Consider the following 69997-nt stretch of genomic DNA (forward strand, 5'->3'; position numbering starts at 1 on the left):
TGAGCTCTCTGTTTAGTTCAGGGAACAATTTCTTCCCAATATCCCATCTAACCCTGCCCTCTGGCAGTGGGAGGCTATTTCCCCCTTGTCTTGTCACTCCAGGCCCTTGTCCAAAGTCCCTCTCCAGCTCTCCTGGAGCTCCTTTAGGTCTCTCTTTCCTGTCCTATCACACCACAAGCTAAAAGGGGTTGGGTGCACAAGGTACAATGTCAGTATAGGAAAGAGCCTGGAAATTCCAGCTAAAGGGGAGCTGCTGTCATTGCATGATGAACCCCCCAGGCTGGGATCAAGCTAGGATTTTCCCTGAAAATGCTTCTCTGTGGTGGGGAGAGGTGGCATTTAGCAAAGGCAGTTTTGGGATCTATATTGAGTGTCTTGATGTTGCTATGGAGAAGCTGGATGGAGGCCACCAGGAGAAAAGGAGGCTCAGGGGGAACCTTCTGGCTCTCCATAACTCCTGACAGGAGGGGGCAGCTGGAGGGGCGTCAGACTCTGCTCCAGGGAACAGGGACAGGAGGAGAGGGAGTGGCCTCAGGCTAGGCCAGGGGAGGTTTAGATTGGAGATAAGGGAAAAATTCCTTCACCAAAAGGGTGGTCAGGGCCACGGTGGAGTCCCCATCCCTGGGAATGTTTGAAAGATGTGTAGATGTGGCACTTGGGGACACAGTTTGGTGGTGGCCTTGGTGGTGCTGGAGTTGGGCTCAAGGATCCTGGAGGTCTTCTGCAGCCCTAATGATTCTGTGATTCTGTGGAACTGCACATGGGTGGAGGGGACCGTGGCCCCAGGGAGATGTTCCAGGGGAGGTTCCCGCTCACCCAGGTGGCTGGTGCTGGACACTGGGATGGGCTGGATGCCCAGGACAAGGCCATGTGGGTGGGGGGACCAGCACTGACAAGGATCTGCATCCACAGCTGTCCCCTCTGCACAGGGAGCTTTTCTTTTAAAATAATGACCAGGGGAAAAAAAAAAAATCCCTGTCACTTAACAAAAACGTTTCAGGCCTTCTGGATTTTTCCCTGTGACTAAGTCTAATGAGAAGAGACAGCAGAGGATTTATCAGTATCTGCTCCCTGATTTCCCTCTGTGCTGACAGGAGATCTAAGGCTGTTACTCCTGAGCAAGGACTTCATGCAATGTGACCACAGCCCTGATGGCAGAGCTACATCCTGGCCCTTCCTGAGGTGTGGAGAGTGGGGGGTGGGGGGGAAATAAAGCAGCAGGGTAAATCGGGATTCAGGAAAAGATGTGAACCTTGGCAGCATTGCCATGGTAACAGGGGACCTGCCAGTGCCTGCTGCAGCCTGGCACAGGCAGCATGGCACTGTGGGCACTGTGGCACACTGTGATCCAGGATGGAGAGGGCTGGTGCCATGAAGAGGCTGTGCTTTCCCTTCTGGAAGTCAGCAGAAGCCTTGGGAAGATGCTCTGAAAGCTGGTGCCAGGGTGAGAGAGGCAGCTGTGGGACATGAGAGTCTCCTGAACAGGATCCAGCCTCCCCTTTGCCCTCCATGGCCACAGTCGCAGTGCTGCTCCCAGCTGGGCTGCTGCTGCATGGAGCACACAGGCCATGAGGCAGGTTGGTCATGCTGCTGGCAGCAGGGATTCCCCTCTGGGAAAAAACACCCAGGCTTGGGCTGTGTGTGAATTCCCCTAAAGAGTGAAACCCAGACCTTTGTACGTTGCTCATCCCAATCAAACACATTCAGTGTCCTGCAGCCTCCTCTGGGCCAGCACCCACAGCCTTCTCCCTGGTCACAGCAGCTCCTGAGCATCCCAACCCCCTTGTCCCAGCAGTCTGCCTGCTGGGCTTTCCTTTGAAGGCAGGGCCAGGCACAGAAAACTCTGTCCCAGAGGGGCCACGCAGTGCCCCAATTCCTGCCCTGCTGGTGCTGTTGCCAGGGTTTGGCTCCCACCCAGCTCCCAGGGCTTTCAGCTTGCTCCAGCCTCTGGTTGCCTTCTTGTGGCCAAGCTGTGAGTCCAGCAGAGAGAGGGACAGCAGGAACTAGGTCCCTTGGGGCAGCACCAGTGGGATGGGGACATGTTTGGGTGGGGATATCTCTAGGAATGGGGGAAGTGTGGGCAGGAGTGTTGGATGGGAAGGAGCTTGCTGCACCCTGAGCAAGGCTGGGAGCAGTGATTGATTAACGAGGCTGTGCTGTAATTACTGCCGGCGTGTTTGCCCCCAGCCTTGCTGTGCTGTAGAGAGGGAGACCGTGTCCTTGCAGCCGCTGCCATCTCTCCCCGTGCAGCCATGTGAGAGGGGATCTCTCTGCCATCTCTCCCCGTGCAGCCATGTGAGAGGCAACGCAGACAAGAGGAGCTAAAAATAAACCTGGGTAAAAATAGTCCCACGTGTGCTCGCTTTTGAGGGGAAATGAGGGGAATTTTCATCTGAAGGAAAAGGAAAAAAAAAAAAAGAAAAAAAAAAAAGAAACTGAAATTTATTTTCCCAGCTCACCCTCTGGACAACAGGACCTGTGTCCAGGTGGGGGAGAAGTGGATCAGTGATGTCACGGGGTCGGGACTCCATCTCAGCCTGTGCTAAGCCACAAAATATGTTAGTGCACCTCTCCCCTCTGCCTTGCTGCCTCCCTCTCCTGCAATTTCTCTTAGCAGAGGGAATTTCTCTCCTTTCTGCCCAGCTTAGCTCGCCAGTGCTTCAGCAATGCCTCAGGCCTGCCTTAACTACAAGGGAACAGAAGGATTCATCCTTATTGCACCAATGGGGGAAAAGTGTTAATGGTATTATGATTGAAACCCAACTCCACTGAAATTTGTCTGTGCACTGGGAAGTGTGGGGCTTCTCCCGGGATGCTGGGGCTGTGAGTGGACATCCTTTGAGAGCTTAGTCCAGGCAAGGCTGCTCCCATCCATGGCAGGATGCAGGGATAGGCAGATCCAGACCCTGCCTGAAGAGGGAGGCCTCTTGGAGCTCCTTTGCCATAGAAACATGGAACCACAGAATGGTTTGGATTGGGAAGGACCTTAAAACTCATCTCATTCCACACTTGCCATGGGCAGGGACACCTTCCACTACCCCAGGTTGCTCCAGCTTGGCCTGGGACACTCCCAGGGATCCAGGGGCAGCCACAGCTGCTCTGGGCACCCTGTGCCAGGGCCTGCCCCCCCCCTCCCCCTCCAGGGAACAAATCCTTCCCAATATCCATCGTGCCTCCTAATTGCTGGGAAAGGGTCTGAGCTGAGTAAAAGCAATTGCTTAAGCTGAAACAGAAGAAAATAAATGGTCATTACAACACATTCCAGGCTGGAACCTGCTAGAGATGTTCTTAATCAGTGGCGTGGTGGCAAGGAAAAGGAAAGGGGAATGTTAAAGCAAGACTGTGGACAGATGCAGAGGAGAAGCTCCGTCAGGGAAGATGTCCACAAAGTCTCTTCAACCACACATCCTCCAAACTGTTCCCGGGAGAGGATGGTGGAGCCAAGCCTAGCTTAGCCCCTGCGCTGGTCCAAGCTGCGGCAGGACGGGATGCTTTGGTGCCAGCCTGCGAACGTGGGGTGAGGAAAGGACGGGAGCAGGCAGCCTGGATGGAACTGGAGCAGCTGATGGATCTGCCGGCTCCCCTGCTGAATGGGAGGTGTGTTTGAGTTTCTGGCCAAACCTCGGTCTGCCAGGGCAAACCCGAGTTTCCGGATTGGGAAGGTGCTCCCCAGCTGTGCTTTACGTCCCGTGCGCAAATTAAGGAGGAGAAACGGGGAAGAGACCCTTTGATACCTTATTTCTCACCTTTTGTGAGGATAATCTTCCTTTTCAATGCCAAACGCGGGCTCTTTTCAGTGTCGTCTTTGCTTTGTTTGCTTGAGGAGAGCACTGGCACACACACTCCAGGAAATCAGCTCTTAACTAAAAGCATTTATGTAATTGGGGAGGGAGGGGGAGGTGAGTGCGCGCTGACTTTGGGGAAGTTCAGTCTACAAAAACAAACATCGCTAACTACGCTTGGTTCTGATTAAGGAAGATAAATCTGTCAGTGAGGGGCTAAATTTACCGCGAGAGTAACCCCCTGCCCCTCGCCCCACCAGCGATGGTCAGGCTGCGTTTATTTCTGTTGGGCGCGCTCCAGAAAGCGCTGGGAGGTGAAAAACAATCCCCAGAAATGTGAAAAATGTGGAATGAAGTGGGGGCGGCAGGAGGAAAAGTGGGGGGAGCGCGGAGAGAGCGACCAATAGCAGCACGGTGGGTGCGATCTCAGCTCCGCTGCTGAAATAAAAAATCCCGAGACGCTCGAAGCTGATGGGGAGCGGCTGGGAAAGGGGCTCAGCCTGGAGAAAAGGAGGCTCAGGGGGCCCCTTCTGGCCCTGCACAACTCCCTGACAGGAGGGGACAGGCGTGGGGGTCGAGTTCTGCTCAGGGAACAAGGGACAGGAGGAGAGGGAATGACCTCAAATGGCATCAGGGAAGGTTCAGGTCCCTTCCCATGCAAAGCATCCTGCGATCCATTTTCCTGCTGAGGATGACAGCTTTGGGATGCCATCGCTGACGGCTCATGGGCTGTAGCCGTCCCTCTCTGGCCTACAGGATGCAAATGTGCTTCAGATTTGGTTCAACCCATCGACCCAAATCCCTCATTGTACTGATTAATCGAGGAGTCACTGTCACCCACTGCCCATGAACCAGGAGACCCCCTTAGTTCTGGTTTTAGCCCTCTAAACCCGTGCTTTTGTGGAAGAAGTGCCAGGAGAGGAGGGAAAACTTGCTTGCATGGTTGTTGACAAACAGAGACCTCGCACTTCCCAGTTTTTGCTCCTGGAACTGTTTGAACTGCCTGAGCCCTCCTGAGTTTTGGGGGTATCCAAGCTGAGGAAGCCATCCTGAAGCTACAAGGAAGGTTTGGCTCCAGGAGAGCCCATCACACCTTGCTGAACTGCCGCAGGACATGGTTTGATGACAGCCACTGTGGCACTGTGGCATCTAAACCCCATCATTCTGGAGATTCAGCAGGAGAAGCCCCAAGGAGATGTCAAACAAACAAACAAACAAACAAACAAACAAACAACTGGGTCCAGCTGCTCCGTGGGTGTGAATGGATTGGCTGGAGCCAGGTGGATTCCTGCCAGGTGAGGCTCAGGCTCTGCTGCATCCCTGTGCTGCCCTGCTCAGCAGCCTTGGCTCTCTCTGCCGGTCTGTGCACCAAGGACATGTTTTTATATCAGGCTTTGCAGCTGCCAAAACAAACCCAGTCTCAGATGCAGCCCCAAAAGGCATTAACAATATTGGCATGTGCTCTGGCGGCTGCATTTCCTCCCAAAGCCCGAGCTGGACCTTGATAAGCCTGATTGCTTTGTCACTTAACTCTGCCTCCTCCTTAATGAGCCTTCCCTGAAATGCCGGGCTGACTTCCCGGCTGAGGGAGAGCAGGGCAGCTGTGCTAGTGGGCATCCTTGGAGAACTTTGTCCGGGGAAAGCTGCTCCCACCCGTGGCAGGAGGCAGAGACAGGCAGGTCCAGACCCTGCCTGAAAAGGGAGGGCTTCTGGAGCTCTTTTGTCATAGAAACAAAGAACCACTGAATGGTTTGGGTTGGGAGGGACGTCAAAGTCCATCTCATTCCGCCCTTGCCGTGGGAAGGGACACCTTCCACTGTCCCAAGCCCCAGTATCCAACCTGGCCTTGGACACTTCCAGGGATCCAGGGGCAGCCACTGCTGCTCTGGGCAGTGCCAGTAACTTACAACCCTCACAGGGGACAATTTCTTCCCAAAATCCAATTTAAGTTACTCCCTTTCAATCTGAAGCCATTATGCAGTGTTTAAAGACATGATACATGTACTCCATTATTTCCCTTCTTCCCTGGCAAAACCAATTGGATTAACATGTGAAAATTATTTACAATCCAGCCTTTGCACTGGTGTCTTCTCCAGGCAAGGTCAAGAGGTGTGAAGGTGCTGCTGCTACTATTCCCTGAACGGATGGCTCTTCATTTCCCAGATTGGCAGGACGGTGTGAGTGGCAAAGCAAGGTCTCCTCACTAATCAAACCAGTGCCTGCACTCCTGTGGGCTGCAAGGGCTCCTCGGGGTCAGTCCGTGGTGTCTAGGTCTCCAGGAGCAGCTCCGAGCTCTGCAGCGCTGAGGGCTGGACAAGGCAACTGTCATCCAAGCTGGCCATGAGGGAATCCCGCAGGGAGCAACCTCTCTTCGGGGACAGCCGATGCCCTGAGGTGTCTCAAATGGCAGGGAGTGGAGGGGAGGCTGTGCTGCCATCCCTTGTGCCAGGTTAGTGAGGAAACTCTGCTGATTGACCCTGTCACCTTCTGCAGCCTGTGGGGTGGTTCGTGCGGTCACCTCTCTGGAGCTGGCACTGTGCTCCACCCAGAGCATCCCTCCTGTCCCCTTCTGTCAGGTGCAGTCTGCTCGGCTGCCCGAGCAGGTGTCCCACGCAGCCTCCACGGCGCTGGGGGCACGTGGGGCGTCCTGGCTGCGCCGTGTGAGGGCTGCCAGGAGCACAGCTGTGCTCCAGCTCTCCCACCTCCCCGGCTGCTGCTGGCACCTCTCCTGACAAACGAGCTGCTGCCGCCCTGGGGAGCGACGTGGGGGGAGAAGGGAGCGCCCGGCCAGCCCGCAGCAGCCGCGGCGTGGGCCCCTCTGCGTGGGGGAGGAGGTCCCGCTGCGCAGCTCCTGCCCAGGCTGGTCTCCTGCAGAGCTTGGCTCCAGCAGCACCTCCTTGGATCCTTCACCAGCTCCCTGCCCCGCGCTGACGCCGGGGCTTGGCCTGGGCTGCTCTGCCACCCCGGGAGCTTCGCCCCTGGCAAAAGGGTGCAAGGGACAGTGTCATGTCCCCTTGGCTCAGGGATTGTCCCAGGTATCTGCTGAGAGAGATGGGCAGGTGATTTTCCACGTCCACCCTGACGGCATGTGGATAAAATTAGGGATGAGGGGAGACTGGAAGGGAAACAGTGCATTTTGGCAGGGATAAATGAGTATACTGAAAGGGAAGGGGAGGGAGGAGAAGCTCAGCCCTTCTCACAGCTCCCTTGCAGATGGAATAAGATGTCCAGTGCCCCCCAGTACCAAATGGTCTCAATTTGCTCCTGCGTCAGAGGGAGCTGGTTCTGCCTTGGCTGGGGCCTTGGTGGGGCCGTGAGGATGCGTTTCATAACTGCAGCTCTTGTCAGAAACAACAACAACAGCAACAGATTCAAAAACCTGTTGAAATTGTGCTATGCCCTGAACAGAAAACACATGGGAAGAGGGAAAACTCCCTGCACAGAAAAGCCAACGTAATTAGCCCTGACAGGATCTGCAGACCAGCAGCAGGAGCCGAGAGGCGGGAGGGGAGGGACAAACAACCCAACACTGTTTTATAGGCAAATGTAAAGGGGTCATTAGCTGTCTTTGAACAAAATGTTCCTTCCTGGGGAAGGCAGGGGACAGGCCTGGCTAGAGGAAATGTTGCAGAAGGCCTGGCAAGGCTTCCCGTGAAAGCAGCTTTGCTGGGATGCTGGATGAAAAGGGTCTTGCTCTCGCTGGAAGCAGAGCTCCTGGGATTTTTGCCTTCCAGCAGGGTTAGGGTGGCAGGACACAGGTACCTGTGGTACCTAAAGTCAGCTATGAGCCTCTCAAGGTCACCTTCTCCATCAGCAGAAGCATCACCCTGCTCCAGGGTCTCCAGAACACTTCCAAGCTGAAGGTTTTCCAGCTTAGGGAAAGTCCTGTGCCAGGTGCTGCACAGTCACTGGGGAAGGCACAGAGTCCTCTCCAGGTGTCAGAGCTCAGCTGCAACAATGAAGGCAGTGGGAAGAAGAGGAGCATTGCCTGCAGACCTTGTCCAGAATCAAATCCCATCCAAATGAGAGAATCAGAGAATGGTTTGGGTTGGAAGGGACCTCAAAGCTCATCCTGTGCCACTCCCTTCCACTGTCCCAGGCTCCTCCAAGCCCCAGTGTCCAACCTGGCCTTGGACACTTGCAGGGATCCAGGGGCAGTCACAGCTGCTCTGAGCAACCTCTGCAGGGAAGAATTTCTGCCTGAGAGAACTGAACTCCTTGCAGCCCCAAGGGTTTCTCCTGAAGCTCCCTGCAGGTGTTGCATTTGCCACTTTAAATGATTTTGATCCAACCCAAGCAGCAAAAATCAAAAGATTTTCCTGTTTGGGCTTCGTCAGAGGTCTCAGATGATTTACAGTCTGATTCTGGCAGCTGATTTCTATTATTCACACCTTGGCTTCAGCCAGTTCAGGTCTTGGGTGACCCCTTTAGAATGACCACAGAGTTCAATGAGCTTTTGTGCACGGGATGTGCTTAGCAGAAAAGGATGGGATGCGCTTGAGGGGCTGGAGCACAGCTGGCAGGGAGAGGGGTTTTGTGAGACAGCAAATCCTCCTTTTTGATTGAAGTGTTTGTTCCTGGTCTCCCTGGGAAGGTCTGAAAGCTCCAGTTGACTTCTTCCCCCAGAAGGGTGCAACAGCTGGATACAGGTCAGTACCTCCTGCGGACCCTCTCTTAATAAATTCTTAATTGACTCTTAATACTCTCTATGTTACTCAGCAGTGTTGTCACCAGGCTGTTTGCAAACCACTGGCTCTGAGAGCCTGCAGAGAGGAGCGGGCAGAGCTCCCCTTTGTCATTGTGCAGGAATGCTGAGGGATCATTTTATCCCTACTCTAAATTTCAAAGGCTTCCCCTTGCCCATGCCAAACAGCAGAGTGGCAGATGCCAAGCCTTGGCCTCTCTGTTTGACAGGCCAGACTGGACCCAAATCCAGAACAGCTGGGATGAAAAGTTTCCTGGACAGCTTTGTTAGCACTCAGTGGAGAACCCAGATACTTCCTCACATCTGAAACTTTCTGGGAAGTCTCCTGTGCTCCCCTATCCTTTGCCCCATCCCTGGAAGTGTCGAAGGCCAGGCTGGATGGGGTTTGGAGCAACCTGGAGTAGTGGGAGGAGTCCCCCCCCATGGCAGGGGAATGTTAAGGTCCCTTCTCCAACCTTTCTGGGAACATCAGGTTGGAGAAGAGGTGACTCAGAGCAATGTGCATTCAGGGAAATCTTGGAGTGGGGGTATTGCTGTGCTGGATGGAGAGATCCTGCTGCTGAGCTTGGAGTCCTTAATGCAGGGCTGGGAATTTATCAGGGCTCTCTGGGAATCAGGGAGTGGGATCCAATGGCAGTTGGGAGGTATTTGATGCATAACTCAGGTAAGGTCTGCTGTGAATGCCGTGAAATGTCCCCTTTGTGTGTCCTCTGTGGAAAGGAGATTAATGTGGGCACAGAGGCGCAGCCTGCTGGGGGGTACATGTGTACAAGTCTCAGGCAGCCTTTGAAACCTCCCTTCACCTGCTTTTCTGAGTCCTTGATGCCTGAAGATCTGATTTTGAACAGAGTGGTTTAGTCCTCCCTCAGCTCTTTCCTCACCTCTGTTTTTTGCCTGGGGTGAGGCTCTCTTGGACAGTGGACTGGGCTGCTCATTCTTCCTGAAGGTGTCCCTTGGTAAAGGCTTCATTTGAAGGCAGTGCTTCAGAGGCATCTCTGAGCTTTTAAACCCAGAGAAAACTTTCATGGCAGTGTTTCCCATGGGCCAGCTCCGTGTCCTGGGAATCAGAGGGAATAGCTGCACAAGCTTGCAGCTGTGGGTGTCAAGAGAAACTTGACATTTTCCAAAGCCTAGAAAAAGGGATCCTCAGAGCCACCCCCAGTGCACAATGCACCCTCCAATTCTTGCCCTCATTTTCAGCAGGGACAAGAGCTGTGAGCTGGTGGCAAACAGCAGCACTCAGTTTCTTCTCCCCTTCTTGACACATCCAGGGACTGAGCTGCTACTTCCAGACACCGTGGTGTGACAAACCTACTGTAGCCTCTTTGTAGTGACTGCACCTCGTTGTGAGTAGAATTCAATTTAAAAACACAGTGGTGACGTTGGGTTCCAAGCAGGATCCTGCCCCTCCTGATCTGAGGATTAGCCTGCAGAAATTTTGCTCTTGGAGGGGAGGTTTCCAGGATGCCATCCCTCTGAGCCTGCCTACATGGATCCGTGGTGTTTTGCTCTTTGGACTGCAAACTTTCAGGAATTTGTAGGTGGAAATCTGACTTGCTGCTGTTCTCAGAGCCTGGTTCTGGTGCTGCTTCAGCTGTGCTCCTCTAGCACGGGAACCTTGAGTTTGTTAACAGCTCTGGAGTCAACTGGGGAGCAGCTATTGTTCTCAGGGCTTCTCACATATGTATCACTTCAAGGTTTCCTCCTCCTTCCATTCAAAGTGTTTGGGATAGAGGAATGAAGGAAGCAAGCTGCCAATGTCTAATGCATGTTTCTTGGAGCAAAATGTATTGGTTTATTTTGTTTTAAACAGCTTATTGCAAATGGGGAGCAGCTGTGGATTTTGTGATGACTTTTTTTTGGTTTAGTCTTTGGAAACGTGGGGTCATCTCCCTAGTATTGCATAGCATGCTTGCTATAGAGGAAAAAAAATCTAATTTCGGAGAATTTCAAAGCAGTTATTTAGACTTAACCAAATTCTTCATTCTCTGATCTATTAAAGCCTATTCAGTAATCAACCTGATGAGAAGGAATGTGGAGTTTCCTCAGGGCTCCCTCTTGCCTTGCCCTTCTGAGGCTGAAATTAAGGCAGCACATAGTCTCATGCAGCAGATCTGTGATGGTGTTTGGGTATCCGAGTCCCAGTCCCAAACACAACATTCTCAAGCACATTCTCAACCACAGCATTCTGGGCACTGCCCTGTAAAGGGCCAGGGGTTGGACTTCATGATCCTGGTGGGTTCCTTCCACCCAGGAAGGATTCTGTGAGATGGGCTGAGAAACTCCATCCCCAGAGGCATTCCGTTGTCCCAGTGTCCTGTCTGAGCCTTTAGCCAAACCTGAGTGTCCCCAGGGTGCCTGATCCGAGCACCTCTTTGCATCTTCTCTGGGGAATCTGGCCAGGGAGGATTTGGGGAGATACTTAATAGTGCTGTGATTTGGTTTTAAGCACTTTTCTCCCTAAGAGCAGATGGAAGGATTGTTCCTGTTTGGATCTCCTGAGTGTGTTGTACAGCCTTGGTATAAGGTTGAGGAGGGAGCACAATTTCAGGGGAAACATTAAGTCAGTGAGGCTTTGGCTCCAGCCTGGCAATTAATTTCACAGAATCCCAGGGTGGTTTGTGTTGGAAGGGACCTTAAAGCTCATCCATTCCACCCCCTGCCATGGGCAGGGACACCTTCCACTGTCCCACGGTGGGACAGCCAGGCCTTAGACACTTCCAGGGATCCAGGGGCAGCCACAGCTTCTCTGTGCCAGGGCCTGCCCACCCTCCCAGGGAACAATTCCTTCCCAATATCCATCTTTATTGCTGTCAGAGTGGCTGAGTTCCCCGTGTCTGTGTGTACAGGTGGCCCCGAGGCACATGGATTTCAGCACAGCTCCGTGGATACAGACATCCCCTAACAAAGGAGCAGGCCCTGAGTGTTTTGGGGAAGGGAGATAATAATCCAGTTTGGCACAGCTCTTTCCTAAGCCTGGCCAGTCAACCCTGACAATGTAAACAGCTCTTTCGGGGTGAAATGTTGCTTTTCAGTTTCACAAATCTGCTGGCCGAGCTCTGTGCCAAGGAGTGGTGTGAATGAGGTGCTCTATATTTTCCTGCTCGCCTGTCCTGCCCTTTTCCTGCAAAAAGGAGATAACTGCTGGCTCTGCAGGGCTGGCCTGCAGCCTGGGCAGCATCAGTGGTGCTGTGCTCCGCTGTCAGAGCTGCCCTGAGCACGGAGGCGTGCGAGCCATCTCCAGATCCCTCCTGCAAGGATCCTCCGGGACTTGCGCAAGTTCTGTTGGGGAGGAGGGGGAGCGGGGCAGTTTCCTTCCTGGGGTTAATGTCAGCCCTCACGAATCCTCTGCCACCTTCAGCTCCGCCCTGCACACCCCAGCTCCTGGCTCTGAGGTTTGGGAATGCCGACTTCTAACTCCTGACCTCCCGCACAACTCCAATTCCAAGAAACAATGCCCTAAATCTGCTGGCAGTGACAGCTCGCTGATTCCTACGGCATGGCTTGTTAAAAGATCTGAATCTACTAATAGGAATTGGCTTGATAAAAGAGATTTTTATTTTTTTTTTTTAACCTCTTCACTTAGCGGCTACACGCAGCCTGGGGAATCTAGAAATTAAATTGGCTTTTTGTCAAGCCTCCTCTATGCAACAGCAATGGGACCCCTGCAGTGCCGTGCAGTGTTTCCAATTACATTTTGGGGTATGTTGCTAATTTTTGGCACACAGAGAGAAGCAGGCCAGGCAAATGGCAGGTGGCAGGCTGTTTTCATATTTCACTAGGAGCATGGGGGAAGGGAGAGGGGAGAAGGAGCCGAGCTCTCTGCCAAGAAATGTGACCTCGCAGAGTGTGAGCAGAAGAGTTTTGGCACGTGGAGGAGGATGGAGGGCTGGGCAGGCATGGTTGAGCCAGTTTACATCCCCTCCTGCTGGGAACATGCACGCAGGGAAGCAGGGCTAAAATAAACACGCTCCAGCAGTGACAGCCTCCAGGTCTGGATCTGGGCACCTCTGGGTCATGTGGGGCTGCACCCAGGCTGATCCGTCACACTCGGGACAGCAGTGTCACTGCGCTCCGTGCCTCGCTCCTCTGCCCCCAGCACAAAAACAAAACTGGCTTTGGGTCATCCATTTGTTCCTAGCACAGCTAATGCATTCAGCATGGCACCGTTCTCAGAGCTGTTGCACAATCTGCAGCTCTGTGTGTGCAGTGAGGGCAGCAACGACAGAAGCTGCTTCCCAGGATCTGCATCTGTCCCAGGGTGGCTTTGCCCATCAGGACAGAGGTCTGGAGGTGTGAATTTTAGGGGTCAGACCACAGAATGGTTTGGTTGGAAGGGACCTTAAAGTTCCTCTTGTCCCAAACCCCTGCCCATGGGCAGGGACACCTTCCACTATCCCAGGTGGCTCCAAACCCCAATGTCCAGCCTGGCCTTGGACACTGCCAGGGATCCAGGGGCAGCCACAGCTGCTCTGGGCACCCTGTGCCAGGGCCTGCCCACCCTCCCAGGGAACAATTCCTTCCCAGTATCTCATCTAATACTTGCCCTCCTTCAGCTCAAATCCATTTACCCCTGTGCCCAGAAATGCTGCTGTGTGTGACAAGAGCAGTCAGAGCTGGTCTGTGCTCACAGGGACCAGGGGCAGAGCATCCACCTCGACCCAAGGGTATGTTAGCCAGGAGAACTTTGGGGGGAGAAGCCCAGGACTCAGAATGGAGCCCTCTAAATGCTTAATTTAGACATCAAATCTGAAAATAAAATGGTGAACGCTGTGAAAGAGGGTTGTGAGAGATCTTATTCCAGGTCCATGTGGAGCTGGATTTGTACTGAAGCTTGCAGGTATGGTTCTTGTTACAATTGCTGAATGTTGTTCTGATTGCTAAATGTTGTTCTGATTACTGAATTTTGTTCCACAGCAATGATTTCGCTGGTAAAACCCAAAATCCTCTCATTTTGAAAAGACCGAAAGGCGAGACTGGAGATGGCAAACAAAATTTCCAGTAGAGGAAAACCACTGGTGAGCTGGGCATGTCAGCAAGCCCTTTTGTAGCGCCTTTTGTAGGGGACTGGGTGTGCTGAAGGTTTATTTTGAGTTGGCTTTGCTGCTGTGTGCTGAGACCTTTTGCCAGAGGTAAATGTGGAATCATTACGGTGGGAAAAGACCTCCCCGTAAGATCCTCGAGTCCAGCTAAGAACCATCAGGTCGTCATGGTGACAGAGTTAGTTCTGGCTGACTGAAGACTTTAAAACTCTTTTGTTTACTCTTCCCAGTGGTGGAGGCACCCCCAAAAAAACACCTCCCAAACATCTCTGCTCCCCCATCCCTCTGTCTGTTCAGAGGCTGCCATTACATCCCATCCTCCTCCTCCCCCTGCTGCTGTTTTGCCGCAGGGATGAGCCCAGATATTTTTGGCACCAGTGCTAATGTTCTTGAAATGCCTTTGAGCTGATAGCAAGCCAGCCACTCAGGGACTTGTGAGATCCTCAGCGACCTTGTTCCAGAAGAAAATTGTCAGGGTTTCAACCTGTTAATTTGCTTTCTTGCAACCTGCCTGAAGGGCTTGGGAAGCAGGGCCCTGGTCAGCTGAAATGCTGGTTTAGGAGGAGGTGCTGCCCGGGGATGGATATTCGTGCTGCTGCTATATGGCAGCGTGCTGAGCACATCGCTCCCCCTGTGTTAAGCACTTGCTGGTCACATGGCTGAAATCAGGTGACAACCAATTTGCCATCAGACCTTCTACATCCTGACGGCTAAATCTGTGCTTGGTAGCAGCGGAGGTGCTCTTCTGACTCCACCTGAGGGACGCTGGAGGAGAAGATGGGTTTGACATTTTTTAAGACATCGTCTCCTGGTGCAGTGTTGCTTCTCCCACTAAATGTTTTTCCTGAGTATGTAGCCTGGATTCTCCTTGCTGTCATTGTATGGAGACACAGAATGTTTAGTGATTAGGTCTGAATTAGCCCCAGGACAAGGTGCCTCTCACCTGGAAACAGCTGTGCATGATGGAAGGGAGAATGGCTTTGGGTTGAAAAGGACCTCAAAGCTCATTCTGTTCCACTCCCTGACAGGGACAGGGACAGGGACATCTTCCACTCTCCCAGGGTGCTCCAAGCTCCATCCAACCTGGCCTTGGGCACTGCCAGGGATCCAGGGTCAGCCACAGCTTCCCTGGGCAGAGATTCCCTCTCTCTGACAGTGAGCAGGATTAGATTCCTTAAGACTATCCACCCCAAGAAAGCCAGATCCTTATTCCTACTGAAGGTTGTTCTAAACCCTGGAGCAAAGATGAAAAAAGAAGTTCATTGAGCACTTATGGAAATGTGAAGAGCATTGTTAGCCCCAGCACAGCTTCAAGTGTGCCTTGGGCTGAGACACATGCTTTGTTCTCCTGCCTCACTCCGACCTGCAGAGAGAGATCTGACACCTTGTTATCTTCTCCAAGCTGTCCCAGCATGGTCTGTTCTCTTGGGGCCGCTGGAATTCACCCAGGGCCCTCAGAAGGGGGAAGATGCTTTAAATGGAAAGCATTTAAATGTGGCTTTCCAGCATCTTTTTGCCCAAGCTCTTGTATACTCCAAATCCAAATAGCCCCACTCCTCCCCCAGAGCCTGTGGCATGACCTTGTGGCACAGGGGAGATTGGGTTACACATTTTCCTAGTGCTCGTAATATCCATTTAAAATAAAGGCAGGGCACTTGGACATAATTTTGGGAGAACCAGCTTATACCCCCCCCCATTCCTCCTCCTGATGAAGAGCCTCATGGTGTTAGGATAGGATGGAAAATATTTCTCGCCCCTTACCCGTGACTTGCAAACCTTTAACAATTTCGCACAGCAAAGTGGAAATTGAGTAACTCCCCTACACACAGCCTCTTTTTCTCGGTTTTGTTTTGTTGTTTGTTTTCCAAACTGTGATTGAAACTATGAAAGCTCCAGCTCGACTGTCTGTAAATGGTGTTCTGATGTTTATGTTGGCATTTGAACCAAAACCGTCTTCCTTGGGAACCCCAGTGAGCTGCGGAGGGGAATACACCCCTGGAATGATAAAAGCTAAGCACTTGCCCACTAATAAATTTAGGTGTTAATGCCTTGTTTTTGTGCTGTTTGGTTGCCATAGAGACAGGGCCGCCTGAACTGAACTGTGTGAAGTTCAGAACACATTTGCAAATGCTCCGTTTCTCTTGTTACCTGTCTGCTTTTTTTCTTTTTTTTTTCTTTTTCTTTTTTTTTTTTTTTTTTTTTTTTTGGTCCCATGGAGCAAATGAGTTTGGAAGCAAAGGAAAGGAGGCTCTCTGCAGGCTTTGCAGGGCTGCTGAGAGAGATGCAAGATGTGGTTTTAAAGTGGTTGTTACCCTGTTCTGTACACCACAGGCCGAGGGATAACAGGGGGATTGGCTCCAGGCTCTGTGCTCAGGGCACCTTTTTGCCCAGGCCTTTGTGGCACAGGCACCCATTTCATTCTGCACAGACCGTTTCCATTGCTGGGCCCAGCTGATGGACAGGATGTCTCACTGGGAACTCCTGTTTGTGCACAGAACACTCACCAGGAGCATTTTTCCTTGGATGGATTCAAAATAAAACACCACAAATAGGTGGCTCTTGTTTGGAACAATGAATTAATTCCCTTACACCCTCAAACAGGCTGCCCCTCCACCCCTGGGAGTGTTCCAGGCCAGGTTGGACAAGGTTTGGAGCCACCTGGTCCAGTGGAAGGTGTCCCTGCCCATGGCAGGGAGGAGAATGGGAAGAGTTTTAAGATCCTTTCCAAACCATTCCATGATTCCAACACCCTTCAATGCTACCGGGGAGCTGTCATTCAGGGGAAATCACTCCATGAATCAATGTGTGCTCCTCCTTGGAATTTGGACTTGGATTCAGATCTTCTCATGCAGAGATCACTGGAAATCCTTGAGGGTTGAGGGTTTGGGTGGTTTTTTTTTGGTTTTTTTTTGTTTTTTTTTTTTTTTTTTTTGTTTTGTTTTTTTTTTTTTTTTTTTTTTTGTGTGTGTGTGTCAGAACCTCCTCACTCACAGCACCAACCTGCACTTTCATTTACAAAGGCCAAAAGAATAGCAAAACCCCAAAGCTCTGAACAAATATTTATTTTTCAAAGCTTAAATGCTTGGTGCCTGCCAAGCACTAAACTGAAAAGTTTGTTGCCAAAATATCCTTTTCCAAAACCTTTCTTTTTAAAGTTCCTGCTTGTGGAAGAAAGAAAGAAAGAAAGAAAGAAAGAAAGAAAGAAAGAAAGAAAGAAAGAAAGAAAGAAAGAAAGAAAGAAAGAAAGAAAGAAAGAAAGAAAGAAAGAAAGAAAGAAAGAAAGAAAGAAAGAAAGAAAGAAAGAAAGAAAGAAAGAAAGAAAGAAAGAAAGAAAGAAAGAAAGAAAGAAAGAAAGAAAGAAAGAAAGAAAGAAAGAAAGAAAGAAAGAAAGAAAGAAAGAAAGAAAGAAAGAAAGAAAGAAAGAAAGAAAGAAAGAAAGAAAGAAAGAAAGAAAGAAAGAAAGAAAGAAAGAAAGAAAGAGTCTTGCTCAAGCAATTTTAGAGGAATAGCTCTAAAATAAGTGGCTTTCCCAGGATCAAAGGCAGAGCCATTTTGCTGAAGGTGAGAATGGAGTGAACCATGCAAGAGGGCAATTCTGGGTGCCAAAAATCCGATTGCTGATCCTTGAAGTGTGCACGTGCAGCTGGCTTTTGCTTTCCCAGCTGATCCTGCTGAAATTAGGGAAGAGCAGTGCTGGGTTAGCAGTTGGACTCAAAGATCTTTGAAGTCTTTTCCAACCTTAAGGATTCTGTGAATCTTTTGAGCTGAGGAGAGCGCCAGGATCTGTTTTAATCCCCATTGGTTAATGCAGCTGGTGAGGGGAAATGTAACACCCGTGTTCCAGGTGCCACAAGAAACTCCTGATGCTGCCTCTCCCTCCCTTCCCAAGCCTGGGATTCGAGCGAATTTATTTTGGAGGCAGAGAGGAGAGGAAAACTGACTTGTCAGGAAACTTGGCTGGAGTTGTTTGAGCGAGGCTGACTGGAAAACAGCTGCATGTGCACGGAGCAGAGACTGCACCCCTGCACTGCCAGGGTGGGCTGGCAGAAAAGCCCTTTTGCTTTTTCTTTTTTTTTTTTTTTTTTTTTTTTAAGAAACAGAAATACAAGACCTGATTGGCAGCCTGGGAGGAGAAACCTGAGGTACCTGAGGGCCTGGACTCATGGGAGCATCCCAAAAGAAACAGTCATCAGTCCCCTAAAATATCTGTTACCCCAATAAGTGGCAGTCCTTGTGAAGCTGGTTCAGAACAAAACTGCAGAGCAGGTGTTGGAAGGGTCAGGTGAGTAGATCAGAAAACACTTAAAACCCCTCCCCTTTGTTATGAATGTATAAATAAAATGATGTAAACCCAAACTGCCCGGCCATGCCAAGACCTTTGCTTGGCAAAGCCTTTGCCTTACTTTTGATGTTAGTTGAACATCTAGTAAGCTTAATTAAAGTTTAATTAATGTAAGTAGGGTAAATGTGGTAGGTCAGCAGGCACAGCAGATGTTAAAATACTGTTGGCAATAATCAACCTGACCAAAAAAAAAAAGGGGAAAATTCCCTTCTTAAAAAAATAAATACCTCTAAGTGACTGGTTTAGACATGTCATCTCTCAAGGGTGTTTTTTTTTTTTTTTTTACTTTCTTTCCCCAGGCAATACTGACCAACCAGTTGAGAGCAAATCCTGTTTCTTCACGTCAGTGAAAAGAAAAAAAAAAAAAAAAAATCAGTTTTTGTTCTTTACTGTGCTCTGGAATTTTGCCCCAAACATTTTCTGGAGTCTGGGCATATGCCACAGGGAGATTTCTCACTGCTTTCTGCTCTTCTCTTCAGTTGATAGCTACACAGTGAGGGCTGTGCTTGCACAGCCCAGCTGAGTTTATTAAAGATCTGATAATAGTTTTTTAAGGGCTTTCAGTGAAATTCAGCAGTACATCACTGGTCTGGCTGGCCGCTATTGCTTAGGATGTCCTTGGCAGCTATGGGTGATGTTTCCTGAACTTTGAAATGAAATTTGGATGTGATTTGGGTATTTTGGCATGCAGGTACCTGTGTTTATCTGTGGGGATCCCTGTTTGTTGTCCTGTTGGGTGCTGGTGGTAGCACGCTGGGCCATCGAGCCCTGCAGATGAGCCCTTGACCTGTTCTGGGATGTGCTCCTGGATCAGGAATTCCACTCTGGCCACAAGCTCTGGTAAGCCACAGCATCTTGCCGTCAGCTCCAGCAAAGATTTTCCAGCTTGTTTCTTATTTTTATCTGTCTCAATTGGATCATCCCTAAAAATAATCTGCAGTGCAAGATACTGCAGCGCTGAATTCCCCGGCGGAGCGAGGGGAATGTGTCGAGAGGCTTCCTTGGATCAAAGCCTCAGAGAGGGGCCAGGAGCAAGAGCCAGGCTAAAGTTCAGGAGTATCCTTCAGATCCAGAGGGTAGCAGCACAGAAAAAGCTGCTGTTCTCCTGAGGCTTTGTTGGGCACTGGAAGAAGCTGCAGGGAATGTGGAATTCCCCTTGGGATTGGATCGTGGCTGGGAAAGTGGAGAGGAGCAGCAAGAATTTAGGGCAATGATCTCAGACGCAGCAGGCTTGGGTGGCTGCCCCCAAAAATCAGTTTTCACCGTGTGTCAGACAAAAATTCCATTGCCCAGAGCCTGCTCCTGGAGCCTGCTGGAGCTTCCGTGTGGAGCCACTGGCACTGAGCACTGAAAGCCTGGAAAAATACACCAGCAAACTGCAAATGAGGGTGAATGTGTGTTTTTGGTTTGTTAGAGAAGTCTCAAATGAAGGGAAATCTCAGTTCTTGGAAGCAGAGAAAGAAAGACACTGTTCTGGGCTTGGTGGAGGTCTTGTCCAAGTTTAGTGGTTCTGTGATTGTGTGAAATGGATGGGGACGGGTCTAGGCTTTTCCAAAGTGTTCCTAAAGCCAAGCACAGTGAGCTACTCCTGCCAGCTGGAGCTACAGGCAGATGTATGCACTCACAGAGCAGTTTCTGAGGAATACTGATGGACAGGGAATGGTGGGGAAGCGATGAGCTGATCTCTGGGGTGCTGCAAAGGCTTCAAAGCAAAATGCAGAGGGGGAGATGAAGCAGAGCCACGAATGCAGTGGCTTCTCCTGAAAAAGCAGGCCTGGCTCTCCCCTCTGGGTCAGGGCTGCTGTGACTGCAGTGCAGGGCTCAGCGTGAGCTCCCAGGAGCCACAGCAGCCACTTCATGGAGCAGGGCAAGAGCAGGACGTGGGATCTGGCCCTCCCTCATCAGGACACTTCAGCAGTCCTGGCTGGGACCCTTGGCTCCATTTCCTGCCCAGGCATCACCACCTCTTTCCATTTGGCCGAGGGAACATTTAAGTGTTATTATTTTTAAATAGGGTAGTTTTGACAACATGAACTGATGCATCCTTGTGGGCACATGGGCAAGCTGAGGCATTTTCTGTGAACACAGACTGCTGCTCTTTTGTCACTGCTTATTGTTGTCACCTGCCTCAAATCCTGATGGGAAGAGTGCTTTATTTTTTTCCTTTTTTAAAATGAGCTCTTTAGTCCTCTGATTTCTAAGATTCTAAGAAACTTTAAGCAAAGTTAAAGCTTTTAGGTCAAATTAGACATTTGACTTTGAGCCAAGCAAACTTAGTTTTTAGAAATCTAACTAATGAATATAAACTTTCAGTTTAGGATTAGCCTAAACAGTTTTTTTCTTTTTTTCCAGGTGGTTTTTTTCCTTCCTCTTTGTAAAAATGAAGGGGAAAAGCTCTGCCCTGGGGTAGTGCAGCTCCCTTTCCTGTTGTTCCATCGTGTTGTTGGGATGAGTGTCCTAAGAAGGGAAGAGAGCTGGGCAAGGCTTTGGAGCTCAAGGGACAGGACAAGAGGGAATGGCCCCAGGTTGTGCCTGGTGAGGTTTAGAGTGGAAATTGTGGGAAATCTCCCCACTGGAAAGTTGGTCAGGCATTGGACCAGGCTGCCCAGAGGCACCAATGCTGGAAATGTTCAAAAGGCATGTGGATGTGGTGCTCAGAGAAATGCTTTTGTGCTCTTGAATTCACAGTTAGACTTGATGATCTTGGAGGTCTTTCCCAACCTTAATGACTCTGTGATTCTTTCGGTTAAAAGGAAGTGGAAACACAAATGAAAAAGGATTAATCTGCTGTTTGCAGTGCTGGGCGTGCTCTGCTTTGGGGACAGCTTTCCCCTCCCCTCCTTCCCCAGATGAAAACTTGAATCTGTGCTTGCCGCATTTTAGTTTAGCTTGATTTTTACCCTAAAAAAAGTGTGTTAATAAGCATTTCTTTGCAGCTAGGGAGCCACTTCCAGATGTGTTTGTCCTGAATGTCCTTATCCTGTGTGCCATTTGGTCATGCTGAGCTCAAGGGGGAGTTTGCCCTGGACCCAGCTCAGAGGATATTGCTGCAGGAGCCACTGCTCTCAGCAAAGTGCTGTGAAAACATCCAGGAGATGTCTATTCCTGCCCTAATCCCTGAAATGTGTCCCTCATAAACACAGCCAAATAATTTGGGTGCTTTGTCTGTGCAGAGTGGAGAGAGCTGCTGTGGGAACTTTGAGAGCTTGAGTGTCTTGTTTTGCATGTAAGTTCTCAGCACTGAAGTGCATAAATAGGGCTTTGCATCTCATAATTTATAATTCAGCCCAAGAAATGCTCTAATACCTTTATCAGAATGGGAACGTCGCTCAAAGCACAAAAGCACAAATCACTGAGGAACAGGCAGACATTAAGGGCTGCTGTTCTCTCTGTGTCTGGAATAACAGCCAAGAATCAGTGAGATTTTCTCCTAAACAAATGTTTCACTGTTGTGTGTGTGAATAAATAAATTTTCTCTCTCTCTCTCTTTTATTTTTTTTTAAGGCAGGCCAAGGAAGGAAAGGAAAAGCTGAAGTGCCTTAGGTGCAGGGAAGCATTTTGCTCTATTCCCTGACTTTGCTCAGTGCCACCTGTGTTTCCCCACTGCAGGGTAAGAGCAGGAGGGCTGAGGATTTGGGATGGGCAAGCCTGGAATAGGGAAGAAATTTCTTCACAGCTGTCCCTGGTCGTGGGACCTCGGGTTCTGGTGGCCAGGCAGTGAAATCAGGAGGTCTGGGGAGATAAACCCACCTCATCCTGGTGGGAAGGGGCTGGGAGCACCCTGGTCTAGTTGGAACTGGATGTCCTTTAGAGTCCCTTGCAACCCATGAGATTCAGCGTTCCTGTGGCTGTGGCAGGGAAGGGGGTGGTGGAGAAGCTTCTCTGCGAGCAGCACAGGATGTGCCCCCTAAAGCGCTCCAGCTCAGAGTGGAAAAGAAAAAAAACCCACTTGGGAATGCTGATACATTTGCCAGGGTTTCTGTAGCCACAATATATCCCAGGAAGCATGGCACCCACCCATGGTTCATTTACAAGCCCTGGGTTGTGCAGAAAACAGGAATTGCCCTTCAGAACCCCACTGATGGGCCTTCTCCTCCGGTCCCCCCGTGCTGGCACAACCCAGCTTCACAGGCCACAAGGGAAGCTGCAAAGCTGCTGTCATGATCCCACTGCTGGAGCCAGAGGCAGCTGGAAAGCAATGGAGAGGCTCTCAGTGACTCCAGGGTGCTGTGAAGTGGGGGCCCAGGCCATCAAACCTCCATGGGGGCAGGCAAGGGGAGAGAAAATGCGTGGGAGTAGGACTGCAAGTCCTCACTGAAATTGTTTGTTCTCTTATTTTTAATCTCCAGCATCACTGGACGTGATCCCTCTGGAGGTGCTGCCAGACCATTGAGTGCTCCATCCCTGCCCTCCAGACACCCTCTTCCTGGAAGAAAGTTGGCAACTTTGGGTTTATTCCATTTTTTCACCCATGCCACAGACTATTTAATATCAGGTTTGCTGTGGGTTTGTTTGGGTTTGGTCCCACAAACGCCTCTGGGGCAGGTCAGTGCATCTCTCAAGCCACCCCTTGGCTGTGCCTTTGGAGTTTGCAAAATCCAAGGAGACCTCTGTTGTTCTGCTTGAATATCCCTCCCCACCTCAGTCCCAAATGGTGGGAAGCATCAGGGAATATTACTGATAAACAATAGATGTCTGGTGGAGACACTGGTGATTTTCCTGGTACAAAAGGCTGCTGCATCCTCTGTGATAATTCCCCTTTTTTTTTTCCTCCTTGCTGGCTTTGTGGTTTTGTGATTTATTTGTGGGCTGGCAGGCGTCCACAGCCCTGCAGGAAATGGATGTCTGCTCTTGTGTTTGAGGGGGGGGGGCATATAAATGTGTAATTGCCCCACTACATTAATTACAGACGTTTCTCCCTGGCTGGAGCAGCTCCATGGTTTCTGTGCCCTTTCGGTTCGTTCTCCCCAGCCCAGGCTGAGAGTATTTATAGTGAACCCCAGCTCTGACATCCTCAGCTGAGCTGAGGGAAAGTTAAAGAACTTGGCCACAAAAACTGTAGAGGAGAAACTCAGTGGCCTTTTTTTACCTGATAGTAACTCCAGGACAGCAGCACAGCCAAGTTTTCCCTGGCTATTCCTCCTGCTGACATTTTCCTCAAGGATAAAACTGGTTTGCCCTAAAAAAACAACCCTCTTGCTATGGAAAAGAAATTGTAGGGCAATTTACTTTGGAATAGCTGTGCTACCTAATTCCTGGCTCCTAGAGAGAGACCCAGCTGGACTTGGAGCAAAGAAAGGAAACCTGAGGCAAAATTCAGTGTGGTTGAATCAGGTTTTGTTGGAGGAAAGGCTGGACAAGCCACCGTGAGGACCTGGCACAGGGTGCCCAGAGCAGCTGTGGCTGCCCCTGGATCCCTGGAGTGTCCAAGGAAGGTTGGACACTGCGGCTTGGAGCAACCTGGGATAGTGGAAGATGTCCCTGCCTGTGGCAGGGGGTGGAACAGGATAAGCCTTAAGGCCCTTTCAACCCAAACCAGTCTGGGATTCTATGGTCTGGGACAGCAGTGGGATCAAAACTCATAATTTCCAGCAGATTGAATGTACCTATGGTGCCCCTTGGCTTGTAATGTGGATTCTCCATTGATTCCTGATGAAACAGGAATATCCTGCCGTGATTTTTCTCATTTTTATCGTGCCAGAAGTGAGGGTGAAGAATGAGGGATGTCTGCAAGGACAGGACAAAAACCTGAGCCAGCCTGGTGGCATGAAACCAGGAGGGAGGTGAGGATCTGTGATGGGGGGACATCCAGGGATGCAGAATTCTGGGATCTCACCTCCTGTTTGGAGTCATTGCCTGGATGTGCTGCTGCTCTGGCTCTGCTGCAATACGTCTCATCCTTTTTGGGGCTGGGAATGTTCCACCTACAAAGCTTCTCCCAGGAGTCCTAGCAAACCTTTGAGGTAAATCCATCCAGATCCACATAAAATTAAGCATCTTACTGTGTTTGTCCTGCCTCATCCCCTGTAAGTCTTGAGCACCTTCTATGACCTCTGTCACATTTCACTTTCAGAGCGCAGCCCACGTGTGGGCCGTGAGCTCCACGGGTCAGTGTAGGCTTGTGCAGGGCTGTTGTTGCATTCCTGTGGCCGATGGCAGCAGGTTGGGGCTGGGACAGAGCTGTCAGGAGCCAGGTTTCCTTGGGAAAGCACCCACCTGACCATGAGCATGGCATGGCTGGGCCTGGACATGCAGGCTGCTGTTACCTCCACACCTGGTCTGGCCTCACTGAGTGGTGGAAACTCTCCTGGTGAGGGAAGGATGCCCTGGTGAAATCTATTTTGTGACTCTCAGAATGGTTTGGGGAGGAAGGGACCTTTAAACTCATCCAGTTCTACCCCCTGCCATGGGCAGGGACACCTTCCACTGTGCCAGGGTGCTCCAAGCCCCATTCAGCCTGGCCTTGGGCACTTCCAGGGATCCAGGGGCAGCCACAACTGCTCTGAGCACCCTGTGCCAGGGACTCATTGCCCTTATACTAAAGAATTTCCTTCTAAATAATCTTCCCATGATCTGAGTTTAGGCTCTAAACACAAACATCATTAGCAGCAACAAGCTCCGTGCACTTAACTCCCTGCCCTGCTCTAGAAGCAGCAGCCCCAGCAGCAAACATCCCTCCCTCCATCCTCCCAATGCTTAGCCAGAGGAGCTGCACCCCCTGCCATCACACCGTGGCAACAGAGTGTGAATCTCATCCACTCCCTTTTCCACTTGGCCGGTTTGGGGGTTTATTCACCATTAAAGCCTTTCCTTTCACACGGTTTTGCAAAGGTAGGGATTTGTTTGGGCACGAATTTACTGTCCTTGTCGGTGACAAGAAGGTGCTGCTGTGATGCTGACACAGCCGCCAGCTGCAGAAACGCCATCCTGGGCACTGCAGGGGGGAAGGGGCTTCAGGGCGGGTGTAAAAGTGGGCCAGGCATGACATAAAACAAAGGAGGACAAGTGTGCACTGCTCCCAGAGCCTGGGGGAAGGGGCCGAGCAGGAGCTGCAGCAGGACATCACGGGTGGTGGAGGGAGCCAGAAAAACATCCAGTGTTTTTTCCTCTCTGCAGTGAGCTCATGGCCAGTAGGGATTGGCCAGGAACTGGGTCAGGAGGAAGCAAACAGAGCTGAAATCCTTCAGCGAGGACCCTTTGCCCTCTGCCAAGCCTGTGCCAGTGCTCTCGGGCTCTCCCCCGCTCCAGCACCCTCCTGCCAGCCCCTCGGGGAGCTGGATGCTCCAGCAGCCTCAGCCTGGCGAGGGCACACGGGCAGAGTGGTGTGTGTGGCACAGCAGCAGCACCTTCTGGGCGCCTCTCAGCTGAGCGCCCCGCACCAGCGTTCCCATCCCGTCCAGCCCTGGGTCACAGCCTGGGCTGGGGCATCTCCTGCGCCCCTCTGGCAAACCCAGAGGCACGGCTGGTGGAGGGGAGGCGATGTCCACGTGGCCACCACGGGTGGGAGATGAGTCAAGAGAACCCCGGCTGCTGCTGGTGTTTGGTCACAGCTGCTCTGGGCACCCTGTGCCAGGGCCTGCCCACTCTCCCAGGGAACAATTCCTTCCCAATATCCTATCCATCCCTGCCCTCTGGCAGTGGAAAGCCATTCCCTGTGTCCTGTCTCTCCATCCCTTGTCCCCAGTCCCTCTCCAGCTCTCCTGGAGCCCCTTTAGGTTCTGGAACGAGCTCTGAGCTCTCCCTGGAGCCTCCTCCTCTCCAGATGAGCACCCCCAGCTTTGCCAGCCTGGCTCCCTGAGCATCCTCATGGCCTCCTCTGGGCCCTGCTCTGAGGCTGTTGGTACCAACCACGAAATAGAGGAAATATTGCACTAGATTGCCCTAGGCTCCCATCAGGTAATCTGTTTTTTCTTAAGTGGGGGGGGGGAAGAAAAAGAAAGAACACACACACACACACACACACACACACACTGACTGCTACAACAAGGTGAAGTGTTTTCCTCTTGAAGAGCCCTTCCTCCCACGAGCAGAGCAGGAGTCAAGCAGTGCCATGCCTCCTCCAGCAGGCACTCAGCCCTCCACCCTCTGTGCTCAAGGGTTCCTGGAAGCCAGAGCTGCTCGGTGAGAGCTCGGGGAGGGCCCTGTGATCCTCCCACCCACGGGATCAGGGCTGGGGGGCTGCGATCTGTCAGAGGCACGCCCTCCACTCGGAGCAAGAAATGTCAAGGAGAATCAGGGAGGTGACTGGAGGCTTGGGGTGCAACGGGAAGCAACTGCTGTTCCTAGGCAGGCTGTGACTACTCAGCCTTGCTAATCAGATTTTGGGGGTTGCTCAGCTGGCTCTTGCTGTAGGGAGCTCGGTGTGTGCTTTGCTGACAGGGTCTGTGTTCCAGTGGGGAAGGAGAACGCTCCTGATTCAATGCCCAGAGAAGTGGTGTTGTTGGCAGAATGGGGGGAAAAGGCCATTTGGAAAGCTGTGCATCCCCATCACGGCTCTCTGCAGGTCATTTGAAACGCACAAGGCAAGGCCGAGTGCCCCCTGAGGGTGCCCAAACCAGCAGTGGCTCTGCTGGCTGGGGGTGACCCGGATGCCAGAGCCGTGGGCACGTGGTCACTCTGAGCCTCAGCGTGTCAGTGCCAGCAGGAAAACCCAACCACATCCAGCTGGCTTCAGCCCTGCCCCCCATTCCCAGAGCACCCCTTTGATCCCAGGAACTGCGGTTCAGGGATCAGTCTTTGAGCCGAGGGAAGTGGGGATCCTTGGCACGAGGCTTTAATTAGCAAAGGCTTGTGTGATTTTTTTTTTTTTTTTTTTTTTTCCCCAGTTTTCTCCGTGGCAATTCCAGCGAGGAATAAAAGTTTACTTCCATTCCCCAGTGCTTGGGGAAAGCAGTTTCCGTCAGCACTGCCTGTGCTCTCGGCTGTGCTGGATATGGCAGGTCTATTTTTAGAAGTCAGGGTTGCCACGGCAACCCAGTGTATTTTTTCTGTTAAATATAGCAGCTGTTGCAGGGAACTCTTGTCCTTCTGGATGTAAAGGCTGTGTTTCTGCCCTCTGACAGAGCTCAGGGTATTAGAGGCAGATGAGAAAGGATGATTAAATAAGTGGAAGCCCAGAAGAAACCGTGGATCTGTAATTACACGGAGGGGTTTGGGATGCAGCTGTGTGTGTCTGCAGCTTCTGCGCTGAAAATGGTGTGGGGACAGGGATAGGGGAGCTTTTCCATGTGGAGCTCCATGAAACCACCCTGCCCCTCTCTCTCCAGCTGCCCAGTCTGCCTGGCTTTGGCTATTCTGGTCTCTGCCCCTTCCAGGAGCCAGCCTGGTCCTGGTTGTGCCCACCAGGACTTGTCTTGGTGGAGATTTGGGGGTGCCAAACAGGCCTTGCCATCCAAGGGGAGGAAGGAGCCTTTTTTGGGGAAAAAAAACCAGTTTTATTCCTACCTGCACCTCAGGAGCCTGAAGCAGAGGTGTGTGGTGCAGGGTTGGGGCCTGGAGCTGCCTCCATCTCCTGCTCGTGATGGACATCTCAGTGGAAGCAGTGGGAGAGGTGCAGGGCCTGGGCCAGGGATGCAGTGTGGGAATGCTGTGGGACTGTGTTGCATCCTAAAGCAGTAACATTCCCCAGCTTTGGGGTCCAGTGGGAAGCAAACTGACTCTGCTTCTTTATTTTTTAATTTATTTTTTTTTTTTAATTTACTGGATCCCTGTAAGGTGTCAGCACATCCCATCAAAGGGCTGGTTTCCATCTCCTGGGAGGAGGGACAGGGGTGGGGAGCACGATTGCTTGGGGCAATCTGTCAGCTGGGAGATGGAGATCTTTTTTTTAATTAACTAGTCTTTGCCCCATTAAATGAAGAAAGAAACCAGAGCACAGCAGATATGAGCAGGGCTTAGGATCACTGAAAGTTTCCTTAAAGAGTGGATGCAATGACAAGCAAAGAACCAAATTTAAACCAGCTTGAGTTTAAAGTGTCTGTGGAGGTCACTGTGACCAAGGCTTTGAACACGAATAACACATTTCTGGGAGCCTTATCTGCTCCCTGAGCTATTGTGAGTGGCATCTATTGCTGGGGATGTTATTGCTTTTCTGAATTTAATAACAGAAGCAGTGCTTAAGCAAGCAGAAAGCTGCAGAGGAAGAGCTGCCTCCGTGGCCATCAAGGGCTGGAGTTCACCCCAGGCCTGGTCCCCTGCAGGGTGGTTTGGAGGGATAGGGCATTTTGAAGAGTCAGGGATTTAGGAGGATGGAGGAGGGAGTCAGATGCTGCCTGTCCCCCTGGAGCTGGAGCCTGCTTGAGCATCCTCTAGCTGAGGGCATAAATACGGGGCTCATCCCTGAGGAAGTGCTGCCTGTAACAAAGGCAGGAAAGGCTGCCATATCACATTTGAAGATTTCCTTGCATCCTTCAGGGAATGGGTTGTCAGGGGCTTGTGGCCCAGAAAATGTAGCTGGCAGCTGGGAGGGAGATTCAGGGCAGTCATTTCAGATGCTGCTTTGGTTTAAATCCAGCACGGGGTGGAGGGAGGGCAGTGGAGTGGGCACAGCTCCCAAAGCACGTGTTTGTACATGGAATGGTTTGAGTCGGAAGGGCTTTTAGAGACCATCCAGTTCCACCCCCTGCCATGGGCAGGGACACCTTCCTCAATCCCAGGGTGCTCCCAGTCACATTAGCCACATTCCCAGTGCCAGACAGGTGGGTCACAGGCTCCGTCTTCTCTCTGTGCCCACGGGACACCAGTCATCCCTCTGGTTCCACTCTGATGGTGCCAGAGGCGGGGTTTCCCCAGGAATGGGTATTTATTAAAACTCCCACCTCTGCTTATAAGTCCACTTCCCTGTGTATTCAGGGATCACAGGGGTGTTTATGCTCCCTGCTTTCCCTGGTCTGATTTATGGGTTTATTGTATTCCCTCCATTGTGTGGCTGCCCGGCTCCGGGCACCTCGGGGCAGGCAGCAGTCCTGGGAGGTTTTCCCTTTCTCCCTGAGTGTTGGCTGGTCCATCCCTCAGCCATTTGCAGGGACTTGTATGAGGAAGGACCATGGCAGTGTCACACTCCACCTGGGACAGTGGAAGGGAGTTGGAACGAGATAGGATTTAGGATTTAAGGTCTCTTCCAGCCCAAACCATTCTGGGATCCTGGGATTCCCTGATCCTGTGATCCAGCCCCGAAGCACTGAAGGCTGCACCCAGACACAAAGCTCATCTGTGAGGATGAAGGAGGGAGCTTGGAGCACCCAGTGTACCAAAGAGATGCATCAGACCTGCTCCCAGCTGCAGGAGAAGGAAGGAGTGCTGAGAGTTCCCTCCCCACAAGTGCAGAGGTAAGAGGGGACAGAGGTAAGAGGATCTCAAAACCTGCAGAAACGTGTCCCAGATCCCCCTGTCATCAGGTCTGTAGCTAACTGGGAGGAACGTTTTGAGGATGATACTCCCACCCACCATCCCTGCTGGAGGGACTGCAGGGGCTGTTTTGGAAGTTCTGTTCTGACATGGGGTGTTTTCAATATCATATTTTTTTCCTGGGGAACATGTGAATGTCAGAGGAATCTCTGTTTGTTGTACCCTGGAAGCTGACAGTTCTGCTCTCCCCTTTCCAAGCTCAGCCTGTATCACTCCTCAGTGTGTTTGCCAGTCCAGCCTCAGCACCTCCTGCACCAGTAGCATATTTGGGGAAATTCTCTGAGAGAGGAGTGAGTGTCTATGGTAGTGCTGATTCAAGGGGAAAATCCATACTTTCTGTGAGACAATTTCTAGGCACCAAGAAAACAGGGGAGCAAGTCCAGGCTGTGGACTCTCCATCCCTGGCAGTGTCCAAGGCCAGGTTGGATGGGGTTGGAACCACCTGGGATAATGGAAGATGTCCCTCCCCATGGCAGGGGGTGGGACAAGATAGTGTCTTAAGATCCTTTCCAACCTAAACTATTCCATGATTTTATGATTTCCAGTTAGTCCCAAAGGTGTCCACATAGGAATGTGAGTTTGACCCAAAGCCATGGCAGGAGCTGAGGAAGCAGCAGGATCAGTTCCTTGTAGGATTGTATCCCTGTTGGCTTTCAACCCACCCTAAACCCCAGGCATGGAGACCCTGTTATCAGTTGTGCTGGTGCCTCCAGCTTAAAATTAGGGGTTTAAATTATTTTTATTTTTTAGTTTTAGTCCCCCCAAACCCTTCCCCGAGTTCCTTCTAGGGGGAGATCCAGGAAAAGCATGTTTGCCTTTGCTGCGGTGTGAGCAACCCCATCACCCCAGAAAGTGTAGGGGGCGCTGGGGGGAAACCAAATGCCAAAACCTCTCCTCCTCCAACCCAGAGCTCCTCCAAGGCAGCTGCACCTCTGGGGGAGAGGCAGGAGCAGCTGGAGCAGAGGCAAGGCCATATGAGGTGATGCCACAAGGTTTATTTCATGTTCCTGTTGAACGGGAGCCCGGAGCAGCCCCTTCCTCCCTTGAGGGGCAGCTGCTCCAAGCACCTGCGAGGCCTGGACAGCTCCGGGAAGGATGAGATGTCCCCAAGGAATGGCCAAAGGAGGATGTTTTTCAGAAGCTGGGACCGCTCTGCTGAAAAGGATGATAAAACCAGACGGTGTTGGACACGCAGAGATTTGGCCAAGGGTAGGTGCTACCCCAGGATGGTTTGTTGGGAAGTTCAGGATGGATGTGGATAGCAGCATGTCCCTTCCCTGCAGAGAGTTTTCCATGTTCAAACCAAAACCTGTTGTTTTGTTGGAGTGTTGAAGATTTTTCTGGGGTTTTGGGGGGTGGGGGAGTTGTTTCTGAAGGAGGTTTTTTATTTTTGAGGGGGTTTTGGGGTGGGGTTTGGTTTCATTTTGCATTTGTTTGTTTCTAGGGTTTTTGGGGTTTGTCTGTGTTTTGTTTTGGGGTGGGTTTTGGGGGGTTGGGTTTTTTGTTTCATTTTTTGGGGAGTTTTTTGAGGGTGGGTTTGTTTGGGGATATTTTTGGGGGATTTTTTTTTTTTTTTTTGGGGAGGGTTGGGTTTCTTGGGGTGTTGTCTGTTTGTTTTTAATTTTTTTTTTTTACCTGTTTCTTTGCGAGTACTGTATTTTGAGGGGGCTAGAGTTTTGGGTTTTTTTTGTAGGGGAAGAGTTGGGGGTTTTTAAAATTATTTGTTTTGTCTGGGGAAGCAGGCTTTATGTGTTTTTTTCGTTTGTTTGTTTTGGTTGGTTGGTTTAGGTCTGTTTTTCTCCTGACGAATACCGGGATGCAGCTCTGCCCCTTCAAGGGAGTGGGGTTTGGCAGGGATGCAGTGATGGGATATCTCACCCCCTCTCCCTGTGTCTCCAGAGGTCTCATCCTTGCTGGATCCTTCCCCTACTGCTCTGTGTTGGCTCCATGTGTAAAAGTCTTGGGAGAGGAGGCTATCAGGCAGAGGTAATTATTAACTCTAATTATAACTGTGAGAGTGACCCTATTTGGGCTGGGTTGTAAAGGCCCCCAAAACCATCTACTTCTCCTCCCTGGAATTCAGATCAAGTACCCCTTTCTGTGGTCAGGATACGCCTCCTGCATGCCATCTCTGGAGTCCCAGGTGCTGTTTGAAATCCTCCACTACCTCATCCCTGCACACCGTGTCCGTGGGGGACACGGAGAACGCTAGGTGCACGCACAGAAACCTCAGCCAGGGCGGGATGTGCCTGATCCATTTTGTTTCTGGCAGCAGTGGGAGAAAAGAGAGCCTCCGAAATCTATAAATCAACCATCTCACAAATTGTGTGGGATTAAAGAAAAGGTGCAAAATAGAAATGATTTCCTCGGGGGGAAGCACATAATTTCATTTGCCCAGGAAAATGATGTCTTCAACAGTTGTCTTCCAGAGACTCTGAAAATAATTAAAGGAGGGCTCAGAGTGTGCAGTTATTGTGGAATTTTGGAATCCCACACTGGTTTGGGTGGGAAGGGACTTCAAAGCCCATCCCATTCCACCTGCTGCCACAGGCAGGGACACCTTCCACTAACCCAGGCTACTCCAAGCCCCGTCCAACTGGCCTGGGACGCTTCCAGGGATCCAGGGGCATCAATGACCAAGTTGGCTTCTCTGGGGTCAATGTGGGTGGAAAAGAGGTCCCAGCTCTTCACTGCCATGAAGGGATCTTTTATTTATCAACAGAGCCATGGGACGTGAATTTCTCCGGTGCCTTCACTCAGATGTCACACGGAAATTGAGTCTATTAAGCAGATTTGGGCTGCAGCCAGTTCATTACAGCAAACTTTCATCCAATTATCATTACTGTTATTATTGTTATTATGATGCGTCCTGCTCTGTTGTAAATTGGAGGGTTTTCCTGGGACTCTTGTTGGAGTTTTTTGAGTTGTCTCAAAACTGGATGGCAAATTTCTGTGAGCTCTGAAACGAGGCCGACCTGGCGATGTCCAACAGCAGGATTTGGCCAAATCTCCAGCGCCGTGGAGAAATAAGGGTGACCATCTTCCTGCACCCTGGCAATGACCCTCCCACCTGTGCCCTCCCTCACCCACTGTCATCCCTGTTTTCTTCCATGCCTGACTTCACTCCCAACCCCAATGATTTTTCCTGTAAAACCCCAAAACTCTAATTTGAAGAGTGAGAAAGAGGAAGGAGGTCCAGCAAAGCTGCAACGAGCCAGCGCTAAATCAAGCTCTAATTGCTCATTTAAACGAATTAATTTATCAAACTGGAGGAATTTTGAAAGGGTGCTTAGGAGCCTTGCCCTCCCTTCTCCCAGGCATGCAGGCAGGGGGTGGGGAGCCCCACAACTGCTTTTGGTGCAGCCTTCTCCAAGGTGCTAATGGCAATTCCTCGGTCTGGGAGCATCCCTTTCCCCCCAGCTCGTGGAAAACAAGCATGTTCAGCGCTGCAGGGTTTGGGCTCCAGGAGAGAGTAAACATCCCCGGTGCTGACACGGCAATAAAACCGGTGTGTCTGCAGGAGAGGAGTCAGCAGCAGATGCGCCCCTGCAAAACTGCTCACCGTGATGAATGCTCTGCCCGGAGTCTGCTAAATCCCTTCTTCTCTGACTCCGAGGCCTCCTTAATTGTGCTGCCTGTGATTAAGTAACTCCTTGAAGGCAGCGCTGGGAGTTGTTTGGTCCATGTGGGAATGTTGCTGGCCAGGCTTGTAGCCTTTGGCTCTGGGCATTGCGGAGCGTGTTTCACAAAGGACGTGGGGACAGTAGTGTCTGGGGTGCTCTGGTGACCCCGAAAAGGTGCAGGGGAGACCCCCCAGGAAGGTCAGTGGGCTTGGTGGAGATTTGCCTGGATGATCCCAAGATAGACAAATTCCCAGGGAACTGCTGCTTTCCAGGTGGCACTTCCTCCCCAAGCCCCTGAGGAAGCACATGGATGTGGGGAGGAGAGGAGTGCCGTGCTTGGGGTGAGGTGTTAGATCTGACCATCTCCCCGTGGGCTAAGGGCAGGTGGGTGTTGTTTTCTAGCCTCCATGAGCTGCCCTCAAATGCTTTCTGAAGGATGCTGAGGCCTTGGTCTGAAGGAGCAAAAACAGCCCCAAGAGGACTTTGAGAGTGTCTGAGGGACTTTGCCAAAATGCAGATTACAAGGGAATTTAGAACCATGGAATTACAGACTGGTTTGGGATGGAAGAGACCTTAAAGCCCATCTGGTTCCACCCCTTGCCATGGGCAGGGACACCTTCCAGCAGACCAGCTTGCTCTAAGCCCTGTCCAACCAAGGGCAGGATCCCAGCCCCAGGCTGACTCTCTGTCCCATCCCTGCCCACCCTGGAGCTCATTCCCAGGTTCCTGGAGGTGGAGGAGCAGGTCCTGTAGATGGAGTGCAGCGATTGCCTGAATATTCATGGATCGGCGGGCAAGCTGCAGCGGGCCCTTGTTGCAAACTGCTACCCAAACTGCTTACATCCATCAATGAGGGAAATAAATAAACAGATGCTTGTTAATTGACTTAATTACCCACCAGCAAACAGGAGACTAGGAGCACATCAATTAAAAAAAAAAAAGTTTTAAGAAGTGTCTCATAGTAATTCTTTTCTATGTACAAACCACACTGGTCTCCTCTGCCTATAATGAACCTGCCCCCAAGACAGGGAATGGATTTTCATTATGCAGGAAGGAGGGGTCACATTCTGAAAATGAGGGTTGTGGCTTGAAATGAGCCCTAAATTCATGCCCTCTTCCCAAAACCAGGGCTTTAGCACAAAGCCATGCAAATAACCATCCTTGAGCAAGAGAAATCCAGCAGCTAAGGTAATCCTTGTTTTCCAGCTGGGAACAGGCATGAAGAAGAAGGAGGTAGAGCTGGGAAACTCTTAAAGATTTTTTTTTTTTCCTTTTCTTTTGTAAAGATCTCCAAGAAGAAAGGAAAATTGAAAGACTGAAGACTTGTTCCTCTCACTGCCTTGTGGATGTAGGATGACTCTGATGTCTCCTGACAGGGCTGATGCTCAATATCCACAGCTAAGTGTTGAGCCAGCAGGATGGGATGGACAAACAAGAAGGACTGCCTGAGCCAGAGGCCTGTGGCCAAATCCATGACTTTTTTTGTCCCAGGGTGGATGCAGAAGGTCCTGTGCCAACCCTGGAGCAATCACAGAGGGGCTTGAGTTGGAAGGGACCTTAAAGCTCTTCCCATTCCCTGCCCCTGTCATGGACAGGGACACCTTCCACTGGACCAGGGCTGCCGCAGTGCACACACCTGGAGCCCCTCCAGCCCTGTACCTGCCCTTTTCCAGCCTCTTTTCCCAGCACTTTGCCCTGTTCCCGCTGCTGTTTGGAAAATCCAGTGTGGGCTCCCTTGGGACTGCTGGCAGTCGTTCTGCAGGGCTGTTATCTGCGGATCTTGATTAATGAGAGTCCCCAGGGCAGGCAGGTTATGAAAGAAGCCCCATGATCGTGGCCCTGGCTGCCTTCCTGACGTCAGTGTGACGCAGGGCACGAAGGGCAGCACAGGCCCTTGGGTGCAACAAAAAAGAAAAGAAAGAATGAAGGAGTGGAGTGAGAGGCAGTAAGAGATGAAAGGAGATTGTTTTATCAGCTAGAGCTGGCAGCTGGAGTGAATTTCCTCTCCCCAGCGCAGACTCTACAGTGTGGGTGATGTTCCTCTGCATCCAGCCCTTGCCGTGGGCTCTGGGGTGGCTGCAGGAGAAGGGGGCACTGGGCAGGTGCTGCACCACATATGGGGCTCCCCTTGCTCAGATCTGATGGCATGTGGATTTTAAATCCTGCAGGGTTAGTGTTATGCTGTGGACCTTTCATTACAGCCTCCTGATGTGCTCTGGTTGGGTTTTTACCCTCGGTGCTCACAGCCATTGCTGAACGCAGGTGACATTGGGGACGAGGCCTCTGAGCAACACTGCCAAGGTCTCCAAGTAGGATGGGTGGCAGCTGGATTTGGGATCAGCCCCTGCATTAGGCAACACAGACAGGGATTTCCAGGCAGGCTGGATGCTTTTGGCAGGTTGGAGCTGGAGGCTACACTGCGGTCCTTGGCGTGTCCTTCCTTCTCCAGTGCCACAGCCCTTTGCAGCCACAGTGTCCACAGCAAGAAGGGTGGGCTGGTGCTCCCCCACCTTCAGCAAAAAAAGTTGCATCTTTTAGATCCCTCGGTGATGTTGGGTTCTTTTGCTGCCCATTTACTTGTGCCTCTTTTCAGAATTTAAAAAAAAATCTTGAAAAAATTAAAAAACTCACCAATTTTCCACTGTGTCGCTTTGCAGAAGAGAGGAGGGGAGGAGGAGGAGGGCTGGGAGGAGGAGATGGGACGGAGCTATTTTTGTGCAAACCCATCTGTGTTGATAATTCTTTATCCAGCCCCGATCATTACTGGATGCGCCAGGTGGCCTGGCCAAGAGAGCACCTTCCATGATTTTCCAGCTCCCCATTCCAGCGCGTCCCTGCTGGCAGTGGGGTGCCAGCAGAGCCACCAGCAGAGCTGCAGCTTTGGGCCCTGGGGGCAGCGCACGTCCCCCTCCCCGCAGGCATCTCCGCAACTCGGGAAGAGCGCTGTCGGCACTGCTGGCCCCTCAGCATGCTCAGGAAAGTTCCACACAATCTGTTTGCTTTGGGACATATGCTGTGTTGATGCTGCCTGCAGTCTTGCTGCCTCTAATAACTTTGGGTGTAATTTTCTCTGGTTTGGCGCCTGGGGCGTCCGATCGACAGCTGTGGGAAGAGGGGGTGCAGATCGCCGTGGCTGCTGCAGAACTGCTCTGGTGCTGCTCTGAAAAGGCGTGGAGGGGAGCGTGGGAGCCAGAGGAGGGACATGGCACTGCTGTTCCTGGTCTCAGGTGAAGTGTTTGGGCTGTGATGTTCCGTGTGAGCCAGGTAGAGCTGCCTCCCACAGAAGTGGCTTCTCAGTGTACACATTAGAGCGTATTTACGATGTAAATTAATAAGTGCCATCTGCTTACCTCTGGTGTTATGGGAATGTTGTCTTGTGACTGGCTACAAACAAGACAACATTGAAGAGGTAACACCTGCTGGGACATATTTCTACCGTTTATTTCCAAACATTGGGAGGTTATTTTAGATGCGAGGAATAGGTACCAGCTCCTCTTGCTGTGTATTAAGTGCTAATGAGTTGTGGGGATTGCCAGGTGACATCCTCAAGGAACTGGTGAGGATGCAGGAAACTGCATCCAAGGGCAGAGGGACCTCGACAAGGATGCTGCACTTCTGCGCCTTGTCCTCGACTGACGAAGATTTAAGGGGATGTTTAGCTGGTGAAAAATTGCTGCTTGTCAAATACGGAGCTCGCTGCAGGGATATATATTGATTCCAGGCAAAAGGGCCCTAGAGGTAAAGAAAAAAAAAAAAAAAAAAAAAAAAAGAGGTCTGTCGTCTGTCAAAACATCCCACTTCCACTTCAGCCTTTGGGAATGGGATGGTCTCAATTTTCAGTTCAAAATCACAACCCACTTTTGAAATGAAAATTATTCTAATGCTGAGGCAGAGATGAAATCCTTCCTTTTTAGCAAATGAAAATGTTTTGTTTGACTTCAGATACATTTTTTTCCCCCCAGCTTTCCTGGAACAGAAATAAAATCTAATGAAACAGGTAATCGAAAAAGAACTGGGATCCTTGGTGACTGCCAGCTCTCATTTCCACTCAGATGTTCCTGAGCTAACATCCATCCTCCCCTCATCCCTCTTCATTTCTCTCATCCCCTTATTTTCCTGCAGAACAGCAGCTCAGCAGGGCAAGGGCTCACAGGCCTGGGAGAGCAGGATGGGGAGTTCCAAGGGAGCAAGGATGCTGGTGAGGAAGGAGATCTCCTGCCCAAACCTGCAGAGCTGGAGGAGCTCCTCCGAAGATGGAGTCAGGGATTTTTGAGCTTGGGATTTTCCAGAGGAGAGGGATTTTCTAATGAAAGGCCAGGTGGGAAAAGGAGAATCTGGGTGCAGAAGGGCAGGGGACTCACTGCTGGGGCTGCCAGAACAAACTGGGGATGGGAAATATCTGAAACTTTCGTGAAGGTAACCAAAGAGAGGAATGAGTGAGTCTGTAGAGGCTTCTGCAGGGAGGTCAAGGCAGGAATGAGTGTCCTGTTCTCCACAGTAAGAGCTTTCCAAGTGACCCTGAAGAGGGGAGTTCGGAGCATGGAGCAGGCTCCAGGTGAATCCTTGGGAAGAATGGAGAAGCCTAAACAAGCAAGCCACAAGCAACCTCAGGAACATTTCTGCTGGGACATATTTTCTAACAAGTTGTTTTTGAGGGTTTTCTTACCAGCTTTGCTAAACCAGCCTGGCAGGCCCCCTTCCTCAGCCCCAGACCTGCAGGGAGCAGTTTTAACAGGGTGCACCCCAGCAGGGATCTTCTCTCCCTGGGTGCGGGATGGATCACAACCAGCCTTGGCTTGGTAGCCAGACTTTCATGCTTATTCTGTATTTCCAAAATGATTTTTACAATGAAAAGACATCAGTGGAAATTTTTGGCCCACCTGACTGACTTCTGTGTGCTTGTAAGCACAGGGGCAATGCTGGGCTGGGATGGGGATACTCTTCAGCGTGGGGCTCCTGTGTTCCTGGGACAGAGCAGAGGAGGCTGGAGCCCTCTAAATAATCCTGCTGCTGTTCAGCTGCCTCTCTGCCCCTTGGCTGCTTTCCACCTCTCCCCAAAATCTGGGGTGCCACGGTCAAGTCCCAACGAGACATCCTAGGTGACTCAGGCCCGCTGGCTGTTGTCAGTGGCACACGGCCCAGGGCAGAGATGCCACTGTGGGTGTTTGCAGTGGGATGGGCAGGGACAGCGGCTCCAGGGGCAGCCACTGACACGTCCCTGCCCCGTGGGACATTCTGCAGGGATGCTGATGTGGGGGATGTGGGGGGCAGAGGGACGGCAGGTCAGCACAGTGTGGGGTGCTGGAACAGTGGGTTTTGGTGGTCCTCCCCCGCCCTGGGTGAGGCGGCTGCCAGAAGAGCTCTGACCACAGCTGGATTTCCTGGTAAAAATAACTCCACGGCATAAACTTTCACATCAGGAAGAGTGGAGAGCAGCTGGGGCTTCACTGCCTCCCACCACCACATCAGCAAACATTTGCCCCGGCAATGTGCGAATCGCAGCGAGGAAAGAGTGGCTCTGGTTGGCACTGTTAAAACCCAGGGGGAATTCTGGGGGGCAGGGAGAACAATAAATACTGGGCTGAACTGATTCCCAGAGGCAAGAGCACCAATTGCAGAAGGGGGGGAAAAAGGGAAGAGGCGAGGAGCCTTTCCTGAGAGGAGTGGGGGAAGCCGACTGGCTGTGCCCTGGGCAGTGATGCCGTTTGATTTTGTGGTATTTCCTTTGTTTACCCTGTGTCCCAGCAGGATGGGGCTGGGCTGCCGGTGCGGTGTCGGTCTGAGCCCGTTTGCTTTGCCAGGGCGGGGCGGGAGCCGCTTTCCCACCCTCCAGGCTGGCGAGCGGCAGTGCCCCGGGTTCCCCACGGGAGCTGCCGGCCACGGGCTGGGAAAGGAGGACCTGCACATCTCCTGCTGGTACTTCCGCCTTCCCAGCAGGACTTCTCCTGGCTGGTGCTGGCAGTGCTTCATCTCCCTGCTCTCTCCCAGCTGCCGGAATGGAGCCGGAGTGCTGCAGAGGATGCTCTTGGTGAGGAGGTGACCACGGAGCCACCTTGCCAAGGCGGGAGAGGCCGTGCCCACCCTGCCGAGCCAAGGGCACCCTGGGCACACCGCGGTCCCCACCTCATGCGCCACGGGATGTGGTGGCGGCGCTGGCTGCTCTTGGTGCTCACCGGGCCGCGCCAGGGTTGGTTCCTTGGCCCTGCCAAGGCCCGTGTGGCAGCCCTGGCAGGAGAAGCCGGTAATTTTCCACTATCCCGGCACGGGGAGGCACGGAGCAGGCACTGCAAACCTGGCCGGGCTCCACGGCGGGTTCACACCTCTCGCTTTCGCAAGACGGGCGATGATAAAATCCCGAAAGGCAAAGAAAGGCCATTGCTCTGATTCATTCGGCATGCTGCAAGCTGTCCTGCTTTGTTCCCTCTCCTCTCACTTGCCTCTCTGCCCCCATTTTCGGAGAGGAGAGGGGGGTAGTTCACGTTCACGGCTATTTCAGGCGGTGGCGGTGGCAGTGACTCAGGTAACTCATTGAGGCTGCCACCCTGCTCCTCTCCCAGCGAGCCCAGGAGCTGCACATTGGCTGTGACTCCTCCTAACTGCTCAAGATAGATCACTTAAGGAAAAAATCTTCCATATGGTCCACGGGATTTAATTTTTTTTTTAATGTATTTTTTTCTCCCCCTTGCTTCTACAACTGTTACAGGGAGAGATATTTTCCCCCCTGTTTGACATAGATATAATCTTCTTCTGATACACAAATGCCAGATGGCATGGCAAAAAAAGATAATAAATGTGTCTGCAGCCTCGACAGTTAAGTCTGGGAACCTGGGAAATGGCTTTGGAGGAGCTGGGAGTAGCTGGGCTCAGGGCTGGATTTTTTGAGAGGGAGGAGGGGAAGGGGAGGTGGAGCATTTCGTGGAAGGTGGTTTGAGGAGCCTGGGAGTGCTCTGTGACCACACCATGCCCAGTCCCTGCCAGGCCTCCCGGTCTGGGATTTGAGCTGCTGCCAGTGATGAGCAAACCCAAGGAAACCTGGGTGGTGGAGGGAGGTTGTTCTTAAATTTACCTCTGGGAAGACACTCTGGCATGCGATGAGAAGCAGGGAAAGCAAATTCCAGAAACCTAATGACCTGATGCAGGACTGTGAGCACAGTCCTCCTGCTGCAAGGTGCTGAGAAGGGCAAAAGAGAAAGCCCTTAAAATGGTTAGGAGCACATCACAGTATGTAAATGTTGCTTAATGCTAATCTGCTAACGTGCTCTCTCTAATTATGGGGATGAAAAATGGCTCTTGTCTTGCCTTGTACTCCAGGATAACCTTGGAAACGCAGCCTGTCACCGCAGCGAGGCATTTCCTCCCCAAACCTGTGTTTAATAAACAAATACAAGAGCAGTCAGGTTGGAAAAGGGCAGATGGCTTTTTTTCCTCTGCTCCAGCTGTTTGGATTTCTCCACACTGGGCTTTGCCTCTTCCCTACTGTCCATGGGGAATGCATGCAGGGATCATGCAGGACCTGGAATGGAGTCACCATTCCTTAGAAGAGGTCAAAAAAAGGAGTAGATGTGGCACTTAGGGACATGGTTTATTGGTGAACATGGTGGTGATGGTTCATGGTGGGACTCAAGGCCTTTTCCAACATCAATGATCCCATGATTCTATGGAAGCCCACCCACCATGAACCTGCATTGTGCACAAACTGGGCACCTCTGAGCCAAAATATCCCCACTAGTGACCCCACATCCATCGTGGAGGGTGGCTCCATGAGTGGTGGGAAAGCCTGTGTGGCTCTGTGTCCGTCCTCCACACGTCCATCAAGGAATTGTCCTCAGCCTCTGTACAGATAACCGGCCACGCCATTCCCAAAACAGCCAGGGGCTCATGCTTCAGGTTGTGCAACCATTTTTTTTTTTTAAAAGCTTTACCATAAAAATGCAAACTGCATGGGAGGCCAAAGGGCAGGGGAAGCTGCTCATGCATGAGGAAATAGAGCTGGAATTGCTTTTATGGTGCCTCGTCCGGAATAACTGCCCGTGCTGGCACGTCACCTTCAGAGCAAGGGCTCGGCCCACCGTGTCCCATGGGATCTCTGTGATGGGGACCTGTCCTCGCACCCAGATGCTGGATTTCAACCTTGGAGACTCTTGCCCAACAAATGTGAGGGGAAATGGAAATGGGAGTGAAGCAACAGAAGGCCACTGCCTGCTTCCCTCCAAATTCTTGGTGCCAGTGCTTTCCTGATTGCTTTCCAGAAAGCCCTGAGCAGTGCTCAAGCTTTATTTTTAACAGAAAAGGTGGGAGATGGCCACAAATAGCATTTTTCAAGCCCCTGGGCACATAAGCCAGGGAGGAAATATTTTCTGGCTGACACGCAGCCGGCAGTGTCTGGGTTTTTCCAGAGGCAGCTGCCGAGGTTTGCCAAGGAGACCTTGAGCAGATGTGCTGCTGACTCAGGACATGTCGGAGCGTGGGTGTTTTATGGGAGCTCTCACAGGGTTAAAGAACAGTGGACACGCAGTGAAAAATTAGTGTCTCCTCTATCAGCTAAGGAGCTGTTGAGACAGCAAAGCAATTATTAGATTTCCCCTGCAACGTTTATTAAGTTTCTGCATGTCTCTGAGATGTTCCTGCTGCTCCTTGCTGTATCTCCGGACATATCAGCTCTACCAGGGCATTTCCAATTATCCCCTCACCTGCCAGATAAGGGGGTCTCAAACAGGACTTTTAATTTCTTGGGAGAAAGAAAAAAGCAAAAGGAGAAAACAAGCAGCTCAGCCATTCTGTATTTTAAATGGCCTTTGGATAGCAAGTGCACAGGAGAGCCCATTCATTCCCACAGAGGCAGGTGATGCTCCTTCACACCTCACTGCTCTATCCCGGACATTTCCTCTTGCAGAAAAAAGAGGAATCAGGTGCACTTGGGACCCTCTCAGGGCTGGTTTTTTTCAGCAATTCTGACACTCTGGAGAAGTTCCCTTCAAAATACACATGCAGTAGCTCAACAAGAGGGCACCAGCAGTGGGGTTTTGGGGGGAATTCCACTGGGATTTCTCCAGTGTGTGTCCTCCGTGCTTCCCCGGGCTCAGAGGCTTTGCCACGTGCAGAAGTGAGCACGGGAAGGTGCAGCTCTGTTTCACTGACCTGTGTCTGGGGTGACCTGGGCTTTCAGAAGGAGCTCAGAAGTGCCTGAGGCTGGATTTCACACGGTGTCTCATTCCTCACAGGCGGGCGGATTCGGATTCGGTGCTTAACTTCCAGGGAGATCTCCCTAACCAGCCTTGAGTGCCTTTGCAGCCTTGCTGAGCAATCTGGGGGGAAAACGTGGCTTTTAACAGTGTGTGAGTCCTGGTGAAGCTTTGCTGCTGAGCACCTGTGGCTGCTTAGGGGGCAAGACAGATCCAGGCGACTTCCAATCACCCCCACCCCTCTGGTGACTTCCAAACATTATCATCCCTCCAGCCATGCATCTGGGACCAGCCCTGGCAACCTGTCCTGCTCCCACAGCATCAGAGAACAGCACACCGAGGCATCCAAAGGGTTCCCAGATGGCCTTGGGCTGTTAAAACAAAAGGGATTGATTTGCCAGCGTTTCCTTTGGTTTGCCCTCCAGGTGAATGGGCACTCCCTGGGAAAGCTTGGGATGGACTCAATGGATGTGCAGTGCCATGGGGATGGGGGGAGCTGACCAATATTCAGCTGACCATGCATGACAAGAATGTTAAAATTACAGCAGGAAAGGTTTCGGGCAGACAGCAGGAAGGGTTTTTCCCTGGTAGGAAAAGTGAAGCACCAGCTACAGCTTGGAGCACGCTGCTGAAACCAGCAGGCTCCAGAAGGGATGGAGAGGGAGTGGCTGAAGGAGATGGGGATGGATGAGGATGCACAGGGGGATGGGGATGGGGGTGGAGATGGGAAGAGAAAGGGTACGGAGATAGGGATGGGGATAGAGTTGGGGATGGAGATAGGGATGAATGGGGAAGTGAATGAGGATGAAGAATGGAGATGGAGATGAGTTTGGGGATGGAGATAGGGATGGATGGGGCTGGGGATGGGGATGGAAATGGGGATGGAGATGAGGATGGAGATGGGGTTGAGGCTTGATACGGGGCTGGCGGTGGAGATGGGAATAGATGGGGAATGGGGATGTACGGGCCTGGAGCTGGAGCTGGCCATGGGACACAGAGGGGTGGCTGTTTGCCCTGGGGGGAGCCCAGCTCTGTTCCAGCCCCACTGCTCTTCCCACTCGGCCCAAGCCAGCCCTTTCCCTGGCTAGCTAGCCTGGCCCAGCCCCGCAGTGATGCTGGGAGCGCTGCTCTCCCCTGCAGCAACGCCGTACGCAGGCTGAGCTGTTCAAAGCCTGGAGCAAACAAGCCTTACAGAGATATTTGCTATTATTCCTGATTGCGTGGACTCCGGGGCGAGCGATTATCATATTTCCCTGTGATCAAAATGTTAGTGATTATCATAAAGGATGCTTTAGGCTTTGAGACAGATACAGACTCTTTCAACAGCATTTATTTCTGAAGAACCTTCATCTTTACTCTCTCTCATGACAGCTGGGTTTTGAGTCATGAGCTGGTTGCAATTACTTTGCCTCTGTAATTCCATCTTTCCCACACTCTTCCTGGCTTCAGAGCCACTGAAGGACGGTCACCTGTGTGGAGCTGTGCATGAAAATTGAATCCCAGCTGCAGGCAAGGCTAGGAGGAAGTGAACATGGAATATTTCAATTTAAAGTGTGTTTATTGTGCATTCTGTCACTGATTTGATGTTAAAAAAATTTGCATGCAAATGACAGCAGATTTGCATCTCTCCTTTCATTGACTGCAGATGTTGAAAAAAAAATATATTTGAGGGTTTTGGTGGTTTTTTTAGGTTTTTTTTAAGCTTTCAAAACATCTTAGAGGAGATTTTGGTGGCTGCTCTATTAAAGCATCTATGTAGATGTGCTGACCTCTCCTGAAAAGAGCAGGCTGGTGCCAGGGCATATGCACAGAGACATTTGCTGCAGCACTCTGCAGGCTATGCCTTTCCAAGATTTCCAGCAGCATTTTGGAAAGATGTGGTGCTGACACCCTTGGACACGGAACCGCGTCTCTCATAAAAAGGGAATTTTTGCATGGAAACATGTGGAAGGATTTTTCTGAGTGGTGTGAGGATTCTGGCTGGGTTTTAGAACAGTTATAATGGGCTGGAGAAAACTCTGAGCCAGGTTCCAAGGAATGAGGAGGCATCCAGAAAGATGTGGAGGCTTCTTCTTCCATCAGCTGGAGTGGGCACCAATATCAAGGCAGCTTTGACTGAAATTGTTCATTTTCCCTTTGAACTAGGCAGGTCCTCGAGCACATCTTTGGCAGGACAGGGGGTGGGATGGGATGGGATGGGATGGGATGGGATGGGATGGGATGGGATGGGATGGGACCTGCCTAGAGCAAATGTGCAGCCCCGGTAGGCAGACAGGGCACGATGTGGGTCCTGAAAATCATCCAAGCAGGAGCTGGTTCCATCTCATGATCTTATGAGAGACAAGATGACAATTCAGCCTCTTGCTTGACTTGATTTATTCGACTCCTTCCTCTGTGCTCTGTGGCATCAAGGACTTGCTTTTTTCCCTTGTCAAGGTATTTTCTGGACCACAAAAGCCAGAAAAAATGACCTAAGGAAAGAGAAACAAACAACACAAGCATCAAACTCAAACAGGAATCAAGCAGCTAATGAACCAAGCTCTGCTGAGGTTGCTGCGACTCCACAAAAAATTGGCAAAAAAGTTGCTCTTCCAAAGCTGCCAGATTGAAATAAGATGCTATCTCTGCGTAGGAATTTTTTTTTTTTCTTTTTTAAACATTAGCTCTGCATCTGCCTTCAGCTAAGGGCTATAAATAGATTTATACCTCTCTCTGTGTATGTATATGATGTTTTATATAGGTGTGAGTGCCCGGTAAGTGTCTGCACGTGCGTGTGTGTATAAAATATGCACACAGGCTGGATGGAGCCATCCATCCATCAAGTTATTGGCCTGTCTTGTGCTCATTCGGGAGAGGGTTTAAAAGGAATTGCCTAAATACATAATACATGCTGGCTTTTTTTCCTTTTTAAGAGACGAGTCAAGTCAAATGCTATGATATAAATTTTTAATACCCCTATGACCTGATTTTTTTCCCATCTTGTGCGAGGTAGTTAACAATATGAAATGTCTTTCTGTTGTCTCTAATCATGGGCTGATTTGATAAGCTGTAATTATTATTCATGTTCGAGATCTGCAGCTAGGGAGATGCAGGAGGTGTGGGGACCATTGGGATGTTTAGGTTTATTATTATTTATTACTGCTATGAATAAAAGAATAATGATTTCAGAGATTCTGCCAAGTAGTTCAGGCTGCAGATTTAACTCCTTTAAAAACCGTTGCAATCCATTTGCATCGATGAGAGCCTCTTTAGCAGGTTTTTTTGGTTCTTTACTCCACTGGAGGGGTTGAAAAGCCAGAAAAAATGGAAGGAATTATTTCTGTGGGCCCTACCAAAACAGATTGTGTTTAATGTTTGACCTTGGGCATCCCCCTGCCATCCTGCTCACCTCAGCTGGACCCTTTTTGAAATCCCAGCTCACGAATCAAGATCAAGCACTGGGCACTGGTTTGGACATAAGGGTGTGGGGATAAGTTCTCCTGCACATCCTCCACAAACAAAATGGCATTTAGCTTGGAGGAAGGAAGGGAAGAGCACTGTGCAGAGAGCTTTGCTACTTTCAGACCCAGAACCAGCGTGGCACTGTCCATAGAATAAAGCAAACGTGTCTGTGGGCTCCTGATTCATCTTCCCAGTGAGGTAAGGGCTTTGGGCCTTTGGCATCTGTGGGTGGATGGGAGAAAATGCATTGCTTGTTTGTTCCTATTTCCCTCCTGGAATCTGAATTACTTTCAGCCATAACTCTCACTGCTGTCTCCGTAAGTATAGTCTGCCCTTGAAGGAGGAGTGAATACATTTAAGTAACATCCCTTCAGAAAAAAAAGGAAAAAAAAAAAAAAAAGTGGGTGTAGGTTCCAGGAAAAGATGCTTTCATAAAGCTCATAGTTGTAGGAGCCTCAGCCATGTGATAGCCAGAAACCCCAGAAGGAAGAGTTCTGGAGGCCATGGCTTGAAAAACACTCGATCAGGAGCCTGGAATGTCAGGAGGTGAAGGGAGAAGGTCAAGAGCAGCTGCCCACGGCTCCCTGCTGGAACAAACTGCTGAGCACAGGCCCCGGCAGGGGTTGGTGTCCTTTGCAGAAACCCTGGCAGCCACATCCTATCCAGAGATTGGTGGGAATTTTGAAGGTGGGAATAAGGGGCTGGGAGGGGCAGTGAGGCTTTTAGGGAGTGGTGTTGCAGCGGGTAAGGACAATGGTGCCGCTTCAGTGCCATTTTCCCTGCTCTCTGTTTCCTGGAGTTGCATCTTCTTCATAACATACTCAGAGGCAAGGAATGAATCTGAGAACATAAAATACACAGATCCCTTCCAAACAACCATGCAGAGCCCTTGATGCTGCAGCTTTACTTCTCCCTGTCTTCAACCGCTTTGCACATTAAAGAGAACTGGAATTTGAGATTGTCCACGGCAGCACCACTTCCAACAAACGGCGTGGCCTGGATCTCTTCTTTCCAGGGATGGCAGTGCCAGATTTCACATCTGCCAGCTCTCCAGTCCTCACACATTTTGCCATCTACCTTCTTTTCTGTAACCAGGGCAGAAGTTTGAAGACATGAGCCACAACATATGCCATTGTCTCTTCCCAGAGATGAACAAAGTATATTGTTATGCTCCAAATGCGATGTTTTTTCCCCCATTAAATGTTTTCTAGCGGCACAGACCAACCATCTGTTTCTCTTTCTTCCTTCCATCATTCAATTCTTTGCACATTATTCAAATTAATTATCAATTAAGAACCAGAATGTCTGGATAATCAAATTACAGAATGGTAAGATGGTCAGAGTAATGCAGCACCTTATTAAAAGCCTCCAGACAGTTAACAAGACAATAAATCCCTGATCTTTTGTTCTGGAGATGAACCTTCAGCCCAGAAAATGAAAACAAAGTGACACGTATCTCTTCTTGGTCATTTATTTATGAATGCAGGGAAGGACTAACCCCCTTCTCATTGCAGATTTCAGATCACAATCTTCTCACATGTCAAACTAACACAGATAATAAAACAGCTCCAGTCTTGAGACATTCCCCAGGGAGATAAGAAACTTCTCTGTTATTTTTCTTTTTGTACTAAAGGGAATCTGGTTTAAAAGGCATGAAATTAGCTGTCCTTTAGGTCTGTGGTCCCCCACAGGGGAGGGGCACAGTTCTGGGGGTGCAGGCAGAGCAGCAGTGTGGCTGCTGTGCCCTTGGGCAGCTGCAGGAGCTCCCCACCCTCCATGGAGTGGTGCTTGGAGAGCTGAGGGATAATTTATGAGGCTTGGCAGCAGGGTTGGCACACAGGGCAAGCTAGGGGAAGAGAGCTGATTGTGCCCTGTGTGATACCTGAGAGACTCTGGCTCTGGCCATCTGTACAGTCTGATGTGCCTAAGCCTTTCCCACAGAAATCCCTGCGGCTGCTTGGCCTCCTCTGGCAGGTTGAACCACATTGCAAAGGGGGTGGCGCATCCTTAGCCAAGAAAGCAGAGATTACCTGGAATTTGGGCCTGGAAAGCACTGGGAGAATCTGGTTACGAGTCCCAGGGGATGAAGCCCACCTCCCCCACTCCTGGTGACCAGGCTGCCACCTCCAGTCATCGAGTATCTTTCATTTTCAGCTGCGGTTTCACTTGAGGGTGGATTTGTGACAGTGCCAAGAGCACAGATGCCCCATCAGCCCCCGTTTCTCTGGAGGAGCATCCTCAGGGGGGCTGCAGCCTGGCTTAGTTGGGCCCCTGGGGTTGCAGCAGCCCAAAGTTGTGTCATTAACACAAACAGGATGGCGCAGTTCCTGCTGTGACAACTCGTTTTCTTCAGCGCCATCCCCATCCTTTCTCCTCCCTCCTCCAAAGCCCCTCTGAGCCTCTCTGAGCCCCGTGGCCCCTGCAGAGCGTTGTCCCCACGTTGTCCCCACACGGTCACGAGTAGAGAGGCGGCACATTTCCATGTCAGACCAAACCCCACTGTCCAAGCTGCTGCATCCAGGGAGGGATGCAAATCACGGCGCTGAAAACATATTCCGAGTGGCATGCAAGATCTGTGCCCACTTTGCCCATTGTGTCAGGAAAACAGAAATGCTTGTCAAAATACCAGCTCGAGTCGGAGCTCGCGGCTTCTGGAGGAATAAAAGAACCATGTTGGCAAGCACAGGACTAGACAGGCAGATGTCCTCCTCTCCACCCACTAGAGTTTTATTGGCAATTGAGTTAACAACCTCTTTGCATATGAAAGTAGCGGAGAGGCGCTGCTGCGGCCTCGCTGGCAGGAGACTTGGCTGCAAAACCAGTGAGACATTTGACAAGGAAGCAATATGTTAGCAACATCTCTCCATCCGTGTTATCGGGGCCAAATTGCCATGGCACTTGCAGCCATGTGGAGGCATTAGATGCAAAGTGTTAGACGCCCTGCCATTCTTCCCCGTCATTTTCTCCTTTCTTTTCTCCCTTTTTTCAGAGCAGCCTGGTCCTGACACTCCCCTTCGAGTGGCTCTGGAGGCAATCCTGCCTTGTGCTGCTGTATATCCTTGGAAAACAGGCTGCCACGTGCTGAACACCCACATTTTGAAGGGATGGCTCATGGCAATAAATGGTTCAGTGGGCTTTTTTTGTTTAGTTTCTCTTTGTTTTTTTTTCTTCCCCCCCCCCCTTTTTTTTTTCTCCCCTTTTTTAAAATGTAGAAGCAATTGAATTTCCAAGTTTTCCTTTAAGGGGTCATGATTCCAAGCTGATGAATGGGAGGAATATACAGACTAGCAAATCTCCTCCCCATATTGAACACTTGGAATTTGTACCCCACAGCAGTTGTCCTCACTCTCTATAGATTTACAGGCTCCCGGTCTATCCACAGTGGAAAATTCCTGAGTGTCATGGATATCTGGTGAAAAGTGCCACCACAATTCCCCATTTTCCCTGCTCTGTGCAGTATCCAGCAGAGCACATGCATATTTACATATTTGCTGCTGTGTTTGTCTTGTGTTGTCATGGACATTTCCAGTCTGGGATCCAGAAGCACAAGACCAGACATGCACAGCTTAATCTTCCTTTTCTTTGCTGTATAAACTGCAGGCTCTGCCTGGAATCCTCTGTCACCCCTCAGCAAGGGGACACCGAGTAGCTCACTGGGAGGTTTCACATCTGGAGGACCGGGCCTATAGTGTTGTGTCCACTATCTCCATATGTTGATTGTTTAAAAGGCTTTTGGAAGCTAGACTGCAGCTCCAAAGTCACATTGGTGGTTTTCAAAATAGCACCTTCCCACTATCCCAGTGTTTCGGAGAAGCTGCGTTAAGAGAAGCTCACTGTCACTCCACCAAGGGGCTTAAACAGTGAGCAAACAAGTTCTGGGAATGCCAAAAGGTCACTTGGAGCCACTCTGGTCTAGGAAAAGGATCGCCCAGCTGTGGTGCCTCCTGCCATGACCTCAGTTGTCTGCCATGCTGCCTCTCCCAGCATGGAACACATAAAACACCGGAGCATTGAGAAGTTTGTGACTTCCCATGACCAGACAGAAAACTTGTCTGACAAACCTCAGACAAGTCAGGGAACGTCATTTTCCACTTCCCAACCCTGCATCACAAGCCTGCACACCTCCTCACGGCCTGCATTCAACCAGAGCCTCCCAGCATCTCCTGGCAAGAGAGTGGCAGCTCTTGGAGGGCTCAGCGTTGCTGTGCCCAATCACGACACTAGAAAAAAGCATTCTGCTCTTTGCTCTCCCTGAGCTTCTCTGCATTCAATTTTCTGTGTGAGAATTTATTCCAAGTATCAAAGGCACAAGCCTCTCGGGGTAATTCCTTCTGGCCAGGGAATAGGCATCTGATCCCTCTGATTGTGGGTCGCTCCTCTCATGCAATGCTCCACTGGGATGTGCACACCAAGGTCAGAAATGAGGCTGAGCTCGTTATTGTTCACCTGAAAAAACCAGCAAGCAGCAGAAAAAGATATAATAACCTGCCTTTTACATGGACAGGGTGATGTGCCTTTTGTAGTGAGTGATTTAATGTAAAGAAGAGTCAACTGCAGCTTTCCAATGAGTGTTAATTGCTCATTAGTCATCTGGTTGATACATTTTTGGGTGGAAGGGATGGAGATACTTGAGGGGAAAAACGGCTTATTTGGAAGGGGAGAAGATTAAAGGTGTGGAAAGAGAAGGGTGAATATGGTGTGATTGGAGCACCAAAAGAGATCATTCTACCCAGAATAAAGCACCTGATTATCAACAGGCTTTGCGGGAGAACAGCTTTGCACAAACATCCGCTGCCTTCAAAACGCTCAGAGGTGACACAGCAAAGTCCTGTGGCTTTTGGGAGATGGAAACTTGAAGAATCATTGCCTGCCCTGGAAATCATCCCATCCTGATGTGTTCCCTAGGCAGAGCCTCTTCTCTCCTGCTTTTGGGCTTTCACCTCTGCAAACTGTTCCATAGTGGCTTCCAACGCCGAATGTCCCCCCACCCCGAAAAAGCACATGCCAGGCTTTCTGTGTCAAATCAGCAGGAAACCTCCCGGGGAAACAATTCCCTCCGTGACATTTGTAAAGGGAAATTCTGCCCGGCAGGAAGTGCTGGCAGGGCGAGCTCCAGCACGGCCCTGAGAGCAGTGAGCCGTTCAAATTGCCTGATGCGGTGGTCAGGCCCATCCCAGCCATCTCACGCAGGGGGAGAAGGCATTTCTGGAATTATTCTCTTCTATTTTGAATGCATTGTCCTTCTTTTTCTCACGCAAAACGACGGCTCTGATGGACTCTGAGTAGAGTGTGGGCCAAGCTCCATCCCCTTCCATCTGGATCCTGGAGGCATTGTCACCGCCGCGGTCCTTGCCAAATGTGTGGGGAACACCCTCCAACCTGTAGCACTGTCTTGGTTTGGAAAGACAGGTGTCTGCTAAGGAAGGCAGGAGCCTCCCCTGAAATGGAAAATGGAAACCCCCTCCCTCCAAATTGTTATAATTTTCAAATTAAGGGGGGCTCTTGGGGAAAGATATGGAAGTAGGAACAACTGTTCTTTATTAGGGAAGAAAATGAAAAAAAAAAAAAAAAAGCAGTAATACAAAGCAACACTGACAGAGTCAGAACACAACCTGACACCCTGTGGGTCAGGGTGTTGGTGGCAGTCCCATTAAATGGTGGCTCAGCCCTCCTGCAGTGACAGCTGTGGTTCTGCTGGAGCAGTGATCCTGTAAAGGGTGTACTCTTCCTCTGAAGATCCAGTGGTGGTGTAGATGGGCCTGGTCTTCCTCTGGGAATGCAGTGGAAAAGGCTGCCTGTGGTCTTCCAGATCTCTGATACTATCCAGGTAGGAATGCTTGGCTCTTCCCCCTGGGTGGAGCATCATCCCATGGGATGATGGCATTTTCTCAGCCATGCGGGGACACTCACTGGCCCATGAACAGAAGAGATCTCCCAGAGGGAGGATTGGCTGTGGGAGAGATAAAGAAAACTGCCCAATGAACAGAAGACACCTGCCCCATCAGATAGGAATAGAATACACCCCCAATTTCCAGCCTAAGACAAGCACACACCCGGGAGCAAGCCAGCACGCTCCAGAGGCTGCTCAGGAGCTGCCCAAATGCTTCCCTCTCCTTCCTGACCAACACTGGAGGCTCCATCTCCCTGTCCCAGCCAAGATTAGAGAGGAAGAATAGGACAGGCCTGCACTGGTCTCTCCCATGTACAGAGACTTCCCCAGGGGTTTGGGGCAATGCCTGGGATCAGTAGGAGATGGGGGAGGAAGGGATTGAGAGCAGCCCTGCCAGGAAGAACCTGGGGGTGCAGGTGAATGGGAGGCTGGACACGCCCTGGTCACAAGTGCTGACCTCCAGGAAGCAGCCACGCCCTGTGCTGATCCCACAGTGTGAGCAGCAAGGGAGGGGACATTCTGCCCCTCTGCCCCACTCAGGTGAGACCCCACCTGCAGAGCTGCTTCCAGCTCTGGAGTCAAAGCAGAAGGATGTGGAGCTGCTGGAGAGAGTCCAGAGAAGGCACTGAGATGTTCCAAGGGCTGGAGCTCCTCTGCTCTGGAGCCAGGCTGGCAGAGCTGGAGGTGCTCACCTGGAGAGGAGGAGGCTCCAGGGACACCTCGGAGACCCTTCCAGTGCCTAAAGGGGCTCCAGAAGAGCTGGAGAGGGACTGGGGACAAGGGATGGAGGGACAGCACACAGGGAATGGCTTCCCACTGCCAGAGGGCAGGGATGGATGGGAGATTGGGAAGGAATTGTTCCCTGGGAGGGTGGGCAGGCCCTGGCACAGGGTGCCCAGAGCAGCTGTGGCTGCCCCTGGATCCCTGGAAGTGCCCAAGGCCAGGTTGGACAGGGGTTGGAACCACCTGGGATAGTGGAAGATGTCCCTGCAGGGGTGGAATGGGATGGGCTTTTAAGGTCCCTTCCAACCCAAACCATTCTGTGTTTCTATGATTCAGCCTCCATCCATGCTTTTGGCACCCAAACTGTTTTAAGGCTGAAGCAAACCCTGGCTTGTGAAGTCAGCTTTGCATATCCTGGATGCTGCAGGGGCGAGAAAGGAGAAAAACTCCTTCTCAGCTTGTGTCACCCCAGCTCTGGGGCAGCAGCCAGCTGGAGAGACAGGTAATAGATCCTCTCTGGCCAAACAGCCAGCACGGGTGAAACATTGAAAGCACAGCTGGGGAGCCTCAGCCACGGCGGCTGCCATGCATTTTTCATCAGAGGAGCGCGTGTGCCGCTGCAGCGGGATGGTGCAGGCCCCTGGGGAGGTGCTGCCCTGCACCCACGGCCTTGGGATCACCCCGTGGAAGCAGAGGCAGCCCGCAGCATCGCCAGGCTGCAGAGCTGCCGCTGCCACCCACTCCTGGGGCCAGATCTCCTGCTGCTTGCATCTCCCCCTGACCTTTGCTGTTGCAGCTGGGAAAGCTGATCCTATTGATTTCACGTGGATTATGATTTTCTGTAGATTGCCCCCAAAGCTGCTAATTGTGCACACAGCTATTTATAGCATCCTGGAGCGGGAGTCAGAAGGTTTCGATGGCGTGAAAGATTGTCTGCACACCCAGCCATGGAGCTGACATTTCAGTATTTTCTTTTAAGTGATGGCAAGAGGCGTTTCAAAGTAGACATTTTCTGCTTGCTTTGAAAGGCCTCTGAAATTTCCCACCTCCTTTCAAAAGGAAAGGCCTCATCTGCTGCTGACCTTCTGGAATTTCTTGCTGTGTGTTTGGGGGGGTGGGCACCAAGGATAATTTGGGGTCAGACCTGCTCCTGCCTGGGGTTCAAGACACCACATGTTCAGTTGCTCTCCTCATCGTGAGCAGAGAGGAAAAGGTGTCAGGCCTGAAAGGGGAGGTTTAGCGGCTGCTGTGTGACCAATCCCACCCTCCTGCATCCCCACCCCGGCTTTGGGACATCTGTGTCTGCAGCAGGTGGTAAAGCAGTTGGGGATCAACAGAGAGAGCACTGAACGGGATGCTCGTGCAGCCTGGGCTCATTTGGTGGCACAGTGGTGGCCTCAGCATCTCTGCTGGCTCCCAGCAGTGTGGCTGGAATGCAGGTGCTAAACCAACCAGCTGAAGCTGCATCTCCTGCTAAAAAAAAGCCATTTGTGCCTCTGCATTTGTTCCTTGCTTTTCCTGTGTGGGGTTGTGTGTCTCCTTGCCTTTGCTGGGAGAGGAAGTCAGTGATTTTAGCTACTTGGCAAAATAAAAATCAGTGTTTATTGGAGCTATTGCTGCAGGATTCTGCACCTCCCCACCCTGGCCCTGGCTGCCTCTGAGCTATTTGTTCCTTTCCTGGCTCTTTTTCTGCCTCTGCTGCAGGTGAAATTAAAAAGGAGCATCATCACTTGACATCAGGGTGTAGCCCTGAACTGTGCAGTGTCAGTGGATGTTGTTCCAGCAGCACCAGTCCCTCGTGCTGAGCCTCCTCATTCCAGCCCAAGTGCTGTGCAGGATCAGCTCCTGCCTCATCACGGATGCAGCCCACTGACTCCTTCAGTGAAAAGAGAGATTTTTTTTTTTTTTTCCCTGTGCATTGTATTAAGTGCTTGCTCGCAACAGCCTGGAGCAGTCATTCAGAATATTTTAAGAGTGTCTTTCATGCTGTCTGAAATACCTGGCAGTGCACAAAGGCCGAAAGTGGGAGTAATTGACTGCAGGATTATTCTCTGCTGCCTGAAATAAAAGTACAGTGTCTGCGAGTGTGACACAGAGTCAGAGCCACACTGAGAGGTTTGTGGAGGCTTTTGGTGTAATTAGACACAATTTTCCTGGTGCCACAACGTGCTTCTTCCGCAAATCCCACGTTGGCTGGGACATCAGGGGCTAGCAGACAGCAGTCAGGGTCTTGGAGGCTGGGAGCTTGGGAGATTCGTAGCAACATGGCATTTGTCCTCGGGCAGGGACTCTGGGAGATGGATCTTCATAGGGAAAACCTCCTGGGAGGATCTTAGAGGAGTCCTCATGAACTTCAAAGCTGCTCTGCCTGTGCCACTCCAATGATTGCTGCGGTTGGGGAGCTGCTTGCATTTCATAACCAACATCCTTTGGGACAGTCACCTGGGATCTTCCTGAGCCCTGGAATATGGATCCCAGAGCTCTGATGGTGTGTCAGGCCATGCCTGTGTCAGCCCAGCTTCTCAAACAGCCTGAAGTTGGTTTACAGGACTTTCCCCTCTCCCAGCCAGATGCCTGTCTCCATTCCTCAGTCATCTCTGAGAATCCTGTTAAATCAGCGCAGGCTCATAAAGGATTACAAAACCCCGCTGAAAGCCAGAACTCCTTGTAAAATGGGGAAAGGTGTGTGAAAAGAAAAGGGGTGGGTGTGGTGAGAAAATGAAAAGAGGAGTCTGGGCTGTGAGGGGAGAAACCAACACCTCCTCATCAGCAGAGGAGGTAACCAGGAATCGTGGACTGGTTTGCTTTGGAAGGGACAAAAAAAGCTCTTCTTGTTCCACCCCCTGCTATGGGCAGGGACACCTTCCACTGGGCCAGGTTGCTCCAAGCCCTGGCCTTTTTACAGCAAAGGATGTCTTTGAATAGTAAAGGATTGGACCTGGAGCTGGTGTAGCTGGACATCCATGGGCTCTGCCATTTCACTGCCTCCCAGCTGCGTTTTTTTAGGCTCTGCCAAGTTAATTGACAGATCCAAGGTTCCCCAGGATAATATCCACCAGCACTAATGCAATAAGGACAAGTAAAGAGTAGAACGAGGGTAGAGAGGGGGGACAATATGGAAATGGGCATGCAAACCATCCAAGGAGATGTTCCCAAGGACAACTCCTTGGGAACAATCTCCACAAGGCACTCTGGAGTTAAAAGTGTATCTGTCAGGTAGCATGGCTATCAGCCCAAGATCTTTCTCTTCTTTTCAGGATTATGCTTTTATTACGTGACTTTAGGGGAGAAAAAATGTGTAAATAAGCCAGATATGACTTCTGTGGCTTGGAAGGAGCCAGTACTTGACCCTGTCGCTTAATCAAAATGCTTTCACTGATTTTTATTCTGTTCTAGAGGTAGGCACTGATTGGTGCTGCTGACAGCTTTCCTCAGAGCTCCGAGCTCTCCTGAAAGCAGCCCATGAATTATTAAGGCAGAAGATTACCTTAACTGGAATGGATGTGGCTCTTCCCTCCACAGTGAAGTTGGGGCTCACTCCGAGGGGCGGGCAGGCTCCCCGTGGAGGGTTGGAAACCCGAAATGGGAAAGGCTCTCCTTGCTTTTACGGGAAGTTTGCAGCTGCTTACAGAAGCTTTGGCTCCAGAGTGCATATGGAGTCTTCGTGTTGCATGTTTCCATTTTTGTGTTTTAAGAAATTCCTCCTTGGCCCTGCTTTTACTTATTTATCTATTTCACCTTTCTTTTTGATTCAGAGATAAAAGGTTCTGGAGTGCCTGTTGATAGATTCCTCCTGGCCATGGCTTTGCGGTTCTTGGGGCAGCACAGCCACAAGCATTGCTCTTCCTTGCTCTCCCTGAGTCACAAATTCCTGATCAGAGCAGGGCCATGATCCTTCTGGCCTCTCTGATGGATGCCTTCACCAGGGACCCCTGGAATGAAAGGGCTTGTGGGCAAGCAGGGAGGATGGAACAGCAGCAAACCCCTGCCAGGGCAGGGTCCAAAATGCATCTCAGAACCCCCCAGGGCAGCAAAGCCCTCCCTAGTGGGACAGGCAAGGCCCAGCCCAGCTGTGCAAGAGAGGGGCCCATGTGGCTCTGGGGGAGTGGCTCAGACCCCGCTGCCCACATGCTCCTTCCCCAGCCTCCCCCTGGCCAGGGCTGGGGGACATTCACTGCCCCCCATCAGCTGGACAGGCTTTGGGGAAATCAGAGCCTGGCAGCCCCGAGGCTCCCGTGTGCTCCTCTGGGAGATCTTGAGCTCCCTGCTCACCTTCCAAATCCAAATCCATCACTGGGACAAATATCCGACTCTGCATTAGGGCAAAGCTGTCCCTTGGGGCCTGGAGGTGGTGATAGGAACATCTCAGCTCCGAGTTTATATTCTCATAAATCTTGAAGAAGGTGATTTTTTTTTTTTTTTTAATCTTCTCTCTTGTTCCCTGCTTTAATTACCAGCCGCAGGCATCTAGCTAAGGAACATGGCACACTCTCCTTGCCACGGAGCTGCAAGCTGAGCCCAGGCTTAGGGAATTGCTGAAATCTCTGAAATTCCACTGCAAAGGCTCCTGAGGACCCTGGTTCTAAGCTGCAGGGAGAGCTGGGGGGACGCTGGGCACACCTGGGTGCTGTGAATTCAGCCTTTTTCTGGGCTGTTCCCTTCCTGGTCATTCACAGAGGATTCTTGGGATGTGTAGGGCCAGGAGTTGGGCTCGATGATCCCTCTGGGGTCCTTCCAGTCTGGGATATTCCATGATTTTGTGGTTTTACATCCCCTGCTGCAGGTGCCTCCTGGGAACTCAGCCTCTGGATGCTCCCAGGAATGCAGCTGCTTCCCAAACCCTGCTGAGGATTTGCCCTGCTTAAGGAGCACTGATAGACTGAGAAGCACTGTGTGCTGCTTTGCTCTCCACCTCGCAGGGATCCATTTAGAGAGGGGGATGTTAGATTGCAAAACCATTTAGGATTTGTTTTCATGGTTTCAGGCTCTTCCTTCACATTAAAGTGCTCCAAGACTGCAGCCAACCACTAAAATGCAAAACCACCCATAAGAAAATATACATTAAATGGAGAAAAAAAAAACAAAAAACCAACCCTAAACCCATGACTTGGATAAATTAAGTGAAACACACCATAAAACAATAGGAACTATTATAAATCACACCTAACCAACAAAATCAACATACCAATATCTGGTTTGCCAGCACATACTTCTCTGATAAAAATAAACTGTTCTTGGAATGAACTCCTGGTTTGATTTATATCTCACAGTCCAAGTACACACAAGGAGGATGTAAAATCTGCTAATATAAATACCACTGGTCTCAGGCTTTTATCAGATGCCTTCTACCAGGAAAAAAAAGGCTCTTTTCTTTTCCTGCTCAGGCAATTAGTGTTGTTCCTTTGAGCCAAGCTCCCGTGTTTCCTCCTTTTTCAAAGCCATAATCCTGGGTGTGGGCCCCACTGAAAATTACCCCAGCTCTCCGTGCCAGGGAACATCTCTGAGCCTTGAGCCCAGCCAGGCTTACAGAAAGGGTGGGCAGCTCCTGGGGAAATGAAACGCAGCTACAGCCAAAGGTACAAAGCAGCTGCAGAGGCCCCAGAGTGGGCTTAGAGCCCCTCTTGGACAGGCTGAACCCCCCCAGGGCTGTGCTCAGTGTGTGCCAGCTGGGATTTTGGGGGAGAGGCACCTGCTCTCTCCATAGCCATGGCATGACTGTGCTGGTCATCATGGAATGGTTTGGGTGGGAAGGGACATCAAAGCCTGTCCCATCCCACCCCCTGCCATGGCAGGGACACCTTCCACTGTCCCAGGCTGCTCCAGGCCCCATCCAACCTGGCCTTGGACACTCCAGGGATCCAGGGGCAGCCACAGCTGCTCTGGGCACCCTGTGCCAGGGCCTGCCCACCCTGGCAGGGAACAATTCCTGCCCAATATCCAACCTTAACCTCCCTTCAGCTTAAAGCCATTCCCCTTGTCCTGTCATCCGGGCACATGAACACATTGCACGTGAACGAGACCTCCCCCCATCCCAACTTTAACCCAGGGCAGGGAATGAGGAGAATGTCCTGGAGCTGTGGGTTGTGCTGCGCCTCACCTTTTGGTGGTGCAGCACAAACGCTGCTTCTTGGAGCTTTCAGAATGCTCCCCCCTTTCTCACTGATCCTGGGCAAGCAACCTGTGATTAATAATTTATTCTGTGAATTTTACCTCTGTGGCTTAAATCTCATTATCCTAGCTGTGGACTGGCCAGGCTTTGGAACCATCACGCGGAATAAGCGGGGTTTGATCCCGGAGTTGCCATTTACCCTTTTCCATTTGCGTTTTCCTTGGAGAGGCAGCTGGGGTGATGGGGCTTTTACCTGCACCGCACAGAGCTATGCTTAAACACCCATCCTCTCTCTGTTCACAGTTCTGAACTATTTGTGGAAGGGCCTCAGGGAATAATCTGTGTCTCTGCTCCCAAATGGGAGTTTAGTGGTCAGAAGGGGCTTTGGGCTGGAGCAGTGCTGGACGCCAGGAGAGCATCGTCCCATTGATACCTCCTGGGAGGGATAATTCAATCTGCTGGGATGTGCAGAGGGCTACAGTCAGCATGGGATCATGGATCTGGGAAATAACACACCTGCAGTGCACTAAAAAGCACAGCCCAAAAGTTGGGGGAGCTGATAAAAAATCCAGCTTTGCCTTCCACTGTCTGGCTTTCCCTTTGAAGACTGCACTGCCAGGACATTTGGCATTCCTGTGTCTCCTGCCCCCTGAGCTTTCCTCATCCTTCTGCAGCCTTGCTGGAGGTGTAGCTTTCCTCTGAAACAAAGCAAAAACATCAATTTTATTCTCTTCCAGCGAATATATTTATTATTCTTATCTATTCTAAAGAACACGGGCAACTCGGGGAACGCAGGATTAATTTCTCTTTTGCCCCTTCCTACTTTGCTTACTTCTGCTATTTTTTCCACGTATTTATCACCAGGATCCAGTTGTTACTGGAACCAGGGGAAGGGCTCCGTTACCTCGGGATTTACAGCCACGGGAGTGATGTTCCAATGCCGGCACTGGGAGGACAAACTCGGGAGCAGCAGGGCGTGACCAGCCCTCCTGGAGGAGGGGAATCTCTGTGGGGCATGGGGAGGGATGCCTCGCTCGGGTCAGGCTGTTCTGACATTCCTGGGGCAGCGCTCATCCCGCAGCTCCTGTGATTTGCTGCCAGCCGCCCGTGCCTCGTTAATGGGCTGAGGAGATGCAGGTCTCCATTTCCCCAGAATTTAATCGCTGGACAACGCTCCAGGCAGCGATGTCCCGGGACAGACATCTATTTATTTATTTGTTCTGCTGAGTTTTTGGGTGACTCCCCCGTTTTTGGGTATATTTTGGAGCCCCGTGGTTTTGTGCACAAAGGGAGCTCAAGATGTACCTCCCGTGCCTGGGTTTGACAGAGGAGAGGCAAACCACCGTGGGTCTGTGTCCAAAACGAAGAGACGCTAGCACACAAACCCAAACTTCCTGCCACTGCAAAGCTATCAAGAGCCCTTGACTGCTTTGAATCCTGTCCTGATTAGTAATGATGTTTTTAATTGAAATTTCAAGGTTCATTACTGAATGCAGATTAATTAAATTGCGAGGAGAGATAATGAGAAATGTTCCCTTCGGAGCCATAAAGGAGCACACGTGTCCTAGCAGGACTTTCCCAGCCCGACCTGCTGCCCATTTCCCCAGAGAGCCTCTCCTGGGGGTGGAAAGCTGCTGTGGAGAGGGGCTTCACCCCCCTGGGCTGATCGCAGCCCTGCTGAGCACCAGCCATGGGGGCAAGCTTGGCACCCTCTGAAATCATGCCAGCAGCATCTGTAAGTCAGACTTGCCAGGTTTTTTCCCAGTCCTTGCTGGGGGAGAAGCTGTAAACCTCTGGATTTCCCTGTGGGAAAGGTTAATTGAAAGCTGAGGCTGGGAGATTTCCCGCTCTGGTGTGGGGGGACTGGGCGATGTGCTGGGCTGACTGGGATGTCCCTGGGCTGGTGCCACCCTCCTGCACACCCACAGCAGGGCAGGAGGGCAGCGAGTGTCCCCATGGCTTCACTCCCTCTCTCACAAAGTCACCCATGTACCCTCAGCAAGCTGTGGGCTCAAAGTAACTTGGGTTGGGGTTCTTTTGGGGTTTTTAGCCAGCCTTTCTTGCCCTGAGGCAAAGCCCTCCCCGGTGTGCCTTTGCATTCTGGAAATACCGCTGGGAAGGAGCTGATGGCAAACGCCTCCCAGACATCTGCCCTGCAAGAGGCACCCTGCCTGTCTGTCTCCTCTGGAGAGCTCAGATGTGCTGGCATGGGCATTCAGAAAACCTGGGGGGAACCAGGACTGTGGGTGCTTGCAGTCCTCAGGTCACTGAGGATGTGACTCTGCCCCCGATTCCGTGGAAGGGGCTTTCTTTTGGGGTTTTCCTTCTGCCCCCTTGGTGAAAAAATCTTGGTGAGCCGTGCTGGGCCTTGGAGAGCTGGATGTCCGTAGTGTGCTTGCTTTCTCAGCCCCAAAAATTCCAGCCAAACAGGGTCAATCCTACCATCCCTACTCTGCAAACCTGTCAGGAAAGGTCTGCTGTCCCTCCCTAAAGGACTACAGAGAGCTGATGAATTTCTTGGAGATGTTTGATGGTCTGGTGGACGCCTCCGTGCTCCTGAGGGCAATGTGGGACCTGGAATAAACCCCCCGTGTGTGGCAAAGCAAATCACAGCCAGGCTTGTCAGTGTTGCCAGAGGAGGGAGTGAGCACCAACACCGTCTCCACGAGGTCTCTGTGACTTCTGTACACCACATATTTTCTGGAGAGGTCTGTGAAAATTAGAAAGCTTTAATTTGGCTCATCTGGACCCTGGTAAAATTGCTCTCCCAACTGCAGGATGATGGAGCAGATACAACAGCACTGAAGATATTATTTCCTGGAAGCTTTTCTATTTCTGTCAGCTCTTACTTGCTAGCTCTGCCCTCCCTGGGGGATGAGCTCTGCTTTCATACACTAGTGGGTTTTTATTTTGAAAAAAAAAAAAAAAAAAAAAAAAAAAAAAAAAAAAAGAAAAGTCGGTTTTGGCAGAAAAAAGAGACAGTACATCAATGAAAAGGGGAAACCATTTTTTTCCCAAATGATTCAAAGCTACCAGTTAAGGGTTTCCAAAAAACTTTGGCGTGGAGAGTAAGTGGATGCTAAAAGAGATGGGAATTGGCTCATGTCCTGCACAACTTTCATGACTGCTTGAAAAAGCACCCAAGTTTTGTCAGTGTGTTTGTGTAGACCACTCTGCTGGAGACTCCCTGCTGAGGGACATGGTTCTTTATCCAGATTTTAACCCAGCAGCTCCTCAGCACTCCTGGGTTCTGCTGGGAGCAGATTTTGGGGGGAAAAGGCAGGAATTTGCATGGTTTTGGATGAGTGAGCAGCAGGGTGACCCGATCAGGCCCACAGGCTTTAGGGGAGCTCCACACCCAGCCAGTGATGTGTGAGGGGTTATGTGGCCAAAAAGACTTCCCTCCTTCACTCCACTTACTGGTTTCTTTTTCTGCAGGCTGACTGAGCTCGGGGTTCCACGGGGTGAACTCATCCACTGTGTCCAGGCAAAGCCAGGGATGCTGCTGCACCTCCTGCCTGGAGGGCCAGCAGGGAGAGCCCCTCCAGGCGCCTGCTTCTGAAAAGCCAAAATCCCAATGTTTCCTGGTTTTTTTTCAGCCCCCTCCAAGCACTGCTTACTTACCTTGCAGCTCCTTATTCAATATTCCAGTGGGAGAGGATTGGGCAGGGCTGGGGTTTGCTAGCCTGGAGGAGGAGGCTGATGCCTGCCCTGGGAAATCTTGGTGTGAGGCTCCACCTCCCCCCTCCAGAAGGAAATTAGGATGGACCCATGGCCCGGAAAAGCCCTTCCCAAACCTTGCCTGGGCATAAATAACTGCACAGGTGTCACTGCCCACTGCCACTGGGGGGGAAAAACCCAAAAGCATCCGGAGCACAGGTGCCAAGACATGTTTTTTTTTTCTGTGTGTTGCCTGAAAAGCTGCAGAGCACCCCTGAATCCTGGGATGCTGCTGAAGATCCTGGAATGTAGGATGCAGCAGGAGCAGAGCCTGGGCGTGCACTCTGCAAACAGCCAGCCCAGTCCATAACACTGGGAGACTAAATAAAGATGAAATGGAGACTGATGCTCGCTCCCATTTGCATCGGGAAAGGTCTTGAGTCTCTTTCAGCTGCCTTGTCCAGGATAAATCCTGGGTGAAGGCTCTGCCTCGCCAAACCCTGGGCTGTTTTTATCCCCAAGTTTGCCTTGTTTCCAGTAGACCTCCTAATTACAGGGAATAAAAAATTAAATGAGAGGATGGCAGCGAGCAGTGGGTTGGATTTGTCAACAACTGGCTGTGATGTCGGCTATAGGACCCAGGACATTGCTCCAGAAATCCTGTTTACACCGAAATAAGGACAGGTGTAAACTGGGGATAGGGCAAAACCCTGTTAGCTTGTTTGTGTATCCTTAACCCCAAATTTGTCAGCTAAGTCTCTTGCTGTTTAACCAAAGTGGAGTCTTTTTCTGAGGAGGTATTATTGGGATGAAATCCTGCTTTATTGGCAAACAGAGTGAAACACCACACTCCTTCCTTCCTTCCTTCCTTCCTTCCTTCCTTCCTTCCTTCCTTCCTTCCTTCCTTCCTTCCTTCCTTCCTTCCTTCCTTCCTTCCTTCCTTCCTTCCTTCCTTCCTTCCTTCCTTCCTTCCTTCCTTCCTTCCTTCCTTCCTTCCTTCCTTCCTTCCTTCCTTCCTTCCTTCCTTCCTTCCTTCCTTCCTTCCTTCCTTCCTTCCTTCCTTCCTTCCTTCCTTCCTTCCTTCCTTCCTTCCTTCCTTCCTTCCTTCCTTCCTTCCTTCCTTCCTTCCTTCCTTCCTTCCTTCCTTCCTTCCTTCCTTCCTTCCTTCCTTCCTTCCTTCCTTCCTTCCTTCCTTCCTTCCTTCCTTCCTTCCTTCCACGAGAAATTGGAGTTTGCTTTCTTTAGAAACCCCTGACCTGAATGGTAATTACAGAATTTTGAGAATTGGCTGGAACAAAAAAAAAAAAAAAACCAACCAAACAAACAAAAAAAAAAACCAAAAAAAAAAAACCCCCCCAAAAAAAAAAGGGGGGGGGGGGAATGTTCTTGCTTGTCCCAGCAAGAACATTTTATTTTCCTCCTGAATGCAAGGAAAATGAACATGGAAACTCCAAGTCTGGGTTTTGCCTTTTCCCTGTGCCGACATCTGGAACGAGATGCAAATGCACATAAACAATCAATCTCCAAAACCCACAAAATTAGGGCAAATCCTTCACAAATCAACACAGAACGTCCTCAGCCTCAGAGAGGGGGGGGTTGGCTTTGAGGGGAGACCCATCCCGTTTCTTTGTAAACCTTCCTCTTCCCCCTCTGCCCATGGAAAATGTACAGGGAGATGTACATAAATGGAGAGAGCAGAGCAATTGCCAATTAAATGCTCTTTAAAATTTAATCTGAACATTAAACCTAGCAGAGAGCTACACTCAGGCCTCTGCCCGCTGTGGCACAGAGCACAGAGGGTCCCAGGGAAGGGGCGCTGTCCCTGGTTTGTAGGGAGCACAGCTGGCTGGGGAAAGGGGTCCATGAAGATGTGCTGGGGAGAAATCCTCCCCCGGGGGGGTGCTGAGGCCCTGGCACAGGGTGCCCAGAGCAGCTGTGGCTGCCCCTGGATCCCTGGCAGTGCCCAAGGCCAGGCTGGACGGGGCTTGGAGCCACCCGGGACAGTGGAAGGTGTCCCTGCCCATGGCAGGGGTGGGATAGGGTGGTTTTCAAGGTCCCTTCCCACCCAAACCACCCTGTGATTCCACGGCTCCAGGGAAGCTGCTTTGTGATAACCCAAACACGCCAGGAGGGCAGTCTGGGGACTCGAGCTGGCAGGGAATAGCTGTGGATATAAAAATAAAGGCTTTTTGGAAGCGACAAATCTTCCTTTCCATGAATGTTTGGGGCAGCAACATCTCATTCCGCAGCCATTCCCAGGACGTGGGCGCTGGAGGGGTGCGGGCCAGGACACAGCCCCAGCTCGAGGCTGGGAATTCGCGGTTTTCACCCAATTTTTTTTGCTGCTGCCTCCGTGATTTTTAAGCTGCGCCGTTCGCAGTGTTGTTCTCCTGCCATTAGATGTCCCTGTGTCCTACACGGAGCTCAGGCAGGAGGTCACTCCTGGCAGAAAAAGGTCACCGAGCCGGAGCAAGGCAGAGATCTGTTTTAAGTGGGATTTGCACCTTTTGCCTGCGAGGAAACGGCTTTTCAGTGGGACGGGCCGCTGAGGAGCCGGTGTATGGATACGTTCGGGGGGTTCTGCATCCCTGGCACATCCAGCGGCAGGAAGGATGGATATCCCCAGCTGCACGTCCTGCCAGCCCTCCGAGAGAGGGCCGTGCTCTGACAGCTCTCCAGGGGACACTGGGAACAGCGCACGCCTGTCTGTAGCCGCGCAGGGCTATTTTTTTTTTTTTTTCCCCCCACATTTGTAATTGCAGCTTTTCCCCCTTTCGCTTGTTATTAATGTTGTTCGTTTCCTCAAAAATTGCATCTGTTTAGATGTTAATTGAGTTAATTGTTAGCATTCAGCAGCTGGAGCGGCAATTTAGCACCTGCTGATAGAGATGCCGGGTCTGGAGCTGGGTGACAATGACCACATTGGGGGGAGGGCGGGGATGGGGTGGAGGGGGCGGCTGCTTCGAGCACGGTGTCAGCTTCAGGGATCCGTGGAGAAGCGCTGGAATCACGAGAAAAAACCCACTGAAGAGAAAACACCGGTGGCGAGCACCGAGTCGACAATAAACACCGTCCCTCTCTAAGGGGAGGGAATGCAGCAGCTTCCCTGTGTCGGGCTGATTGGGTGGAATCAAACGAGGGCAGGAATGGAATAAAGACGGACTGAAGCACACGTTGAGGAGACCTTTCACCAAGGGCTTTCATGTGAGGACTTTTCCAGCGAGAGGATGGTGCTGGAGCAGAGCAGCTCGGGATGAGTGATGGTGACCACCGTGAGCAGCATGGCCTGGCTGCAGATTCCCAGATGCTTTTTTCCTTCTTTTCACTCTAAAATCGTGCCACGCCATGGGGCACACGGGCTCTGACGGCTGTGGCACCGCTCCCTGGTGTTCTGCACCCCATCCCATCAGGTCTGGTGGCCCGGGAGCCGCCCAACAGCTGCCAGAGCACGGCCCCGTCCCTCCACGGTGGGGCTGCTGTGTTGGCAGAGATGGATTTACAAGAGAAAACCCTCTCAGCCCGACCAGGAGAGTGAGAACATCCCACCTCACTCCTGCCTGGAAGGGGTTAATTAGGTGCCTCATCACTGACCCAGGCTGTAATCAAGTGCCAATGAAAAAATGTTGAATAAAGGTTTAAAAGGAAAGGGCTGCAGCAAGGCTTTGGGGAGTGTTTTGTGGGGCTGCGGTGTCAGCAGGGGCTGTAAATGCTCCTGAGGCTGCATGAGCCACAGGTGAGGAGCCCTGTTGGGGTTTTTAGGATGGTATGAGGGGAACAGCTCCCTGGGAAAGATGGGACCTGCTGGGGAGGGAGGTGTAGATGTGCGGATCCATGGGCTTGCTGGGAGAGTGACATCTGGGGAGTGCAGTGGGGAGTGTGAGACACTGCTTGGTGTCTCAGAGGGTGTTTGCCTGGTCCTTGTAACTGGGAATATCCCACAGTGCTTCTGCTTGGGGTTTTTTTGTTTGTTTGTTTAGGTTTTTTGGTGGTTTTTTTGTTTGTTTGTTTGGGTTTTTTTGTTTGTTTGTTTGGTTGGTTTTTTTTGGTTTTTTTTTTGTTTTGTGTGTGTGTGAGTGTTTTTGTTGTTGGTTGGTGGATTTTTTGTTTGTTTGTTTTTGTTTTATTTTTTTTTATTCCAATTAGCTTATATCTTGGGGATCTGGGCTATGGATTGCTGTACTGTTGCCTGCTGATAGGTGTGGGTGAAATGTGACTTTTTTGAGACTTCCAGGAGAGTGAAAGAGCAAGCCCAGCCCTGGGCCACCACGGTACAACCTCAGCAGGTTTAGGTTTTTTTTTTTGGTGTCAAAGAGGTGACCCTACAGCCCAGTGCCACGAGGGGTTTGGGTTTTGCTTCCAGGAGCAGGCTGACCTGCCATGTCTGCGTTTTCCCACTGAGGGGAAGGTGCTGGGCTCCATCTCCGGGCTGGGGGAGCGATTGTTCCTCCGTGGCTCTGTTTCTGGGTGTTGGGACTGGGCACGCTGAGGATAAAATGGTGGGTTTTAATGCTCTGCAGCCCCCGGCGTTCTGAAACCCGGCATGAAATCCCTGCTTATGTTTAAATAATCTGTATGTTTGAGGGAAGGATTATGAGTCAGTGGAGGAGGCAGTGCTTTCTGTGTTTCCTGCAGGGAGATGCAGAAGGGAGTCCTTGGGAAAAGCAGCTTGCTGGAGAGCAGGAAGGGCAATCCAATGGATGCTTCCAGCAAGCTCCAAATGTGAGAGAGAGCCAGGAGACAGCTGCTCACAGAGGCAGGGGAAGCAATAATAGCGAGAAATAACATTTAATTACTTCTCATTCCCACCAGTCTGGAGAGGAGAGCTCTGATGCCTGGTGGAAAAGGGCCCTGGCTGTGGCTGGGTATTCTCGCCCAGGTGCAGAACCAGCCCGGGGAACGAGGGCTGGAGCATCCCTGGGGCTGCAGGACGGGTCACTCGGGTCCTGCTGCTGGGGTTGGTGGCCGAGAGCAAAGATGTGTCAAGGGGGAAGCTGTGCCCAAGCTGAGCTCCTGCCCTCCCTCCGCGGGTGCTGGCACCCGGGGGCTGTGGCTCTGCAGCCAGGCACCTCCCTGGTGCCACCTCCACCGTGTCAGCTTCCACTTTGCCAGGGGGAGGTTCACAGTGTGTAATTACGCCTGGTAATGGCTCTGTCATTAAGTGGTCAGCCGGCACCGTCTGAGCAAAGAGGGCTTAAGCGACATCCCTGTCCTGAGGCTTAAAATATTCCGGTGTGGTAAAGGCGGGGAGGGGGGCAATGGAGACGGGAAAGTATTGATGGAAGTGCGACGGATGTAACAACTCTGGCTCCCCTGAGTGAGAGGAGGAAACATCCGATTGTTGGTGCCACGCTGGAGGGCGACGGGCCGGCGTTTAGCACAGAAACAGAGATCATAAACTCCGCGCGGGCTGGATTGACGTGGAATCACGGAATATCCTGAGCTGGGAAGGACACACCAGGAGCACGGACAGGACATGCACGTCCCTTGTCCCTGCTCACAGAGGTCCGTCAGCGAGGGAGCCTGTGGATGCTCTTCCTAGGGCATCCCGCACACCTCAGCCCTAATTCCCGCTCCTGTTCCTGCTCGGAGGCTGCGGAGGAGCCTTCGGAAAGCTCCTCGCGCTCCCGCGCTGCGCCTTGTCCTCGCCTGACTCCTGCTACAGCTAATTAGCACCTTGACATTTGCGCAGCGAGCGAGGCAGCCTTGATGTTTGGAAGGAACAGAAGGCACATCTGTCTGCGTGCGCCGCTCCGAGGGGAGGAACGCGGCTCCGCGCTGTTTAGAGCAGGCACTTGGGGGAGGAATTAATTTACAAAATTTTTTGAATGAAAACAATTCCAATAGCTCGAGTGCCCTCTCCCTCCCACGTCAGCTGTTTACAAACTGTCGAGTGGAATCTGTCCCACATGTCCCTTGAACCTACCCAGTAACGCAGGGAAACAGAATTGAAATGCATCATGAAAAACTAATTTTGAAAGGGGGGGGGGGGTGGGGGGAAAGGAAAAAAAAAAAAAGAAATAATCCTGCCCACGGAGTTCAAACAACTTGTCTTGCTTCAGCTTATACCAATTTTCATGTGCTTAGACAAATGTCACCAGCGGCAGACTTAATTGACTTCATTTTGATCTTTATCCTCATTAAAGAGGAACGCCGTTGCTCCTCGCTGTTTCTGCACCCGCCCCGTGAAGGTGCATTGTGTGAGGCAGTGATTAAATCGATTTGTTAAAGACCTGCGGAGTCTGAGGACATCCAAACGTCACGGTGGGGATGGGGCTGGGCAATCTCCTCCTTCCCGGGGCAGCACACTTGGGATCATGGAATGGTTTGGGTTGGAAAGGGACCTCACAGCCTGTCCAGCTCCATCCCCTGCCACGGGCAGGGACACCTTCCACTATCCCAGGGTGCTCCAAGCCCCGTTCAGCTGCTGTGGAACACCCATTTTCTTAGGCTTGCCTGAAATTTCTGATCTCTCATTCCTTCTTTTAAATGGAGGGAAGCTAATTGGAGGGAAAGGGCTGCAATTACCATGGTTTCTTTTTTTTTTTTTTTTTTTTTTTTTTTGTCTTGAGGACATCTCTGGCTCATTAGGGTTCTGTAAGTGTCTCTTGCACGATGTCCCTTGAAGCTTTCCAGACGCAGAGTTAACTCTGCCCTCTGGAACTTGGAGATCTGCTGTAGCCAAGCCACATGGTGAAGCACAGGGAAAAAAATTGACTTCCCCAGCCCTCCATGCAAGGAGGACAAAGGAAAGGCAAACCACTATCCCTGCCCAAAATATAAATGGGCCAAACCGATGGGGAACCATTTTTATAGGGAGCTGAGGGCTTTGACTTAGGGTCCCTGCCTGCATGTGATGAGCACAAACCCTCCTGAGCATGGCAGGGATACTTGTCAAGGATTCAGGTTCAGGATGCTGGGCAACCTTGAAGAGTCTTTGATGAGTTTTGAACGAGTTTGAGGTGGAGCCCATGAGGGTCTTGTGGCAGTGACAGGTCAAGGCCACCCCACATGCAAAACAAGTCTTCTCTCAAAGCAGATCTGTGGGATGTGCCCATGGGGAGGACAGCGTGGCAATGCCATGGGAAACTACAGTCGTTTGGCATAAGGCATTTCCCCAGAGTCCTCTGCCCCCCAGTGCAAATGAGCACATGCCCATCACCTGTCAGTGAGTTGTCACTGTTGTCACCTCCCCAAGTTCTGGAAAGTTCCCCGTTCTCGTTGTTTCTAATGGTTTCCTCTGTAATCCACTCCTTCCCTTTTCCCTCACTGGCCCAGTTTATGTTGCCCCATCCCTTACACGCTCTTCCCATTGGATCATTTGTACCCGAGTTACTCCTTCCCTCCCCAGTTATATCCTCTGGCCCCTCCTTCCTCTCCGAGTCTGCCTCCCCTGAGTGTGGTTGTCCCCCTGCTCCTATTTCTGCCTCCCTACTCCTTTGATCAATCCTCAATAAACCCGCTCGGATTCCAGCAGCTCAAGAGTCCTTCTGTCTTCCTGGTGGGGATTTTAATTACGCTATCCAGGCACCAGCTGAGGGTTACCCTGTGGGACTCCGTCCAGGGTAGTGTGACAAAGCTGCACCTGTGTCACTGAGGTGCAGCCCAGGTCAGCCTCCTGTGTCCTGGGGTAGCTTCAAAGGCCCCTTTCACCCCAAGCTGTGCCAGGGTGACGGGGAGAACACCCAGCTCCAAACGTCTCCCCTGCATCCTGTCGGATGGCGGCCCAGGGATGGGCGCAGCGCGCGGGGCTGCCCAGGCTGACCACGGATCGATACCGAGCTTTTCCCTGCCTCCTGCCCCGGCGTGGAACCTCTGTCAGGGCGCTGCACCAGCACGGCTGCCTGCAGGGCTTCGGCTGAGGGGAACGCTTTAGTCCCTGGTGAAAGGCGCAGGAGGAGCAGGGCTGAGGGGACAAGCAGCAGCTCAGCGAGGAGCTGACTTTGGAAGGCTCTGGGATGGTTCCTCTCTCTTCCCTGCCTTGCCGGCTGCTCCTAGGCAGTGCCCATAGCAACTGGTGCGAGCTGGGCTGGAGAGATCCCGCGGGCATCCCGGCCGTGCCAGGCACCCGGATCGAGGAGCTGCCTGCTCCTGC

General features: G+C 51.2%; 2 long non-coding RNA genes across 3 annotated transcripts; both read left to right on the forward strand.

Moving 5' to 3' along the window:
* The first annotated feature begins 17010 nt into the window (after nucleotides 1-17010).
* Nucleotides 17011-23885, forward strand: LOC128810155 (uncharacterized). 2 transcript variants are annotated; one of them, XR_008437960.1, is made up of 3 exons: nucleotides 17011-17090; nucleotides 17624-17811; nucleotides 20224-23885. It is a non-coding gene; the product is annotated as an uncharacterized LOC128810155 (long non-coding RNA). The 2 variants fall into 2 exon arrangements; XR_008437959.1 differs by lacking the exon at nucleotides 20224-23885 and adding an exon at nucleotides 18563-18740.
* Nucleotides 23886-28617: 4732 nt separating this feature from the next.
* On the forward strand, nucleotides 28618-35539 carry LOC128810344 (uncharacterized). The gene is made up of 3 exons (XR_008438020.1): nucleotides 28618-30486; nucleotides 31066-31263; nucleotides 34187-35539. It is a non-coding gene; the product is annotated as an uncharacterized LOC128810344 (long non-coding RNA).
* The last annotated feature ends 34458 nt before the right edge of the window (nucleotides 35540-69997 follow it).

The sequence above is a fragment of the Vidua macroura genome, chromosome 7 (assembly GCF_024509145.1).
Source record: "Vidua macroura isolate BioBank_ID:100142 chromosome 7, ASM2450914v1, whole genome shotgun sequence".
Classification (NCBI taxonomy): Eukaryota; Metazoa; Chordata; class Aves; order Passeriformes; family Viduidae; genus Vidua; species Vidua macroura.